This window comes from Abramis brama (assembly GCF_963993115.1).
Source record: "Abramis brama genome assembly, chromosome: 11".
NCBI classification, from domain to species: domain Eukaryota; kingdom Metazoa; phylum Chordata; class Actinopteri; order Cypriniformes; family Leuciscidae; genus Abramis; species Abramis brama.
The window spans coordinates 4242767-4314593 of record NC_139973.1 but is presented as its reverse complement, the minus strand read 5'-3'; the positions used below and the strand labels follow the sequence as shown (position 1 = coordinate 4314593).

Below are 71827 nucleotides of genomic sequence, written 5' to 3'. Positions count from 1 at the left end.
GTCATGTGGTTGAAGGGAGGGCTGAAAAAAACAAGGGCTTGATGACAACAGCTGAAAAGGAAAGTCGTTTCAAAGGCGGAGCAATTTATAACATTTAAATGTATGATTATGGAGAATAAACATTATGGACACCAGGAAAATAAATAGGGTCATTTTAATTTCATCCGATAGACTAATAGCAATTAACTATAACAGCTAGCATTAAAGGTAAATATGCTGCAATGTCCTTACAATAAAGCCAGCAACTATTGTTTGTCTATACAAAGTGCTGGTTTCCAGGCTGAAACGCTGATTCCATTCCTTAATAATAATAATAATAATAATAATCCGACGCACTCTGAAACCCGTATAGCCTGTCCGTTTTAATCTTGATTTAGAGTAAACGCACTCAACGGACAACAGCGAGCCCTTCTAGGCCAGCTCTCATCCTATTAGCGTTCCCAGCCCACAGCCGTGTTTTCACACCTCTCTCTCCACAGTGTCATTGACATAATCCTGGGACACGCTTGATTCAGCTCCTTCAGGCAAATCCAGTTAAGACACACCGGGGACACTGATCGGAAGAGCAGCATCTATCCTGCTGACCCAAATCCTTCATGCGCTCAGACAAACGGCTGATGAAGGCAGCTGTTTTAATGGGCCATTGGCATATACGCATCTAACGCTGGAGAAATGCAGCTAATGATGGGATTAATTTTAGAGGTATGTGAAGAGCATGGAAAGGATCCACTTGATGTAAGAGATGCGATGACGGACAACAAACGTTTCAAGTTAATACAAGTATAAGTGTGGCACGTTCACGGTCATGCACACTGCAATTTACTGGTGGTACTCAAATATATTGAGGAATATTTGGATGAGCAACCAAGGCCAAGTTGGGTTTTTGATCTATTCATGGTAAATACAAAATTTATAGGATTCTTGTTTTGGCCATCAAGCACTACAACACTTTCACTTTTTAAATGCATTTAAATGCATTGACTTTCGGTCAACTCAAACAGTCCATTGTTCAGCCAATTTAAAAGATTTGCTGTTTTGCACATCCCAGTAATGTTTCCATGTTCTACAAAATGTTAAATTGACTATTCTAGGCCAACATTATATGACCTACTTGAAAAATGACTTCAAATATAGAACAATTTGCAGCAGCACAATATCTTGATTCTTAAGCAGCTGTCATCTTTCCCATTAGCCTGGTCTTAGTTGTCCTGAATGAGCAAGATGAATGCAGGTTCAAGTTTGAGTATAGACAGTCCAGATGAACATCAAGACCAAGGAAGGGCTAAGAGGAGAAATAATGACAAACACCCGCTATTCAAGCTGAATTGGTCAGCTGAGTACCATCAAGCAATGATAAATACATTTGAGTGGCATTAGCACTACATAACAGAGAAGCCACACATATGCTTGTTACTCCCAGATGTCTGTGGTCAGGCAATCTAGCACTATAAATTTGGTTGGATCCATTTCCTGTAATTGCCATTGCCCTCTGGTGCATTATGCTAGGTCCTAATTGCGAAATCAATGGTTCCATGTTTGAAATGTGAGAGTTAGCTGCGTGAATGAACTAGGCAGATATGTCATCGGAAGATAACATTTCTTGAGTTTGTCACCCAACGAAAGATCTAAGCACCTCATGTAGGCGTTTACCTGGGTGAACAAATGATTAAAAAAAAAAAAAAAAGGTTTAGAAAGTCACATGCATAGCAAACATAGCTTAAAAAGAAAACAGACAAGGAAACAAGGAAATTCAACAAGTCTGAGGATACAGTCCAAGCTTAAAGAACCAAAATATTGAAGTATATTGAAGACAACAAGCAATTTTACTTCCTGCTATGTGCTGAGAAATTCCTTACCCTACCAGTGTGGTAGAGACCTTAAAACTTTTCTTAAAGTTTCAGGTTATACTCTGAATTTCTTACCTTATGTGGCTTGCACAAGGCTCCTTGTGTTTGACAGCCAGAAAATGTTTCTCTTGGTTAACGTCTTATCCTTTCCTATACACTTGCTTCCTCCTGATTGGCTGACCTCTTAAATGGGCCTGCATCAAGACAATTCGCCTAAGTCCTCTAATCTTGCTGATCAAAATGACATGGTTACAAAAGGTAAGTCCCTCACCTCACCTTCAGTTCTCTTCTAACAGCACAACCCAACATGGATACTACCAGAGAAGCACCAATATGCATAGTTTGATGGATATACAGTGATTTTTATTTCTGTATTACAGTCGACAATCACACAATGGACAATATCATAAATGTATAATTTATTAAACATTAATAAATATGTGGAAAAATAAAGCAGCATATAAAGTTTCTACTGCTCGAATTGTGGGGGGAAAACACTATTATGAGCTTCCCAATATCAACATAATCAGGCTAATGCCAACAACCCAACAAAGTAGGGCTGCACGATATTGGAAAAAACTGACATTTGTGATATTTTGTGTTTCTGCAATAAATATTGCGATATGAAAACAATTACACCAGTTTCCTTGATTAATTCTATTTGGAAAGTATTACTCATTCTAGAATAAATGGTATGATCTAGTAGGGGAGTGCATTTGCATAGAAAATCAAATTGTAAGCATAGAAAAATACAATAGAACAAAGATACAAATGAAATAAACAGTGCTTTATGTTTTCCCGTGAAGTCTAACAGCATTAAGGTAGAGATACTGAATTAACAGTGCTCCGTTTGATCGGGCGCCGACCGTTATTGGCCAATAATAGCTTTAAATAGTTTGATCGGTGGTCTTTATAAAGGCCAATAAGAAGAGCCGATCAGACAACGCAAAACTTGCGAGACAATTTTTCTATGCAGCTAAAATTGCTTCACTAACCGGTCTGGCAGTTCTACTAGGTGTCTGAAAGGACAATAAATCTACAACGTCTTTGCGGAGAGCAGAGACATTGTAACAACAGCAACCCTGCGGCTGTGCGATTTTAGTCCATTTCTTTCCTTTATAGCGGTGCGCTTTAGTTCTTCCCTAAAAGCCCAAACTTAATGTCCAAATCAGCTGGATCAGTGATTGTCGTAAAATGCAGTCTACTGTTGCTAAACTGCAGGACGTGCTCTATAATAAAAAGATTATTAAACCTGCACTAAGCCGCGAAAGAGATACTGTTCCCCAAGCAGCTTTCTGTGCACACGCTCCGAGACAGTGTGGAACACAAGCAAGCAAAGTGAACATTGAGCTCCAGGTTCACGTCTAAACCGGTAAAAACACCAAAATGCCTGGCTTGTTAAGTATTCGCTTAAAGGGTTAGTTCACCCCAAAATGAAAATTACCCCATAATTTGCTCAACCTCAAGCCATCCTAGATATATATATATATATATATATATGACTTTCTTCTAGCCAAACACAATCAGAGTTATATTAAAAAATATCCTTGCTCTTCCAAGCTTTATAATGGGAGCGAGTAGCGCCTGAGATTTTGATTTTGTTAATAACGGTCTTTTGAAACAAAGCAATGTTTTTTTTGTAAGAAAATATCCATATTTATAACTTCATAGACTATAATCACTGGCTTTCGGTAACAGTCGTAGGCAAGTCTAGTTCCGGCGGAAGAGTGACCTCTGACCCGACGCTTAAGGTAAATTATGGGATAATTTTTATTTTTCGGTGAACTTACCTTTTAAACGCCATCGGTTATGTCTTATGTGAACAAACAGTTGGGGTAAAAAGTTGCATGTGTAACAGTATATTGGATCTGTGCAATCGGTCTTAAAGTAACAGCAACTTAAAGGGATATGTCACCGCTGGAAAGATGAATGTGTATTTAAATTTGGTCATTTATGCAGTAGAAATGTGAAATGATTTTAGAAGTTGGTGCCTTCTAGACTGAGAAAAGCCAGAAAATGTGTTTTTGGCTCATGTGGATGAAAGACAACAACTCCCAGAATGCACTTGCTTCGCTGCCCTACGAGGCCAAGCCACGCCTACCGGTTACAGAGGGCAGTATCGGAAGAAATGATACAACTAGGCTACTAGCTGACTCGAAACTGAAAAGACGCCGTTTTATCGTGAGATCCCTCTATGGGCGGGTTGAAAACATGCGGAACGAGCTCCTCCTACTGGCTGGAGTCTCTCGCCGCTGGACAAAAAAGCCTCCGATGACGCAAAATGACGATTACGATTACTCGTCACTCGAGTTTTTTTTCCAGACACACAATACAGAAATCTCTCGTCTCAGGAGGACATGAGGGAGGGAAGCACGGTCAATCGAAAATACTACCAAGTTTCTACTGATACAAAGCTTAATGCTAATTGGTGAAGTATCCATTTAATATTCCTGCTGGCATCTGTGTCATTAATGTTAATCAAACAAGAAAAGACAGAAAATCACTCACTGATCTTTAGTAGATTTAGTAGGATAAATCTATATTTAATTTATACAGTGAAGACTATGCAGAGCTGTTCTACATTTGATTACTTTGAAAGACTTTTATGTTTATTTTCATAATTTCAGAGGAATGTTAAGCTCTAAGCTGTTCCTAATCACCTCTGAGAGGGAATGGAATATGTTGCAAATGTTGCTTGCAAATAAATAAAGAGTTGTCAATTCATAATATTTTATCATCTGATTTTATTTATACTTAAAATACATTATTGTTAAGAATAGTATAATTTATTTTGGCAGTCGGTATCTGTGATTGTATTTGCCAAAACTAAAATAACACTGCAGAGTCTTCACTGTATGAATTAATCTTTGTTGATTTATTAAAATGAATGACATGGATAGAAATTTTTTTTTTAGGCTGCCGTTACTTTAAGACCGAATGCACAGATCCCATCAACCGGGATCTAAAAACACGGCACTCAAGTTAAAATAGGTTCAACTTTTAAAAAATGTATTTCGACTTTGTGCTTTTTTCATTGCACTGACCTGCATCTCAAGTTTTTAACAGCAAAATGTTATGTATATGACAGTCCCAATAATAGTTATTATTGTTGTGAGCAGCAATGAACACCGTCAGGGAAACTGAAGAGCTTCACTAACGGGCTACTTAAAGTGTCATGAACCCTCCTCCTAATAATATTTTCATTACATTTACACTAGTCTCTAAACAAATGACACACGTCAGTTTAACACAGAAAGAATAAAGGCATAGTTACTATTTTGTTCATTGTTCTTAGGGCTGTCGCGATAACCACAATATTGTAGTACCGCGCTACTGACAAGCCAACTGCGGAGGAATGAAAGTAACCGCAGCAACCGCAATATTAAGGCTATAGCCTACCCTTCTTGTTTTGAACTTCGTGCATGTGTATTGAATGTTAAATAAGTTAATAATGATAAGGCTGTGTTTACCATGGTGATTTGTAATGAGGCTTTGTGGATTTGCACTTAACAAGCCTAAACAGACAGTGAAATGAGAGAGATGGACTGAGCGTGTGCGATTACCTGCGTCTGTCTTTGAGGTCAAGTCATATATATTCGTGAAAAGGTTGCGAAATATTTGTCGTATCATCCTTTTAACGTTTAAAGGGATATTTCACCGCTGGAAAGATGAATGTGTATTTAAATTGGGTCATTTATGTAGTAGAAATGTGAAATTATTTTAGACGTTGGTGCCTTCTAGACTGAGAAAAGCCAGAAAATGTATTTTTGGCTCATGTGGATAAAAGACAACAACTCCCAGAATGCACTTGCTTCGCTGCCCTACGAGGCCAAGCCACGCCTACCAGTTAGAGAGGGCAGTATCGGAAGAAATGATACAACTAGGCTACTAGTTGACCTGAAACTGAAAAGACGCCGTTTTATCGTGAGATCCCCCTATGGGCGGGTTGAAAACATGCGGAACGAGCTCCTACTACTGGCTGTAGTCTCTCGCCTCTGGACAAAAAAGCCTCCGATGACGCAAAATTACGACACAATACAGAAATCTCTCATCACAGAGGGACATGAGGGAGGGAAGCACGGTCATTCGAAAATACTACCGGGTTTCTACTGATTCAAAGCTTAATGCTAATCGGTGAAGTATCCATTTAAGGGGCCGTTCACATATCGCGTCTTTTGCGCGTTCAAGTTTGTTATTTCAAATGTAGGCACGCGGCAAGCGTGCTCATAATGGAAGCAATGCATAGAAGAGCTACAGCACGCGTTTTTCGGTGGTGGAAATCCATTACTGAAACTTCCTCGTCGTTGTGGAGAGCGCCGTTCATGGTTGCATAGCAACGACAGACGCCACGGGAGCGCAAGCGCTTTGGAAAGGAGGAGACAGTGGCGCAGTTGAACTGCGTCAGCGCTAGTCAATGCATTGAATAAATGCCATTGGTCTCTATTAAGTCAAGTAAAGCTTCAGCGTTACCCATGCGACGCATTGCTGGTCAGCTGAGCCTTAAAAAGTGGAGGTAAATAATTAACACCTTGTTTCATTACATCTATCTTTTAATGAATCAGTGTTTTTGAACGTGTTCGTTGAATGTCCCTGACCACCGTAACAATGTAACTGCGCGCTGAGTGACAGCCTGTCTATGTGGAGAGATGAAGATGATACTGGTGAAATATCAGCAGAAAGCCTCTTGTCCAGTCAGATTCGAGGATCGGAACTGTTATACATATAAAAATAGCCTAACAAGCTTATTGTCAGGATTATGTTCCGTTATGTGGATCCTTATTGTGACATTTTCTTCTGTTTACTTCACTTACATTGGTTACTGAATATGTCCTTGTTTTTGTGCCTGCTGACCACACCGTAACACTTATTTATATTTATTTGTTGATATATAAACAACTAAATGGCGATAATATCGCATATCACGCTATTGAGCCACTCAAAATTACCGCAAGGGAAATTCCTTCACCGCGACAGCCTTAATTGTTCTTTAAATCATTGCCTTCTGTGTATCAGAATAATTCATGTCATCGCGTTCATAATCAGACAGAGCATTCTGTATATGATAGCACCAGTCAGTCTATGATCCGCATTGAGAGCGTTTTTAAACGCATATTGGCGTTCTGCGCAGAAACCGCTCTCATTCAGGCTACAGCTCTTGACTAGGGCTGGGACGGTATGGATTTTTTCTTACCGCGGTTGAAAAGCAAGAAATTCCCGCGGTATTGCGGTAAACCGCTTTAAACCTCAACCCCCCTTCCCACCCTCCCCCAGTTTTTTTTCTGCGACGTTGCGGCTGGAACAACAAACAAAGTGTAGCAATGATAATCTCAGGTAGTGTTTATGTGCTTTATTTAATGTTAAAAGCATGCAATGTGACTTTGATTATCGTTTAGTGCTCCAGCTTTGTAGCTGTAAAAGCAACAATGGATAATTCACCTCAGATCTTGAAATTAAACAAATGGAAACAAGAACGTTCAAACTGTGAACAAGTGTATTCTTTGACAAATATTGTTTTAGTAACTCAGTAGCCTATGTATTTTTAATAATGTTTAAATGGTGTAATATTTGTGAATTTGATTATGTAGCCTACTTATCCATTTTCTTGCAAGTGCCGTCAAGATTACTCTCTGGTGCTGTGAGTGTGCACTTGCCGCGACTCCGCGAGGGTTGACAAATGCGATCTTCACGTGAGAGAATTGTTAAATAAGCACTTGCAATTAAAAGCTGAGGTCCTGCTTTTACTTTTTTTTTTTTTTTTATGGTGCGGCTTGGACGCGGCGTCGGTCGAAAATAGACTAGGCGCCTATCTTTAGCGAAGCGGCGCGGAGAGACGCTTCTGAAACGCGCCGCGTCGTGGCTGTTGTAAACACAAGCATTGACTAGAGTGGGCGCGATCAGCTCCGGTAGCCGCGTCGCAGCCGTAACGCGCCACAGAGTGTAAATAAGTGGTTATAGTCAATAGCCTACGAATGGAATGTTATTATGTGTCACGGAACAACTTGCGAACGGTCGGATTTGCTCCATCTTTTGATAAGTTTTGTTTAGAAAACCTTGAATCCATGCAAGACACAATGTTATTAGACACAATCCATGTCATTAGAATCAATGAATCCATGTCATTAGACACAACGTGAACACATGAAGGCCAGTGTTTATTTTTTTTTATTTATTTATTTTTTTGCGGTGATGACGGTGACGAGCTCAGACCCGCGGTAGGCGTCACGTGACCGCGGTATTGCGGTAATGCGGTAACCGTCCCAGCCCTACTCTTGACATCATCTGGGAAAATGAAAACACTTTATGCTACTGTGCTGAGGAGACGTACACTTACGACACGTGTCCGAACGCAACACTGAACAGAGGTGAAGAAACAGCACTGAAATTGTCTTTTGATCTCATGCGTAATACAGCGCAGTGATTGGGTTAAAAGAGTTCATTCTCATGAACGCTCCGAACCGGGTGACGTACAACCGGCAGCCAATCACACACTCCGAATCAACGCTTCTACCTCAGATTCCACGATGTTGCTTTGACTTTGCTTTTCAACCCGGAAAAACTAAGTTGCTCGGAAAAATGCAAAAATAACCAATTTCCACTCATTTATGAGTACTTTTAGTGTTTTCAGTGACATGCAGCTTGCACATATCTGTTCACATCTCAAATAATGTGTTAAGGGGTTTCATGACCCTTTAACTCAACAAAATGTATCCTATATGAGACTAATCAGATAATTTAACAAAATTAACAAAATTACAACTTATATCTGGCACAAACGCACAAGTGAACTTAGTCATGAATGTTGTGGATGCGCTTATCCTTATCCACAGCAACTAAAGCCAAATAATTCACAATGTTTTATTACAATAGTGTTCTATTGTAGTGTTTACAATAGTGTTCTAGTATTATAATCTTATGTTATGTAATATGACAGTCATAGTTATTAATGTCATGCATTGCTGTTCGAGCTGCATGCGATGAAGCTGAAGATGATCACCGGTGCATTTTATAAACGCATCCTATATGAGATAAGGCCTAAAAAATTTTTTGTTTGGTTCCGGTTTCCGACCGACCCTGTCAATTTATGTACGACCCAAATTTATTTTATGAGCTTAGGAAAAAAATAATACAAATTAAATAAATACACAAATAAAAAATTATATCGCTTTGAGGCGAACTATAATTTACGTTTTTGTACAGCACCGTGTTTGTATAGCACTCTTGCGATGCAAGACAGAGTCCTGGCACGGGTCCGATTTTGTAAATCCGCACCCGCCCGTACCCGCAGTGCTTAAAACCGCATCCGACCCGTTATCCGACAGCAGCACTAATTAAAAATCGCACCCGACCCGCTTAAAATAGAACCGACACCCGACCCGCACCCGAAATAAAATCAGTTTAGCCAATCACATTATAGACACACTTACAAATATGTTTATTGCCAGGTCATACAGAAGTTATTACACGACCATTAACACAAGGACAACTTCAGCCGAAGCTGTCAAAAGGCCGGTACATGAAGAACATGGCTAACGTTACCACAAAACTGAGTAATCTTAACATTTTACCAATCGAACAGACGCGGCTATAACACTATATGCCACGCAATTTCGTCTAGCCTACATCTGACATTTTTGGGTTCAAACACGCCCTGAACACCACACATACTTGGTGTTAAATTTGAAAAATACTGTTCGATAGAACTGCTTTGTTACCAGTTATCTGCGCGCTTCCTCGGCGATGAAGTTCCACATTTGCGGCTATCCAATACGAAAATGCATGCAGCAAATAAGCCTTTCACAATATTTTCTTCAGATAACTCCAAATTTCTCCCACACACTGGACTTGATTTTTGATGACGTATTGTCGACAACTTTACAATCTCCACTAGCTATTCTTTTCTTCAACTCCTCAGCATCCATCTCGACGACTGCAAGCAGATCGCGCGCGCGCGGTTATGATGAATTTTTAAAAGTGAAAGTAGCCTAGGTAACGTTACAGATCATGGGAGGGCGTGGCGAGTGGGCACAAATAAACTAATGTGGATTTTAAATTATTTTATCAACTTGAAATACAGGCATATTTTTGTAGATGTGTTCCTAAAAATATGCATATATTTTTACGTTTGCATGTGATTGTTTTAAACCCATGTTTAGACCCGTGTTTCCCCCGTTTGTATTGAGGTTAATACTATTAAAGGTATTAGATGAAACATTGCTTGAGATGTCTGGTTTTTTGGAGTACACACATTTAAAATCAGCGTGTGTGTGTGTAACATGCTGGGACACACAAGGTGTAATAGGTACATGTACGTGTAGTATAGGTAGGCTATGTTATGAAAAAATAGAGTATCCATCGCTACTGTAAAGTAAAATTAAAAATATAATAATTTCCTACCTATCTCTTGCTGCCACTGGAAAAAAATAAAAATAATTCCCTACCGACCCATGAACTCAACTGACAACCAACCGGAACCAAACTTTTTTTTTTAGGCCTAAATGTACACAAAATAAACAACTTACAATTGCACAAAATAAAAGGCTAGAAAAAAAAACAAGCGAACTTATAGGCTAGTCATGACTCATGGATACGCTTATCCGTAACAACACGGGCGTACGAAGAACTCTCAACATTCTTTTACAATAGTGTTTCAAGGCTTGAAATTGCGACCATTTTGGTCACATATGCTCCTGAAATTTAATCTGTGCGACCTAAAACATTATTTGGAAGCATTTGTGCGAGTGCAAATAATTGTTTTGGCGTGACCTTTTTTTCTAGAAATGCACCAGTCGACTGTGCAAGTCCGGAGTATAGACCAGCCAAAATTAAATTAAAAACCGTCCGACTTTCGATAGTGTGTTTGAAGCACAACGGTTTTTAAATTAATTTTGGCTTAATTTTAAAATTCTGTTAACAGGACAGTAACACAGGCCAGAGATGGGACACGCTGAAGACGGACGCAAAGAGGAGAGCGCATACACGCAGCAGAGAAAATACCAGGCACAGCAACGCAACTGTTCACGATGCTCGAAATACAGGAAGAAAAATCTATATTAAATTGGGATGGGAGTGTATATATATGAATGCATCTTTATTTGCTCTAAGTCTTGAAATTATGCAATTTAAATAAACAACTGCTCATGCTATTTGTGTGTAGCATCTTTGTTTGGATCGTGATTAAAATGCTTGATTCTAATTTCAAATGGCTACGTTTCTTTGGCCAACAAATAAATTTGCTTAAAAGAAAGAAAAAAAAATTGGCCAATCACTTACGTTTTCATTTCTCTACAAAGCGTGGCGTTTTTAAATAAAATAAATCTTTTAATATATATATATAAATTGTAGTTGTGGTGCTCCTTAATTTTCAGTGGGCGTTCCTAAACATTTGGGAGTAGGGAGCACCAGTGCTACCAAGTAATTCAAGCCCTGTGTTTTCATCATAAATTTGTGTAGCCTATATGACAGACTTGCGTTGCACATGTTGCACTTAGCTGCATTTTCCTTTTCAAAGTGATTCCAATCATATTTCACGCAATTCAAACCCATAGCAAACCGTGCGCAACTGAAATGTCTCAGCTTGAGAAAATAATCCATTATTTATCGAAAACAATTCTTATAGGGCCAATAATGATAACATTAAAAATGAACATATCGGAGAATACCGATATGGTGGCAGAAATTTCATGCATCCCTATATCAGACCAATGCAAATATAAAAAAATAAATAAAGAAAAGATTGATAATTGTTCATTTACTTAAAAAAAAAACTACTTTAACTGCAAAAAATGAACAGTTTATGATAATTAATAACTGTTATTTTCATTGAGAACAAGATATGGGAAAAATAAGCCCAGATATTACAGGCTTACAGTATCAGCTTAAATCATGCCTGATCATTTAAAAAAAAGATTTAACATTAATATCATCTGATAATGTTATGGTCATCAATACATTCAAACATTTAACACAGAACTACATCATGAGCAGGGTTCAAACCTTTCCTTTTTCTGTCTGCTAAAATGAAACATTATACATAATTACTCAATATTCTGTGCCAAAGGCTAAAGTATAAGATAGCACAAAGCAAAGTCAAATGGTTAAATGCAGCATGGCATCAACGTATGTGCTAGAAGAGCTCAATCTCACCCTCTCAACAAACACTTGATCAGAGTCAGCAGACTGCAGGACAAAAAGAGAGCTGTAAGAAATGGCCTAAAGGTGCAACAGACTACGTATTCTCAGGTCACTTTAGGGCAACTCTTTCTTAGATCCTTTCAGAAAACATTTATTTGACCAAATCCTTGTAAATGATCTGAACAACACACTAAAAGCGTTTTACTTGATAACACACAGCCCCGATGTTTATTCAATCTTTATTAGAACTTTATTCCGTCAACATAAATTACTCCAAATGTTGAGGATGATGCAGTTTATTAGGCATTAACAGAAGAAAAATAAAATGCATATCGCTAAAGCTGGATCATAGAAAAGACAGTAACCAGCACTATCACTATCCAAGCCTGTAATCCTAAAAGCTAAAATCCACCTACAGTAAATCTGTAATCCCTCTCAGCATCACTCATGGAAAAAACAGCTGTCCAGAGCTGGGATTGAAGTCTAAGAATTTGTGTTACTGTTTCAGAAGAGCTTGCATTCTGAATTCAACAATTTACACTACTTTTATTACTTATCTTAATGACTTCTACATATTGAAAATGAAGATGGGGGGAAACAAGGTGCTTCAGCTTTTTGGAAAACTTCACTGCTTCAAACCATGAATATATTATGTCATTTTATACAGTCATTTTATATGACCAATCTCAACATGATATCACCTGAATAACCTGAACAAATGGGTGTCAACATGAAAATAAAAAAGAGATATTCAGAAACTCCATTATCTGAACATAAATCAATTTTGCCATCACACCCATCCATTTATCTGCTTCTAAGGCGTCCAATGGGAATCAAACTGATGCTCTTAGTCACCCACAAATGCAAAAATAAATCAATGTTAGTGTGTATTGAATGCAAAATTGTCAAGCAAACAATGCAGATAATGCATAAGACATTCCCAACATGCTAATGCATGTGGATTACAAACAATGCGTCAGTAAATACAACGTTAATATAAAAATTAACAATGAATAAAATATATGAAACATTCAATAAATATATCAACTTCAATGAACCAACATAAAAGTACAAAATACCTGGCTTTGACGATTATAAAAATCAATATTTGCAGTGCAGCACCTTTTTGCTATCGTTTTAAATGTATAAACCATTTAAAAATATCATTACCTAAACTCAACATGATATTATAAGCAAGAGAATACAGAAACCTCTACTAACAAAATACCAACAGAAGTGCAGAGCATTTGAAATCAAAAATGCGTTTAATGTGTCAACGATTACGTCACAGGGTACTCGAAATACTATTCGATATGCGATTATTTCACAATTCATTTAGTGTAAAATGACGGATATGAAGCTTCAGTGCACTGGGCGCATAAAGAGATATTAATTACAAAATTGAGCAACTTTGCATTTAAATATTTTCCAGGGCTCGTTTAGAAAACAAATTGCTGTGTTTAAAGCGGAACGTTGCATTTCCTCGACGTTTGAGCGGGTTAAATCACCGGCATGCTGATATGAGTGCGGAGAGGAAAGCCGGAGAGAGAGAGAGCGGACGCCATCTTGTTCTTGGGCCCCACATTGAAGAATTCATTGATTCCATTTATTTATTCATGAACGGCGTTCCTTTATCTAAATGCCAGCCGAAGAGAAAGGCAAACTCGATCGGTAGGGGGAAAAGGAGGGGGCGAAACCTATTTATCCCATAGCCTATATTTCCCCGACCAATCCCTTAATAGTGACCTCAATACTGAGCTGCTCGCCCGTTCTTAAAATATTCCAGCAGCGATAATAAAGGCCATCAAGCTCCATTCATTCCGCGTATCTGAAGAGCTGCAGTGCTTTTTGCTGCATTACTGTGATAAATGTTGGCCGGATCGCGGGAGAAAACACATTTAACATGCCTTTATCAAAAGCAGTTTAGGGAGGATCGTATAGTGGAGCATCACTGAGATGTCGGGAAAGGGAGTCAGTGCACCTATGTAAGGTTACCTGAACAGCAAAGGCCTTTTTAAAGAGAGCCTTGGAGATAGTTAATGGAATCCAATTAGGTTGTTTTAAAGAGTAGTTAAAACACTTAATGCAATAAAGACACGCCAAGTCACTTAAATGCACACTGGATTTCAGGTTAAGCCATTTGGACACATTAATAAATCCCTTGGCACGTAAATACATATAGAAAACCCGCACAGTAGAATAGCTTGTAATATTTAGCCAGCTGGTGCAAATAACGTTACTACTACATAATCCGGTGAACAAATAAATGACTAATCCTTATTTACCGACTGCAATTCGATCAATATTCACATTCAGTACACGGCAATGTGTTAACCAGCATTTGGTGAACAAAAAAATCCTCGATTCTGTAACATAGAGGAAGGCCTAGCTGGGTTGAAAAGCAGAATATTTTGCCAGCAGAAGCTCCAGTAATTAGCCAGTTAGCCTATAGACCAGCCTCTCAACCAAAACCCTAAACACTCTATATCAAAACCAACTTTTATTACCGTTAAAACATCCCTGATCACCACACGACAGAATTCCCGCAATCCTCGATCGGTTTAATTTCTGAGGTAACGCCGTTTGTAAGTGCTAGCAAGCTGACTCGCGCAAAACGGCCTCAAGTGAAGTCACCCGACTTCATTCAGACTGCAATGAAGGAACGAGCGATTAAACACTCTAAAAAGTCTAAATACTGAAATATAAACGCACATAACCGATTGAAATTACTGTTTTTGCCCATTTGCCTAGCATTGTTGTGTATGTAAATCGGTCGGCTAGCCGCTACCTGCGCCTCACCCCACCCCCCTTCATTCTCTATGGTGACCAGCATTTTATCCAACAAATTCATCCGTTTTAAACCAAACAACCTGTTCCACACACTTAAAATAAGCACATAGTGTTCCGTACCTGTTCTCAGTCGTAAATGGCCTTTGTTTATATGGCATTGACCGAAATAAACGATGGTGTGGCTGTCAAATCCACGCATCAACGAACAAGACGAGCTAGCTCGCTAACTAGCAGTGGGAGAAGTACCGAATCCACTTCCACAGCGACAAAACTCGCTCCAGCGGGCGGGAAATGAGCCTGTTTGAGGGGGATCTCAACTGCGATGAAAAAATGCAGTCATAAATGTCCGATTAGAGACTTTTGTCAAAGAATAAGTCCGTCGGTGGCCACTTCCCGTTGCCTTCCTTGAAGGAGCACTTCTCTCCAGTTGAGTTCACCTCTCATCCGGCCATCAGACGGAGATGGGCGCGGTAACCCTGCAGTCTGCCCTGGGAAACCCCACGCCGCAGCGAGCGAGCGAGCGGCGCTCTTACGCAGGAATGGAATTGACACAAACATTTCCTAGCTAATTTAGCAACATTTGTACACACAAATGTACATTTTGGGGGCTAACCGTCTCTTTTTTTTTTACATTTTATTTACATTGACTTTTTCTAATTATACAAATATATGCCATTCAAATCGTTTAACCACTTAACTGTCACCATAGCAGGGCGCTTAATTGGCGCTCTTTTTATTTATCGCATTTTTTCATATTAACATATTTTAGTAATAATCGAAAATTAGGTATCATTCGTATGGAAGCTTGTTTCACAGAATTCAAAATAAAAAGCCCATAACTGCCTAAATGACTTTTTATCCCAAAGTTCTGACTTTTTTCCCCGCCTCACTTAATTTATAGGTTTCTCCACATATTACAAAATTCCAAACATTCCAGAACACAATTTAACATATGTAGGGAAAAAAACGAAAAAAAGGGGTAAGATCAGAAGATAGGTAGGGATCCAGGACATATACATAATATAAAGGGAACAATTATTGACCCCAAATAAGAATGTACAAATATACCCACACAATTCTGACTTTTAATCTCAGAATTGCATAATATAGGCTAAAGTTGCAATTGCGAGTTATAAAGTCAGAATTGCGGGAGATAAACTCGCAATTGGCAGAAAATATAGAATTGCAAGATATCAGAATTGGGTGATATAATGTCAGAGATATTAACTCGCAATTGCAAAAAAAAAAAGTTAATTGCGAGTTATAAACTTGCAATTGCGAGAAAAAAGTCAGAATTGCGAGATGTAAACTTGCAATAAGATAAAAAGTTGCAATTATCTTTTAAAATGTTTTATTCTGTGGCGGAAACAAGCTCCTCAAAACCAAAAAAATAAAAAATAAAAACCTTTTCTAATCTTGACAAAACACAAATTTACAGAAATGTATTAATTTGTTACAGGAGAATTCAATGGAATGTGGTTGACACCCGGTGGCTCATTGGAACTTCAATTTTTGTGATATCAACTTCAAACTTGGAACACAACTTGTTTAGACACATGGCCTTGGTTTTATAGTAATTTTATAGTAAAAAAATATTATGTCAAATATATATTTCATATAAAAAAAATAGTACAGCACATCTGATTTACATTTGATTTGAACTTTTTCATACTTTCATTTTTTGAAGTGCTTTCACTTCAGCAGTAATCTGCTGAGTGTCTGCTTTAAAACAAGACCAAAGGGCTATTCCAAAGCATCCTTGAATACAGCCATTTAAGTTTAGATGCATTTTCATGTCTATTCTCAAAAAAAAAAAAAAAAGAGTTATTAGTGTATCAAAGCGACAAGGTCATTGTGTGATGAATATCTACAACATGAAACAAATTTTCTGTTTCCCTTTTTGCGCTGACATCACAAATCGTATTTTTCATCCCCTCCCCTCAAAACACCTGTCAGGCTCAAGGATCAGTTAATTCCCAATGGATAAAATCAAGTCCCACCATTTATTCTTCTCACTGAATAATCTGTTTACTCAGAAATACAACACAATATGGTTGTAAAATGGTTTCAAATGTCTTTGCATATGAACTTTAATGTGCTCAAATCATGATTTGTAATATATTTAATATATTACAGCTGGTACCACATAACATCCTGTTTGGTGAAAAATATTGTTTTGATCTTTAACCATCAGAATGAACAAATAGCACAATGACAGTTGGATTTAGACTTCATGGTAATGAGAATTAAGAGGGAACATATGCTTATTTGTAAAGAAAATATAATGTGACAGTGCAAAACAGTCTTAGTGGTCCTAAATAGTCTACATTTTCTTTATAAAAAAATATAATTTCGATCCTGTCAAGAACGTGTCATGATACGGGGTCATGATACTGCATGATTTTCATATTCATTACCATGATCATACCATCAATATGTTTTGTATATTATACTATTTAATGATACTGTATATTACAATCTATATAACATGTAAGATTAAACCATAACTTGTCTGAGAAAAACACTGCCACTTGAGAAATGAGCAGTCAGATATAGGACTATTTATTTCTGTGAAGAAAATAAAATGGACTCAAAGAATATGTTTTTTAATTAATGCCTTTGACATATTCTTCTCATATTAAAGGGGGGTGGTATAATGCCCTTTTCACAAGATGTAAAATAAGTGTCTGATGTCCCCAGATGTGAAGTTTTAGCTCAAAATACCCCACAGATATTTATATATAGCATGTTAAAATTGTCCCTTTTTGAGGGTGAGCAAAAACGCTCCATTTTGTGTCTGTCCCTTTAAATGCAAATGAGCTGCTGCTCCCAGCACAGGGGGCGGAGCTTCAAGAGCTCGTGTCCTTTTACCTCACACAGACATGCACTGGAAAATGTCTTTTTAAACTTTTAGCCTTTTATGTTCAAACCCGAGTCAGACAAAGATAGAGAGAGTCAAGAAGTGACAACGTGTATGCAACAGGACATCTCTGTATGGTTAGTTGATGAATTTATGTAGCTCATGTGTAGTTTTCTTCTAGTCATTGATTAGCATGTTCTGTCATGATAATCTATAAATCGTGTTCCCGGGGGCGGGGTTTATGTAAATTCTAGGGTTGGTGAAGTCACTAACCCGGGAGGAATGTTGTGTAGTCTCTACCAGCTGTTTAGTCCTTAAAAAGCGATTTCTTTAAAAGCAAATATCTCCCTTTGCTTTGAACTTTGAGCATTGTAACTTTGCAGATGTTGTTTATGCTCAAACAGCAACATTACACATTAACTAAAGTTAGAAAAGTGAAATCATAATCAACCACCCCTTTAAGACCGACTGAAAAAAGGTTGATTTTTAAAAACAAGTAATGCTTGCGGTGGGTAGCCTGTAAATAAACAACAAAAATTATGGATGTCTGAAATACGTGAAAAGTTTTTCAAACGTTTATTTATTTCTTATTTTCAAACAATTTTTTTTTTTTTTTTTTTTTTTACTCAAGTTTTGTATATAATATGATTTGCAATGAAAAATCTAATACAAAATCATTGGAAGGGACATTAAATCAAACTTGGGCAAGTGAAGTAAAAAAAAAAAAAATCACATATGGTACACTGAGTGTTGCTTACATTTATTATCTTGTAACTAAGGATTATATTTACTCCTCTTAGCATGTTAGACAGTTAATTTGAGAGCAGTTTGGCTTGTGTTTTATAAACAGACAAATAAGAGGATTATAGCGGATAAGCACTAACGCAATGTCGCCGCTAGAAGGCAGCGTTTGACAGGAAGAGATTTTAAATAGCATATGAACGACGCCATCTGCAGATTGTGTAGCCAACTAGTGAACACATTTTATTAATTGTTACAAAACATTAGACAACGGATGTGCTTTGGTCTAGAGCCCATTTTTAAAATTACATCATTCATAATCCATCCATCTTTTGGATTATTTTTTGACAACAATTCAGTTTAATCAAGGATTAGTTGTCCCACACATGTTGGATAAAATGCGTTTTAATAATATTAATATTGATAATAAAATGTTGTTTTGACAGGTAAAGGCATGGGGTTATGGCTCTGTACCACGAAAGAGCCTAAACATATCGAGATGCAGAACGCATGGCCTTCAAAGTCTTTGATAAGAAGGTAAATAACTTTTTTATGATCATTTAGCCTACACCTTATACAACTTTTTCACGGATACATGTGTATTACAGTGTATATATCATTAGCCGACTATTTTTAAGTGCATCTCAAGAAGAAATGTTCTTATAATATTTAATCTAAAAATAAATTATTTTATAATAACAAATAATAAAGTTGTTTTCAATAATATGCCTTTCTAAAATACTGGTTCTGGCAGGTTGCTAAAGAATTGCTAAGTGGTTGCTGTGGTATTCTGGGTAATTATTTACTTTAATTTAGATACTGTAGTTTGAATAATGAAAATTATGTGAGGACCATTTAGATTTTTGCATATTAAGATTATTTTCATGACAGCACTATATAGTTTATTGTATGTGTGTGTGTGTTGTATTTACACACACACACACACACACACACACACACACACACACACACACACACACACACACATTAATTTTAGATTAAATATGAACAGTTCTCGTTGAGATGCAGCCAAAAATAGTAGGCTAAACGTGTCTGTGAAAAAGTTCAGAGAAAAAAAAGAAGAAATATATATTAATTTAAGCATGATAAAGTATGATACAATGTAATCCCATAATCTGAGAATTGGGAGGATTCTTGTTCATTTAGAGTGAATATAGAATTGACAGACATGTTCCTGACACATTAATTAATTAAGACTAAATAAAACAATTAAAATGAACAAAAATGCCTTTTCATTAGTGTTTGAGACCCGAACCATTACCCATAAATCGCCTAATTTGAGTTCACATCATGCACAGGTGAGGCAGCAAGGGGTTAACATCCTTGAAATCCTCTTCCCTGGACACATTCACAGCATCTGTGTCCAACCATTAAATCCTGTCCTCATTCCTGCTAAGCTAGACGGACATCCAGCTGAGCCAATCACAGCCTTCAGCTGCCCCACAGCCAACCAATCGCAGAGCAGGAACAGAGGAGGGACGTTGCTGGATCACACAGCTTGGGTTTGTAGCATCCTTGTAGCTCTTCTTGTCTTGTCTCTGAATAAAATGATATGAAAGAAAAACAGAAAACAGCTGAAAAGAAAGAAAAATGAGATGTGATTTTGTACGGTGGGACGAAATGTGGTGAACGCAGGGATCCAGAGGGGGAAAACATTTCAATTTACAGCCTCTCATCTGGTCTGTTCTAGCCGAGGAACGAAGGAGGAGGGGTGAAAGGAGAAATTCCCTCTCCTTTTTTTCCATCGGCTGCCTGGAAAACCTTGGAAGGACATCGTCCGTGGCCACATTTCTCCATGAATAGGTCTGTATCTCTCATATTAGCAGCTTGTGACAATATAAAACATTTTCTAATCAGATTTCAGCTTATTAACACTAATTTTAAACTCTTTAAATGCTCTATAGAATTCAATTAATGCAGAAAAACAGATTTATAACTGATAAGGCACAGGAGCAGGCACCTTATTTTGGTGTCTGTTGGTATGCCTAGCTTTGTCTTGTGGTGGCCTCTGATTGGTCGAGGAGGCAGGCTTAAGAATGCCTGAAGCGTTCTGATTGGCCCGAAGGACTAACATGTTCTTTATTAAGCGTGCAGACTGTTTACACATTGACAAGACAGAGCTTTCAGCCTAAATGATCATGTAAGAAGTTAATCAACACCACCCAAATACACAGATTACTGAGATCTGCTGCAGATATTCTTGTCTTCTGTGTTTGAATGTCCTTTTTTGACAGGGAAAAACATAAGAAAGTCAAATACCTGTAGTCTAATGTTTGTTGACTATTTCAGTTTAAGTACAAACAAAATCACATTTACAAGATTGTGCTTGCAGTGAAAGTCTGAGCAATGCATTTCACCAGGACATTTTTTAAATAAATTTTTTTGTGTGGCTGTTTTGAAAGGAAAGCCTTTACAACACTAAATGTTAATGTAAAATAAAATCATGAGATTTGCTTGCCGATGCAAAATTATATCTTATAAGACACCATGACTCCTGTGATGACGTAAAGTAAAGCCGGTAAAAGTTGATGCATAAGATGATTTAGACTTTACAACTCAAATAACACACTTTTTGCATTGAAGAATTATTTAAAGTGCATTAAAGAAAATGGAAGCTGCACATTTTGGCCTTTAAATCCTCCAGTTTGGGCCCCTACACTGTAAAAAAAATCTGTAGAAATTACAGTATTACTGGCAGCTGCTTGCCAGTAACTTACTGTAGATTTAAATTGATGTTATTTACTGGCAACAGTTTGTTCAAAGTTAAATGAACATTAAACATTAACAAGTCTTTATCTTTACAGAATAAAACTAAAATAACAACCTCATGCAAAGCATTCTGGGAACCAAAATCTGAAGGAAAAAAAAACAGAAAAAGGTTGATGAAGATTTCTGGTTCCCAGAAAGCTTTGCATTAGATTGTTATTTTATAGTTTTATTCTGTAAAGACAAAGACTTGTTAATGTTTAATGTTCATTTAACTTTGAACAAACTGCTGCCAGTAAATAACATAAATTTAAATCTACAGTAAGTTACTGGCAAATAGCTGCATAACTACAGCAATTTTTTTACAGTGTACGCTATTGTAAGTGCATTCCTGGAAAGACCTGGTAAACGAGAAGTTGAAATTATTGTTTGTGGTCGGTGTTTTAAAGTGGTGTGATTAGTTGCTAGGGTGTTCTAGCATTGCTATAGGGTGTTCTGACCAGTGTTGTTAACCCTTTTAATGCATTAAAAACTGTATACCTGTTGTATTCCCGGGTCCGTTTGGACCCAGTGGAATGTAAGCTTATAAAACAGTCATAATTTAAGATTTTTATATTTTAACTGATCATATTGTAACTGATCAGTAACTTCTCATTAATGAGTGAATGTGCACATTTAAAAAACAAAAAAGTTTTGATGGATTTACCATGCTATTACTACATTCACCCCTTTTTTTATTAATTATAAAATTCGGTAACACTTTATTTTACAGTGTCCTTGTTACATATGTTACATGTAATTGTCGTAGTAATAACAGTAAATTATGCATAATTACATGCAACTAACCCTCAACCATATCCTAATCCTACCCTAATCCTATAGTAAGTACATGTAGTTAATTAATATTACTCAATACTTAAATATATAATTACACTGTAACAATGACACCTTAAAATAAAGTGTAAAATTCTTTGAAATTTAAAATTTAGCAAGAACAACAGCAAAAAACAGTTTAATACAAGATATTACTAAATATTAAATATTCTAAATACTAAAATATTCTGAAATGTTTTCAAACTAAATATATTAATTAAACTAAGTTTCAGAATAAATAAAAAAAATCTTTTTTTGGTAAAATCGTTTTTGGTCATTTAAATAAAATAAAATATAATTAGTAGATGTAAAATTCAAAAAACTTAAACAAAAATACGAGAATTGTTGCAAATACATGTTGCATTGGCAACTGGTTGAAATATGTTTAAGTTAAAGTATAAATTAGACTAAAATTGAAATAGAAATGAATTACAGCTATAGAAAAAAAACTAAAAGTAATAAAAATGACAAGAGCACATGACAAAAGTACTAATACTTAAAGCTGCAGTCCGTGACTTTTTTGGGGTTAAAAATTATCCAAAATAAATGTTTTCTAAACATTAAGCTTGTAATAATGTTTTTAATTCCAGTGGTACTGGTGGATTTCTGTGGGAAATTCAAGCATGTCTCTGCGTCATTACGTCACATCTGTCCACATAAAGAAGAGTCTCGGCTAGTAGGCTATGAGTGTGAGGATGTTGGAGGTGGAGATTTATAGCCTTTTCTCACAGCATTTGATATTATTAAACTCCAGAAAGGTTCAAACGACAATCACCAGTGACAACTGGAGATTCACCCGTCGTAAAACGCAAAAGACTTCGGACTTCGGAGTGGCTACAGAATAAAAGAGACTGCAACCGGCCCATGCGAAAACAAGGATAAATATCGGAAGGGAAGAAACTGAACTACAGGTAGCCCTAGTACACATTAATGTATAACGCAATGCTAATGTTGTTTTAGATGTTAATTTGAGAACAAAGTATAATTTGCACGGTTTGACGTGATATGATAAGCATGATATGATATGATAAAAAAGTAGAATCTGTGATTGCGAATGCCAGTATCCACACCGGCGCGGTGAATGATAGACGCACATTCTCCTCAAAACATTGGATTCATCCGCGCTGTGCCGTGCCGAGGCACAACCCACGTAAAGTTGATAATTCTGTGAATAACTGCAATTGCAGATTTCAAACAGAGATGGCGACAAAGAGGAAAAATTACAAACTGCAGCTTTAAACTAAAATAAAAATTAAAACTGAAAATATAAAAATAAAAGGTGTATATATAGGCTATATATATATATATATATCAAAATATGAATTAATACTAACTAAAATAACACGGGTTCTGGCTGGTTGCTAGAGAATTGCTAAGTGGTTGCTGTGGTATTCTGGGTAGTTACTTCAATGTAAGTATGTCGTATTTTTTTCACCTTTTTTATCATCAAAAAATTGTGAAAAGTCTGATCACTTTAGCACTTTTCACAACTGCACATTCTTTTAATTCCTAGTGTTTGGGGTTTGTTTAAATCACCAAGTATGAGCAATTGATGTTTGCCTTACTTACATGATCATATAAATTCAGCAAGTGTGTGAATTAATGTATCAGATATTGCAGGTGGCCTCAGGCCTGTTGTTAGAAAGTGAGAGAGAATGAGAGAGAGAGAGAGAGAGAGAGAGAAACAGCGAGAGCAAGCAACAACGCATCTGTGCATCTCTTTGTCATCTCTTACGAAACGGACCTCTTTCAACGTGAACCGTGTTTCTGGGTACTTGCTTTCCTAGGTAGAGTATCAGACTGTCTCTCTCTCTCTGTTTCTCTGTGCCACTCTTGTACCCACATCCTGCCACGACACCCGCTGCTGCAGGGAGGATAGAAGTATAACGGCAACAAAACACACACACACACACACACACACACACGCACACACAGACACACACACACACGCCTATATACACACACACACACAAACTGACACACGCCCATACACACACACACATGCTCACACACAGACACACACACGCCCATACACACACACACACACATGCTCACACAAACACACACACACACACACACACATACATACGCTCACACAGACACACACACGCCCATACACACACACACAAACACATCCGCTCACACAGACACACACACGCCCATACACAGACCCACACACACACACGCCCATACACACACAGACACACACACACGCCCATACACACACAGACACACACACACGCCCATACACACACGCACACACACACGCCCATACACACACACACAGACAGACACAAACACACGCTCACACACACGCCCATACACACACACGCCCATACTCACGCACACACACGCCCATACACACACAACAAACACACGCATGCACTTTCAGGAGAATTATGGGTGCATTCATTAAAACAAGTCCAATTTAAATTTCACACAGAATAAAAAATAAAATAAAAACCCCTTCTAAACCTGCTTCTTCTGCAGAACACAAAGACTGTTAAGACTTTTGGGTGAAGTATACCTTTAAGATATTTTTCAGTGTGACCGTTTATTCATGCTAATTCTGTTAAAAATTGTCAAGCCAAATTTTCATTAGTTTAATTTAATTGGTTTTAATTCATATTATAAAAAAAAAATATTATTTGAATCAGCCAAACAATTTTTTTTTACAGTGTACCATTATTATGTATAAATAATTTTCATTTGAAAAATATGTCATTTATTCGTTTTCTTTTTACATTACAGTGAGGAGAATATGGTTTTGTCGTAAAAATAAGCGTTGTTTTGGGGAGAAATACTTTTTTTTTTTTTACAAACTTTGTGAAATTATATATCATTTTCATACATACAGTACACTACTGTTCAAAAGTTTGTCTGTAATCATTTTTATTTTTTACAGAAGTATGCTCACCAAGGCTGCATTCTGATTTTTAAAATATTACAATTTATTTTGTTTACATATATTTTAAGATGTAATTTATTTCTCTGATACAAAGCTGAATTTTCAGCATTATTGCTCCAGTCTTCAGTGTCACATGATCCTTCAGAAATCATTCTAATATGATGATTTGCTGCTCAAGAAACATTTCTGATTATTATCAGTGTTGCAAACAGTTGTGCTGCTTCATATTTCTCAGGAAATATAAAGTTTAAAAGAACAGCATTTATTTGAAATAGAAATCTTGTAACATTTTAATTATCTTTACAGTTACCTGTTTTTGCTGAATAAAAGTATCTTTCTTCCAAAAATAAAAAAATCTTTCTGACCCCAAACAGAAGTGTATTTTGAGAACGGTAGTGTATTTTGAGAGTAAAACTACACAACACACTTTTTAACTGTACATGTCAAATTTTAAATTCTAGAAAGAAAGTTGATTCATGCCACCAAAAGCTGTTCATCTTTGTTTCGAAAGTCTTGTATATTTGTGTTCATCAAGCTAAATATTTTTCAAAATGGTCATATCTAGATTGGGGAATTTAATTTTACTGTTCTGAATTTCTGTCATTCCAAACCAAACCAAATGACTTTCTTTTTCTTTTTTTCTTTTTTTTTTAAAGAACGAACGTTTACTGTTACTGGATGAAAAGCACCATAAAATTATCATAAAAGTATAGTCCATATGACTCATGCACAATATTCCGTGTCCCCTGAAGTCATACAATAGCTTTGTGTGAGGAACAGACTGAAATTTAAATCCAATTTTCATCAAGATATAATATGGCTTGGAATATTCATTGGATTTATTTTGTTATGAAGGTGAGCCAACAATAACTGACTTTTATTTTTTGACGTCCCTTTAACAGCATGAGAAGCTCTTTGTGAATGGAGACAGTCTGCGGTTTAGGAGATTTCTACATTCTCATTCACATCCACGAGATCTCAACAGCAGATTCTCCTATTCTCTATTTTAAGCGGCGAGTCTCGTTCCTGCCTCCAGCCCCCACATCCACAAACACACATACACACACACACACGGATCCTAACGGTTGTAGTGTGGAAGGAAGCTTGCGGTTTGCCAACAGTATCTTAAAAGTTCAAACATCCATATGTTGTCCACAGGGTTTGTACTTGCGCACACACACACACACATGCCACACACACACACACATTCAGTCAAGAGCATGCAATCACACACAGATTTTCTTACTGAGCCACTAAACTATCCAAATCTGAATGAATCTAAAACCCCCTTTTTTCCCCCTGTTTTAAGTTTCTAATTAATTAGGTGCTTTCAAGTTTCTCGGTTCAATCTCAGATATTCATAAAGAAAAAAGAAAATGCTTCTTGTTGAGTTTAGCACTTCGATCTCATTTGACCAAATCACAGTCTTTTCAGAGAGTTTTAACTAAGTTATTTAACAAGGATTCTTTACAAGTGATCAAAAGTGACAGTAAAGACATTTAAAATGTTACAAAAGATATCTATTTCAAATAAATATTGTTCTTTTTTAACTTTCTATTAATGAAATAATTCTGAATAAAATGTTTCATGGTTTTCACAAAAATATGATCAGCACAACTGTTTTCAACATTGATAATAATCAGAAATGTTTCTTGAGCAGCAAATCATCGTATCAGAATGATTTCTGAAGGAACGTGTGACACTGAAGACTGGAGCAATGATGATGAAAATTAAGCTTTCATCACAGAAATAAATTACATTTACAATATATTCAAACAGAAGACAGTTATATTAAATTGTAATATTATTTCACAACATTGCGGTTTTTACTGTATTTCTAACAAATAAATGCAGCATTAAAGAGACTTCTTTAAAAAAAAAAGTAAAATCTTTTGACCACAAACTCTTCAATCAGTACTGAAAAATATATATAAAAAATAGTTTAATTTATTTTAAAATGGTCTCTTTTCTCCAGTATTTGTATTTTTATGCTTAATGAGTAAACGGAATCAATTGTTCGCTTGCTTCATGTAAGTAATGCTATTTATGCCAAATATGATGAGAGGGACCCCTTACTAAAGTATAAAAAGCAGCCGTTTTCATGTATACATTTATACTGTTAAAAATAAAAATATAATTAAGTGTGTAAAATATTACAAATAAAACATGTATGTTTCAGTTAGGTTAGATTGTTTCTTTTTTATTACACACCAGTAGAATATTTTTAATGTAAATAAACCTGAAAAGAAACAAATCTATGGCTATCAATTGAATTAAAAGTTAATGTGATTAACCCCATCATTTTCAACCAGTCTTTTGAAAGAAGAATGAAACCATGTCAAAATTAAAGAACTATAAAATAAAATAAATATATTCATTTTCTTCTGTTTTTCTAGTTTTTTTTCATGGACCCCTAAGTTTGTTAACTCACCATGTTTCAGAACAAAGCCAAATTCGATCCAACATTAAGTGATGTTCCTCCACAGGATTCCTGCCGGAGTTCAGGAACACCGTGAGCGCCTCATGGCCGCCGCCCATTGGAGGATTGAATCCCAGTAGGGTTGCCTTCAAAACACACTCGGCTCGCCTTCACGCCGGCGTCCTGCAACAACCATGTCTCTGACCACCACCAAACCCCAGTCGTTGACGTCCACCCAAACCCAAACCCTGACCCCATTCCCAGCCCCCACCCTCCCCCTCACCACCTTCATTCCTGTTTTCACAAGCTCAGGAGAGCCCAGAACCGAGCCGGAGAACATCACGACCAGGATCACGTGGTCCGCCAACGGGACGGGCCTGAACTCCACGCAGATGCCCGTCTCGTCGGTGGAAGGCGCTGGGATGGGAATGGTGCTCGTTCCCTTTGGCATCATCACAGTCATCGGGCTGGCTGTTGTTGTGGTGAGGAAAATAAGATTCCACAAACATGTTAGGCAGGATCATGTGACACTTGAGGACATTTTAAAATACAGTCAAACAGAAAACATTTAATTTTAATTTTTGATCAAATAAATGCAGCCATAGTGAGCATAAGAGACTTCTTTCAAAAAACAGAAACAAATCTTACCGACCCCAAACTTTTGAACGGTATTGTATAGGGAAAGTGGGGTGAGTTGTGCCAGTTTTTACTCAAAGTGACTTTAAAGTGAGGCCATGGCAGTAATGCCTTCAACTTAAGGATGTACATATATTTCAGGATGTGGTGCATCCCTGAGAACAATAACTTTGGATCTGAAATAAATTGTTTCAGAAATATAGCTCTTGGGAAAAAAGTGGTCTCATGGCACAACTTGCCCCTGGTGCGGGGGAAGTTGTGCCTTTGGGGAAATACATTGGGGGTAAATTGTGCCAGTGATTTCTGAAGTAAAACAGAACATTTTAATGTTATGAACCGTAATGCTATATGAAAGCAAGATAAATTCAATACAAAATTACTAATTTAAGGTTTATTTAGATATTGTCACCCTGGAATACCATAGCATGCGTTTTTCCTACTATGGTCAATTGCATAGGGATTTTGTATTGAACATAACTCTGGATCACAGTGTCACAGAGACAAGGGGCGGGCTCATTTTACTCAGACGACCAATCAGTCTCTCAGGATCATTGTGAAGCTATCAAGCTATGCCCTAGCAACCATTTAGAGCACCATAGCAACACAATATATGATATTTGTGAATCATTTCAGGCAAAAATGCTTTGGCAATAGATGCCTGTTGACATAGCGCTGTCTGTCAATTATGTAACATATAAGAATAAAGTGACTAGGCTTATTTCTAAACATCCTATTGTGACATAGGCCACTTAAAAACGGAATAAAACTTCTCTTTAATAACATAGTGCAAACTCAAAACTGAAATCAGTGTTAGCTAAATTAAACAAATAGCAGGCAGGCCTAAGTCAAACAATGATGAGGCATGCCCATCTCCTCACTTCTCAAGATTATCCCCTGTGAGTATGTAGGTCTAGGTGGTCTGGATCTGGCACAACTTAACCCAGGCCCTCTGGCACAAATCACCCCAGACCCACAAGTTTGAAAAACTAGCATGATCCAGCAGTTAAGAGCTAACATCATGCTAACTGTATAGACTCATTGTGTAGCCTACTAAAGCACTAAAACATGTGTGAAATGTTTTCAAACTTGTCTATAATTGTTCAGACACTACAATCAAAAAACCTTAATCATAGAAATTTTACTTTGAAAGGGAAAAAACAGTTTTTTGCACTAAAATGTGCTTAACTCTCATGCCATGTGTCTCTCTTCTTTGGAGAACGAGTAAAAGTGATTGCTTTTCAAAATTATGTGGTCACATGACCAATTTCTTCTATGGTTTTCCAGAAACAAGGGTGGAACTACTTCCCCCCCTGGCACAAATCACCCCACTCTCCCTATGCTTGTGTACTTCTAAAAGTTGACAAAATTAAGCAGATACACACGTTTAAAATGAAACTCTCTTCTGTGGTGAAATTATTTGGTCTTTTTATGATATCATTCTGTTTGTTTTAATTGATTTAGAATGTAATATGTGACCCTGGATCACAAAACCAGTCACGAGTCGCACGGGTATATTTGTGGCAATAGCCAACAATACATTGTATGGGTCAAAATTATCCATTTTTCTTTTATGCCAAAAATCATTAGGATATTAAGTAAAGATCATGTTCCATGAAGATATTTAGTAAATTTCCTACTGTAAATATATAAAACATTTATTTTTGTGAATGCAGCACAATCGCCAACATAAATGAAAAACTTTAAAGGCGATTTTCTCAATGTTTCGATTTTTTTACACCCTCAGATTTTCAAATAGTTGTATCTCAGCCAAATATTGTCCTATCCTAAAAAAAACAAAACAAACAAACACATAAATCAATGGAAAGCTTATTTATTCAGCTTTCAGATGATGTATAAATCTCAGTTTCAAATAAATGACCCATGCGACTGGTTTTGTGGTCCAGGGTCACATGTGAATTTATGTAACACTTGTATCTTACATAACATTTTTCTTTTCTTTACCAGCTTCTGTACATCCGGAAAAAGAAAAGGTAAGAAAATGTGCATTCCTGTATCGCTCCACTAACAGCCTTGAGAACTGAAGGTTCTGCAGTGAATATTTAATACGAGGCTGTGAAAAATGTTGACCTCTGATGTTTCCCACATAGAAGCTGTGTTGTGTTTTTCTCTAGGCTGGAGAAACTGAGACACCAGCTGATGCCCATGTATAACTTTGATCCGGCTGAAGAACAGGATGATCTAGAGCAGGAACTCTTGGACCACGGACGAGACGGAAGCCCAGCAGGACCAAACTCCAAAGTAAGAGTACAACACCACACGGCCAAAGCAGGCAAAAAACATGCCATCAAATAATATAATAATTGTTAGGACATACATTGCTGATTTTAAAGTAAAATAGTTTCTGTGTCTGTAGATATATAGATAGATAGAATGATATAATGTTGGATGGATGATAGATAGATAGATAGATAGATAGATAGATAGATAGATAGATAGATAGATAGATAGAATGATACAATGATACAATGATAGAATGTTGGATAGATAGATAGATAGATAGATAGATAGATAGATAGATAGATAGATAGATAGATAGATAGATAGATAGATAGATAGAATGATACAATGATACAATGATAGAATGTTGGATAGATAGATAGATAGATAGATAGATAGATAGATAGATAGATAGATAGATAGATAGATAGATACAATGATAGATAGATAGATAGATAGATAGATAGATAGATAGAATGATACAATGATACAATGATAGAATGTTGGATAGATAGATAGATAGATAGATAGATAGATAGATAGATAGATAGATAGATAGATAGATAGATAGATAGATAGATAGATAGATAGATACAATGATAGATAGATAGATAGAGAGATAGATAGATAGATAGATAGATAGATAGATAGATAGATAGATAGATAGATAGATAGATAGATAGATAGATAGATACAATGATAGATAGATAGATAGATAGATAGATAGATAGATAGATAGATACAATGATATAATGATGGATAGATAGATAGATAGATAGATAGATAGATAGATAGATAGATAGATAGATAGATAGATAGGTACAATGATATAACGATAGAATGATGGATGGATAGATAGATAGATAGATAGATAGATAGATAGATAGATAGATAGATAGATAGATAGATAGATAGATAGATAGATAGATAGATAGAATGGTACAATGATAGAATGTTGGATAGATAGATAGATAGATAGATAGATAGATAGATAGATAGATAGATAGATAGATAGATAGATAGATAGATAGAATGATATAATGATGGATAGATAGATAGATAGATAGATAGATAGATAGATAGATAGATAGATAGATAGATAGATAGATAGATAGATAGGTACAATGATATAACGATAGAATGATGGATGGATAGATAGATAGATAGATAGATAGATAGATAGATAGATAGATAGATAGATAGATAGATAGATAGATAGATAGATAGATAGATAGACAGACAACATGGGGTTTCTTTCAAAAATAATTTCTACCATATATTATTAAATGCTTTATCTTAATTTCAGTTTCTACATTCTTATTTCTCTTAAGTTCTGACACAAGGCCATGTGGTTTGTTATTTGTGGTAAAGTATCCATCACTGTAAATATGTTTTTTTTTTACCATACGTCCATTTAATACCTCTATTAATCTTCATCAAACAGCAGCTGTGACTGAATCCACCTTTAAACACTCGTCCATTTGTGTTCTGGCTCATTAGTCTCACTCTCATACTGTCAACACAATTCATTACATTTTGCAAATCGATATTTGTGCAATATTACACTGTAGAACTAGGTTTCAATGTGTATTAATTCTATTCTATAATGTTCTTCCGTCAATGTCGCGTGTTATTTGTTTACTTTCACTCTCTCTTTCCCGCCACAGACACTGAGCACAAGTCAGGGAACAACCCAAAAACCCAGTCGACTTGTTTTCACTGACGTGGCCGACGCCATCAATGCATGACGACACTCACATGCTGCACAGGAACCAAGGACACGGAATCTGGACAACTGGACACACTGGGATTCAGGAATATTTGCATTGACATTTGGTACAGTATAGTGCACTGTAAAAAAAATTGGGTTAACTGCTGCCTTTTTCATTAATAATTGCTAAGCCAAAGTTACAATCTGCAGCACTGAGATCATTACATCTTTGACCACTTTGATTTTAGTATATTTAGTGAATTTAGTATAAACCCAAAAAACTCTCAAAGTGCAAATGACAGAAGTTATTGTAACAAATACACAATGACATGAATATTTTTTACGGTGTGCATTGATGAATAAGACATTATACATTTTAAGGACACGCAAAAAAGACAAGCACTTCAATACAAACGTCCTCTGGATCAGTCCAACTGTTATGAACACTCATGCAAACAGGGACTTTATTTTCATTTTCATAATCTCTAGGTGTAATACGAATCATTTTGAGCCTCATTCATGAAACATGAGCAAAACGAATGTCTCTGTAAATCTTTTGTTAAACCGTTTTGACATAAATTGCTGCATAATGCGACAATTTAGCAAACAATGATTTTAGAAACACTGGATGAGGCTCACTGTGTTACTTGAGTCTGAATGACTGATAAAATAATCAGTTATGCAGATTATTTATTTTTAAGAAGGGAATCCAAATGCAACTTTTGTATGTGAGAAATCTATTAGTTTGGTGAATGAGAAAACCTCACGATTTATTATTTATTCACAGCTGAAAGCATTCTGTGAATTGATGTGTTTACTAAAAGGAAATACATGAACTTTCCCATGAAGAGAATCTCAGCTTTAAAGTTTCATTTCTTTCATTTAAATTGTGATGAACTGTCAGACATCAGTGAGACAGCATTATAAAAATCTTCCATGTGATATGAGCTTACTGTTTCAGTTCACTGAAACACAAATGTTCTGTCACGGAGTCTGAGTCTGCATTGACTGATTACACAAGATTTACCTTTGTGTGTGTGTGTGTGTGTGTGTGGTTGTGTAGATGTAATAATCCTGTGCACCACAAACCAGCGGTAGATCATTTTAAAGAAGTTTTTATGACAATGAAGGACATAATAAAAAGGATATTTACACTATGACACGTGCATGTGTGTTCTTGGAAACTAGGGAATCATTTTTGGTTAATGCAATAAAGACAATAACTGATGGATCATATTCATAAGTAACTTTATTCATGAACATATGACTGCACAAACAGCATTACTGGGCTTTGAGGAATGTAGAAAAGAGGTAAGAAAGTTACCTGAGTCTGTATTTATGAGGCACGCTGTCAAATGTTTCATACGCAAATGACTAAACTGACACTATATACCATGATGCCTTTGAACAATGCTTGGGTGACTTCACATAAAAAAAATTCCTCATAAGAAAAAAGTTCTTTCTTGAAATTAATTTTAAGAACCATTTGACCTGTTTTAAGAGCATTTTGCAGTATATGAACTGTAATATGTTACACAACTGTATTGTCAACGGGAGGTGCTTTAAACATCAGTCATGTTGTAAACATCACCCCCATATCAGCGCAATAACACAATTCAGAGCAGTAAAAATTAGATTGGACGATTAAAAAAAAAAAAAAGCGAATTGTGAAAATATAGTGCCAAAATGATATAGTGTCTGCATTGACAATATATGCATTTCACTGTAACAAATGAGTTGGCATTGTGTAGAGTGAGCAAACAAATTCACTGAGGTTTCTGGTGTTGAGGTACTGAATTACAATTATGATGATTGTTGTTGAACATTTACATCACTGATGAAGTCATTATTTCTGTTTGGTGTAAACAGACACGATAGAATCCATTCATTCCACTGTAAACATTAAACTAAAACAATAAAAGGCAACACTTTACAATAAGGTTCATGCATGAACTAACAATGATCAATACATTTGTTACAGCATTTATTCATCTTTGTTAATGTTAGTTAATAAAAATACAGCTGTTCATTGTTCATGTTAGTTCACAGTGCATTAACTAATGTTAACAAATACAACCTTTGAGTTTAATAATGTGAAATTAATATTAACTAAGATTAATAAATGCTGTAGAAGTATCGTTTATTCTTAGTTCATGTCAACTAAGGTAGTTAACTAATGTTAACCTTATTGTAAAGTGTTACCCAATAAAAAGAAATTATACATTAAAAGATTAATCATTAAAATTGTTTCAACATTAAAATGAAGAGTAATTTCAAGCTTTGGTAATATAATGTTTCCAGAATCCTGAGAAGTACATGATTAAACAAACTTTATATAACCCATCATCAGGCATCACCGAGATGATTTTGAGGTGCATTTCTTTTTAAATCCCAAGATCTTGAACATTAAATAAATGTCTTGAACAAAACAAATTCATGTTTTTTGTTGTCATTTTTGAAGTGATAAAAGCCCAGTTCACACCAAGGACAAGAACTATAATGATAAAAATAAAGATTTAGTTCTAAAACAAATTCTAAATATAAAAGAGTAGCAGAGTTCACACCACAACTATTGATACTTTGCACGTGATGTCATAAGTACTGGCTGGCGGGCAAGAACGTCGTTCTCCAGCAACGAAACCCAGTAAACTAATCAAGGGTCGCCAGTTTTACTATACAAAAGTTGGTGTTTTGAGGTGTAAACGACATGCCAGATAGTTGTTGTGCAATTTGATGCACTAACCACAGATGAGATAAGCAACCTTCACAGTATACACACGTCTGTGCATTACCATCAAAAGTAATTTCAACATTTGTTTGAATACAATGGGTGTATGATCATGTAATTAATCGTGTCTTTAAGTTACTGTAGTTTTGTCAATCAACACCACCAGTATTCACCAGCTGGTTCGGCGAGTCAGCTGTTTGTGTTATGAGTCTAAGCTAGACTAACTGTACGTTCACACCGCCGCCGGCGAGAGCGGCAAAATTCATTGAAAATTAATGATTTCCGGGCACTTTGACGTGTGAACGCACAGTAACAGCTGTCGTCTTTTGCTAACAATAACAGAAGTGTGTGATAGGTTGTTTTGAGGTTTGCGATATCTATGATTTTCAATGAGAACCAGAGATGACCCAACAGTAGAGCTAGATTATTTACTAGGAATTATTACTGCTCGATTATCTTAAAAAAACTTGTCTGCTTTACACAATTTAGCTACCTTGGAGTTAATCCTAGTCCATAGTTATGCAGCTAGCTCGCTAACAGACTTGATAGCTACTAGAAAGTCCTGGAACTACAGGACTCAACGTTGAAAATACCCGTTTGTTGCCCGCCAGGTATCCGTGGCTGCAAAGTATCAATAACGATAACGACACAGAGAAACAATATCGTTGGAATCACTTTCAGATCCATTTTTCTTCCAGCTGATGAACGATAAAAACATTGACAGCCAATCAGAATCCATCCTGCTTTAAAGAGCTTGAGCATTACATTGGCAGACGACAAAACCGCAGCATGTTTATAATAAACACAACAATATCCGCTGGTGTGGACGCTAATAAGGTTATCATTATAGTTATTGTTATTGGTGTGAACGGGCTTTAAGACATACTACGGTGTCTGGCCACCAAAATTGTGCACAAAAATGTGTTTTAAGAAAGCAAACCAGTTCAAATTTAAAATCTTGTTGACTTCAGAATCCATGATAAATGATGATAAAGGAAAAGATGATGTGATAAAATGGCAGTGTAAATTGCTGACAGGTGTCCACAATAAAGATTTTGAAATGAGAAATGTAGTAAGGGAATGCATGTCTGATTTTGAGCCCTCCGTTTTGGGTGCAATTTGAGGACTGGCACGTTTTCCTTTTTTACAGTGTACATGAAGGCAGTTGAGATGGAGAATAACCCCTGACGAAGTATCATAGTCATCAGTGAGGTAGTTCTAGTCGCTCTCCTGTGATGTTAACGCAGCAGGCGGAGTCTGAGTGGGCGGGTCTTCGGTTGACTCCGCCCCTTCAGCGGTCTAGGTGCAGGGGACAGAGAACGCATGAGGAATGTGTGTGCGTGACCCGAGAATCACGACAGTTGGGACAGGAAACCAAGAAATGTAAGGAGCTGTGCTGGATTTCCCTTAAACACACTGAGTCATTTAGTTCTGTTCTAACCTGTGAATTGTTTGAGTAACGGGGAGTTTCTAAACGGTTTCTGAATACATTTCTTGGTTTCACTTCAAAAAGACCTCCTACTTTTTGACAGTCACTGATTGACAAGTCTATCGGGTTAAGTGTTTAACGGCATGAGATGATTATCATGCACTGCTATTCATTTTTTTCTTTATGGGTTGCAGGGCAGCAAAAAAACGAATCAATATGACGGGTTATGAAAATAATCGACTCGACTAATCGAGTTTCATTATTAATTCGAGTCTTTCCCACTTTAAATTGGTGAAAAACATTTCTATGAACACTTGTATTCTTGTAATGTGAGCATTGTAACTGTAGACAAGCAATTAAATGTCTCTTTCTTCGTTAAATGACAATTTATCTTTTTTAGATATTAAAAAAAAGAAAGAAATTAATACTTTTATTCAGAAAGGATGCATTAAAGTGACAGCAAAAACATAATGTTTCAAAACATTTCTATTTCAAATAAATGCTGTTCTTTTGAACTTTCTATACATCAAAAAATCCTGAAAAAAAATTATCCACAAAAATATGAAGCAGCACAACTGTTTTCAACATTGATAATAAGTATATATATATATATATATATATATATATATATATATATATATATAAATAATGTTATATATAATATATATATATGTTGTTTTTTACCTGCTGTTCTTCCTGATGAATGGTCTTCTGAGGCTATAAATTAGAGAAAAAAAGAAGGTGAGGAAAAAAAATACATTTCTGCCAACTCAACACATAAACAGGACATTTAAGAAGAAAGAATAAAGCAATCATGTGCACTTAACATTAACATCTAATCAGGTAAATAGGGTAATGTTTGATTTCATATTAAAAGGGGTCATATTATTAAAAAAAGAATTTCCTAAACAATGGAGACATACTCTACTAGTCTATCCAGACCATTTATGAATGCTGAAAGCTGCAGAAAACTGCTAATTCATGATATTTTTGAGGTCATGTGTTCATATTTGTGTAATGCACTTAAAAGTATTTCATTAGAATGTAAATTATTTTATATTTGAGTTAATCAGCTGCTAATTTAACATGTCGTACAGTATGCTGCAGAGTTTGAAGGAAAGTGTGTGATTCTCACCCATTTTCGTGGTCTACCTCGAGGTCTTCGTTCTCTCAGTGGCTCAACCTGCATCCAAAAGCAGATGAAGGAAAGAGAGCGCATGTTATATGTCTGAGCAAGAATCAGTGAGCTTAAGCTGAAGTGCACTCCAGCAAGTTGTCTTACTTTGGCTGTGACCCGCTGGCCTTTATTTTTACTGCCTCTTGGTCTTCCTCTCGGCCTCTTAGGAGCTGAGGGTTCAACAGGCTCCTGAGGGAATCAATTCACTTGGTTTAACTAAATTTATTTAGTATCCATCCATCCATCCATCACTGCATCTCTCTGACCTGTGGTTGTTTGCGAGGTCGTCCTCTGCTGCGTTTGGGAGCTGGTGCCTCTTCTTCTGGGGCCACTGCCTCCATCTGACCTGCATCGGTCTCCTCCACATCCATCCTGACCCCAGAACACCTCACACATGCATGGACACACACAATCTGAACGAGACTTGAGTGAACACAGGAAGAAATGGAGAGAGAGATATGGTTAATGGACAATTTGATGGATGTAGAAAGAGCCTACAATTAGTGTAAAAGCCAGCCATTTGTACAGTCAGCTTGAATGTATTGCAAAATAAAGTGAGGAGGAGAGGTCTTTATTTTACATATATTGCACATTACCCAACTTATAACATGGCTACTTACCAAATAAATACATTAATAGATATGAAATATTTCATTATGTGAAAGGAAATTCAAAAGACATGAAACTAGCAAATATTTGACCTTTTTTTGTTGTTGTTGCATATTCTTGCACCTAAAATGAAAACAGGCAAACTACTTAACTAACAAATAGTTAAGCTAAATAAAAATCATAGTGGTTTGTTGCGTGAGAGGTTAAATTGCATCATAACTTTACGCTTTGTCCTCATCAGTCACGCACTGCAATTAGCTTAATACAGTCACTTTATATTTGAACAAAAATCTGTCTCATGATCAACTTCTCATCTTCTACAGTCACTGCTGCTCTGAAATCATCTTCTCATTCCTACAATGACACAGACATTAGTCATAGTTTTAACAGCAACAACTTGGGGCGTGAGAATTTGATATTCCACAAAAATAGTCTCTCTCTCTCTCTCTCTCTATACATATATATATATATATATATGTAAACCTAAGAAAACACAAGAGTAATTTCAGGTATTCAGTATATACTAGTCAATATCATCATATTCACTGTAGACTCTTCATCCTACAGCTACACGTTCATATGATCATATGTCATTTATTGGCTGTGAATGTATATACACATGAATTTCATCAATGACAGCTTATTTAACCCCTGCTGGCAGAGAGGGATCTTCTAGGAGCCTGTTCAATGGCATCTATTCACATGAAACGTAACTTTCCATGTTCCTCTCATGCATATATAACTAACCGCTCTACACTATAAACTATGTGTCAGTGACTCCTAATAAGAAAACCTAATAAGCTTTACCAAAATAGTACCATGTGCGTTTGATTAGCATGTTCATATGCAACGGTATTTAAAAGTCAATGTAAGGGACTTCAAAGAATTCCCATCGTGGTAGATGACAAAAAATCATGTTTTTGCCATGCATATTATGTGGTAATAATAAGGTACTTTTTGTATCAGGGAGAACACACTAACAAAAAAGTACCCAAATGTACCATAGTAGTGACACATTTTTGGTTTATCAGGTGTTTTTGAACATATACCAACACAACAAAAATAAAATAGTAAACAATTAGGGTCTATAAATAACAATTTAAAAACATCTGGAATGGAAGGAATAGTACACTAGCTATTCAGTGAGTTTTCAGTGGTCTTTAAAATATTTTTCCATATGGTGGGCAATTACGACAACCCACATTTTTCACATTCTTTCAGACCTACAGAAAAATGTAGCTGGCGATCGTGAACTACAGCGTGAAACGAGCATGCTTTGCGGTGTCCTAAGGATGCAAACACATCCTTAGCAACATTTAAAGAGGGAGACAAAATATGATTACAGACACTACAACAACTTCAGCGGCCGGAGAAGAGGAACACGTCAGAGATAAACACAACAACAGAGGTGACAAAACAAAGTAACTACAAGTACCATGGGATTACCAAGTTTTTGAGGACAAAATATCATGTAAAAAGGTTTTTTTATTTTTTTTAATTTTTTTATAGTACCATGGCAATGACATTTTTGGGCATATACTATGGCTGTGGCACCATGGTACAGTGATAGTATCAGGCGAATACTTTCATATATACCATAGCACTGAAACTTACCATGGTATGTATATGGCATTCCAGGGTTCCAGGGTACTCTGAAGAATAACATGGTACTATGGTACAAGCCTAAAAAGTTTTCTTTTTTATGTATTTTTAATTCTATTTCTTAATTTACGTCTATTCCTTAATTTAAAAGAAGGTGCCAAAACTACAGTACTGTCCTTTTGTAGCATGGCTATATTAAAAACTCATTGCGTTTTATTGACATGAAATCTGAGATATTCAGATTTCATCACCATAACAACACAACTTAAGCATTAACAAAACTGATTTATTAAAAAAATATAAAAAATGTCATAAGTTGACATTTAGTGTAGAGCACTTTACCTTGTTTACGTTGTCCTCAGCACTTTGCGTTCACCTGGAGAAGCGGCGTCGCGTGTGTGATGAGACCGCGAGTCTACATCAACATAACATGATTGACATCATTTCTGGCCCCGCCCTCCTCTACTCACGTCAATCATTCTCTCAGAACTGAACTCAACTGAAGCGCCACGCTTCTTTTAGCTCGTCTTCTTCTAGCCAAGGCTCTGCAGTTCTTCTTGTGCTGTTTGTAATGGCATCTTTCATGTCAGGTTAAATCGCTTCCTCTCATCAACATTGCCAGCGAGCGCGACGCTGCAAACGTCGCATTTGTCGACTGGATGCTGCCGTCGCGTCGCGTTTTCTTTGTTTTGCTGTTTTGATTGGTTAACTTGATGGCTTGTTTGTACAGTCCGTCGCATCGCGTCACAAGCATGACGCCCATAAAATCCTTTTAAAATGCAGTTGCTAAACCACCGACAACACGATCTGTTACCAGTTTGATAATTTACTAGAATATTAGCCCTTTGCTACAGTGATGACAAGACCATAGGAATGAGTAATCAGGTCTTTTTTCTTCTCCTAAATAAGTATTTCAAGAAAACAAAAATTAGTCATTAGCAGAAGAATGAGAAAGCACTAACAAAAGTCCCTAAAAGTACCATGGCAAAACTATGAAGTAGATAGATTCTGTTTTATTGTGTTTTAATTTTTATGGCCTGAAATTCACATATCGGTAAAAAAAGAAAGAAAATCATTGTAGCTCCATGATGATGATACCTACCTACCATATAAAACAATCTCATATAATTTGGGTATTTATTGACAAAAATAATGCAATATAAATGCAGTCAATAATTGATCATCTTTCTTTCATAATCAAAATGACTCATTTAAACGTTTTTTTTCCCCCTTTGAAAATAATTTCTCGATGCCTAAAATAGCTTGAATGTAACTCATTATGCGCATCATGAATATGCTAATTAGCCCCGCCTCTACTCAATCAGCTCGGACAAGCTGAATGATGCCATCAAAATGAACAAAAATGCCCCCCAAAATAAAGTTATGGGGGAAAACAATGCCTTAATAATGAGTTCCTGATTTTTGTATTTATAACGATATAGTTAAGCAATAACCTATCACACAAGCAAGTGCTTTTTGTCCCCAAAAAGCATTTTGCAAATGTGATATTGATATTATAATACAGTTAAATAAACTTGTTCTCCTCAACCACCACCAATGTGCAGCATCCACCAATATGGATATTTTCTTTTCTTACAAAAACACATCGCATCGCTTCAGAAGGCATTTATTAACCCCCTGGAGTCATATGGATTACTTTTATGATTGATGGATGCACTTTTTGGAGCTTCAAAAAGTAAGAAGAAAGTAATTTACACCTAGAATGGCTTGAGGGTGAGTAAATTATGGGATGATTTTCATTTTTGAGGTGAACTAACCCTTTAAAAGGATTCTATATATACACACAGTAACAACTGCAGTAAATTACTGGGATTAATAATTACTAATTGTAATTCGGTGGGACGACATTAGATGAATGTTGGAGGGAAAAAACAGAATTTTGAATACTTTATTAATAATAAATTCTACAAAGTTCAGTGTAGTTCAGACTGGTGATGTCAGTTTTAATGTAAATGTATGTGCACCTGTATATTCATATGTTCCACAATTGCAAGCATACATCTTAATGTCAATTAAAGCCCCCAAATTCAGAACGATACAAAAATGCTTACATAATCTTATAAAAACACATTTTTAAGTATATTACATTCCATCTACTTAATATATTTATATTTTAGAAGATGAGGCAGTGTGAAACGTCGTCATGTTGCTGTCATGTGTGTGTTGTGTTATGTTGTGTTATGAGCTGGTCTGTCAGCTAGGTCATCTCCATGACCTTCTTAATCCAATCCACATAAACAGACACACGGATGAAGATGTTCGGTTGTCCTGGGTGTCCGCAGCGGCGCATGGGTATGATGACTCCCTCAAGAACCCAACAGTCGCTGTTCTGACAGGCCAGAGGGCCACCGTAGTCTCTCTGAACGAGCGAAAAAAATAAACGTTACAGTGCACCTGCACACAGCACATCTTACTCATTTCACAATCCACACTCACATCTATTGCAAAAGCAGAACTTGTAACTCGTGTAGCCGCACTAACGCATAGAAAGGAAATGTTTGAAGCACTAAATGCTTCACTTTTAAACGCACATTTGCAAGATTTTTTGCAAGCTAAGCAGTGTCTAGATCAGTGCTAGTTTGACATCCAGATTTTACATGTTTATCATACAAAAATGCTCAAAATAAATTAAAAAAACACCAAATTTTCTACCAAAAGACTGAAGAATTTATCAAAATACTGAGTAAAAATAATTAAGTTTGATTAGACACACAGCCTTTGACATCAACAACGAATAATATGGGATGCATTTCTACACACACACACACACACAAAAAAAGCTTATTTATTTACTAACTATGAATGATTATGTGTGCTGTCGCATCTTATTATTTGCATTTAGCACTGCTTTTTCATGTCAGAACAGACTGTCTTTTGAGAAGCACTGGTCTTTACACATGAATCACAACTCACATCAAGTCATATTTGTTATTATACAGCAATGCTTTCATTATGTAGTGATTCTTAAAGTCACCATGAATTGTGTTTTTTATGGAATATTGCAGTATTTATTATGAATGATTTATCCGCACACAACATTATTTTTTTTTAATTAATGTGTCTGTCTTGTAATATTTAATCAAAATAACTTCCCTTTTCGAGCTTTCCAAGAACATTTGTTCTTGTTCCAGATCGCAACTTCTGTTTCATGCAGACTTTAACTTGTAAGGTGTTAAAAGGCATAAAAGCACAGCACAAGCAACAGGTCAGCACATCAGTACCTCACAGGCGCCCACTCCAGCCTGGAACGGCATGGTGCACATCTCATTCTCACGGACACGACCCTTGAAATATGGGTTACAGTCTTTATTGCTCAGTACAGGCATCTGAGCCACATTCAGAACAGTTTCATCCCCCTTTCCTGAGAGAGAGAAGAAGAGAAGATCAATGATGGGAAGGAAAGGATGCATAACTGGATGGGTGGGTAAATGGAGATCCAAAAAACAATATTTTCAGCATCAGATTTTACATCTAACCGGACGCTATGCATGTCTAGCATTTTTTGTGCACATTGAGAGTGAAAATGACGCACAAAACGAAAAACATCCCAGCCAATTACATGATTTTAATATTGTCTTCTATTCAATTCTTCAGAATTTCATAAAGTCAGAATTTCTAGCTTCCTACTTTGGAAAAATGTGAATAAACATTTTCAGAGGTATATTATCCTCTCTGCTGAACAAACATTTGCACTGCCAAATATTATTACAATTTTAAATAATTGCTTTCTATTGTAATATATTTAAAAATGTAATTTATTTCTGTGATCGAAGCTAAATTTTCAGCATCATTACTCCAGTCTTCAGTGTCACATGATCCTTCAGAAATCATTCTGATTTGCTGCTCAAGAAAACAGTTGTGCTGCTTAATATTTTTGTGGAAATGGTGATACATTTGATGAATAAAAAGTTCAGTAGAACAGCATTTATGCTGAATAAAAGAATACAATTGATTTTTTATCACCTTTTGTTTCTCCCCAACCAGCAATTTCACAGACGGTTCCCTCTGGCACGATGTAGCGCTCAGGAGGAAGACATATCTGAGACACACGGTCATTAAACTGGGCAGGACTGCAGGAGAAGAGTGACATATGTGTCTATTAGAGGGCAAAGATACTTTAAAGAATACCATGGTACATGTCCAAAACCCGCGGTGGAACCAAAGCATGTGTAAATGTGTTTGTGTGTGGTATGAAGTACGTTTCTAGCTGAAGCATGACCAGGTGAGATTCAGACGGGCCGCAGACGATCTTGGTGAGAGCAATGGTTTGTCTATCTGGTTCTCCTTCCTTTGGATCACGGAACAAGGTGCCCATCATAGCACTATATCCCGTGAGCTCGACGTAACTGCATACAATCACAAACAAGCACGTAAACATTTATTAAAACGCCCGTACTGTCCAGCTGTGAATCACTGCAGACTGTGAGTTACCAGGAAGAGAAGCATTGTTTGGTGCTGATGACCCATTCAGAATTGACCAGAGAACCTCCACAGAAGTGATTTCCTTTCCTGTGAAGATAAGGAGATTCAATCAGCTCAGAATACATACAGTGGCTCGAAGTATTTGTGCTTACACTAAACACTGTTCATAAACCTATTTTACTTCCATAAAGTGACATATTTGGGCAAAAAATAGTAAGACTAACCGGTCTCTAAGGCTGACGGTCCAGGGAGAGTTTCCAGGTGTGCCGCCCACTATTCTTAACTTGGACTTGACACGACGGTCGTCACGCTTTCCACACTCGTTAAACACAACCTCCGCTGTTTACACACATAGATTATTATATTAGAAGCACAACTGCACACATCAGATTCTGTACTACTCTCTGTATAATGTTTTTGACTTACTTGTTGGCCCGATGATTGGCACTTTCTCTCCAGCTATTACAATATAAAGGAGCACACAGAAAATAATAATAATACATTATTATAAATCATTTAATTAGTTATTATTACTATTATTAATGTATAATTCAAAATAATAAATAATTATAAATAATTATAAAACCAAAATAAAATAAAAACTAATAATTATTAATAATTGTGCTTGGAGAATTTCACAAAAATAGCTCATACTAACACATTTCACCATTTATAGGGCCAGATTTACTAACAGCTTTTTGGCGTTAAAAAACTACTTTCAGGATTTACTAAAGACACGCAGTGAAAAATTAGCGCTGAAAAGGCATGGGCACAGTTATTTTTGCAAATGACCTTATTGCACATGCATTTGTAGTTTCAAGTTGCATTTTTAGTTGCAAGTTTCCCTTTCAGATGCTAAATTTCTGCGAAGAGTGTATTCAAATGAATCACAAATGGTGATTTACTAAGGTGTGGGCTCGTCAATTTACTGGTATTCGTGCCATTATTTAACGGCCAAAAAAAAAAAAAGCATGTCTAAAGGGGTCCCTATGCTTTTCCACTTTTTCAACTTTAGTTAGTGTGTAATATTGATGAAAAAAGATCTGCAAGGTTACAAAGCTCAAAGTCCACTCCAAAGGGAGATATTTTATTTAACAGAATCCACTTTCCAAGAACTACAACGAAGGACTCATTTGGACTACAACGTGTTTTTTTCCGGGCTTTGTGAAGTCATAATGTTACTCATTTAAATAATCCCGCCCACGGAATATGCAAAAAAAGGTGCAAGGCCCGGTTGAGCTGCATTAGAGAAGACAGTGTTGTCGCTATGTCATAGAGACGCTGTTTTGTCCACCACGTTTCCAAAACTCACTTGTTTGACCTTCTGACAAACCTAGAGTGGTCCAAATTGACAACGTTTATCTGTGTGCTGCACATTTTACGGGGAACAGCTTCCAGAACCTAAGAGAGTACAATGCAGGCTACACACAAAAGCTTCTCCCACTTTGTAGGGGCCAATCTGTTGTTTATGGATCACAACTTGTAAGTATGTAAAGTTGTAAGTTCTATTAACAGTTCCAATTATAAGTTTTATGAAGTTGCTTTGATGTAAACAAAGGGCAGAGCTTTGCCTCCGCTGCTAACTAACATTACAGTATTAATGTGGTGTTTACTTTAGATTTTGTAAGCTCTCGCTTTTCTAAGACGGTTCGGAAAATAAACCTTGGTTTTGTGATCATTTACTGTTTACATTACCATAGTTTTCCAACAAATATCATGATTAAATGGTGTATAACGGTTCTAAAATGTATAAGAAAATTACAAAAAACATACCACTCTGAAACATTTGAAATTGACGCCATCCTTAATATTTACACCTGAGCAGATGAAACTCATGGTTATGGTAAGAGGCGTGACATTTCCTGAACACGCGGTGCCAATCACAACACACTGGGCCAGCTAACCAATCACAGCACATTTCATATTTTGGAAGGAGGGGCTTCATCGAAACAAGAACCGAATGCTGCGTTCGAATCAGACTGAGGTGCTGTAAAAATGTAAAATATGTTAAAAATAATGTGTGTTTTTTTAACAATCAAGCATATTCTAGAACATGCCAAAAACAAGACTTTGTAAAATGGCATAGTAGGACCTCTTTTTTTCCAATTTTTTCCTCTTATTTTCCTAAACACTGATTTGCGCTGCTCTTGGTAGATTGTGTTGGTCATTATGTAAATGATCTGACTGCGTCTGTGTTCTTTAATTTGCTCGGCGTCAGTAGATCACTTTTTTGCACTCTCACACTAATTTGCCCTGATTAGTAAATCTGGCCCTTAAACTTCTGTTCACAGATCCTGTGTGGGTCTGGTTATCAGAGGCTAAAAGAGCTGAAATGACAGAATTAGATTGAAAAGAGCATCTAAAAAAAACACAGTAACTTTACCACACTGCTTGATGGCACAGTAGTCAAATTCAGTCTTGGGGTCAGAGGTGTAGCACCAGGGTCCGTGGTGGTCTCCGTCAGGGTTCCTGCAGTAGTTGTCGGTCAGATTGGCCTCTGGGTGTGTTTCGGGGTTTATCCTGCAAATATATGTCCATAAATTATCTTGAATATATGTCATACAGCAATAAACCTGCTTTAGATGAGACAAACAAGAATGGAAAGCTTAATACTTATTTTACTTAACTTACTTAGTAATTTTCCATTGGATAAAACACGCTTTATGCATTTGTGTGATCCTATGGTGAACATTTGTTAGACTTACTTGGTTTTGTGAGGTGTATTGACGCTCCATTTCTGGCAGAGAATACCTTTACGTGTCTTGCGGACAACACCCCGATAGTTTTTGCCGATTTCATTATAGCAATCTAGTTTATGGAGGAAAAAAAATCTGGTTATTTACAACACTTTAATGTTTTAAAAGATGTTTCTTCTGCTCACCAATGCTGCATTTATGTGATCAAAAATACAATAAAAATACAATAAAAACAGTAATATTGTAATAGTTATTTAATATATTACACTATTAAATAATTTATTATATATTTTAAAATGTAATTTATTCCTGTGATCAAAGCTGTATTTTCAGCATCATTACTCCAGTCTTCAGTCTCACATGATCCTTCAGAAATCATTCTAATATGGTGATGTGCTGCTCGAGAAACATCAAAATCAATTTTGAAAACCGTTGTGCAGCTTCATGTTTTTATAAAAACGGCAGAGTATGTACAGTCATTATGAAGTGTGAGCTGAGATTTTCTGCAAAGTTTTCTCTTCCCACAAAGCACAGTCAAAATGTCTCTTTAAAAACTCAAAGTGCAGTTGATGTTTTTAATCACTAGTGGGCGCCAGCTGTACCCTCGGCCTCGATGTCGTCAGCGCAGCGTTTGATCTGCAGGCACAGAGCCGTCCTCATGTCAGAGATGGACGTGAAACACCAGGGCGCCTCCGACCCGTCCGGGTTACGGCAGTAGTTCTCCTCCAGACCCCTAAAGGTGGAAAGAGGAAAGAAAGTCACAATCAACAATCAGTTCTATAGATTTTCAGGTCATATTCAAGCCCCTCTCGACTCACTTGCACTCGTAGGTTTTGGGGAAGAACGGGTGTTCGTGGGGTTTCTGGGCGTCCCAGCGCTGACAAGGGATTCCAGAGGTTGTTTCGTTGACTTTGCCCCTGTAGTCCTCTCCACGACCCCGAAAACAGTTAGTGGTGTAGCCGGAGCGAAAACGCCGCTTGGGAGACTCGGCTGCAGGATGAAAGGAGAGTATCTACTTGTTAAAATGACTTTAGTTAGTAGTATAGTAGGAATCTGGACAGGTGCTGTCCTACCAACTCTATATTCTAAAGCTCCTGATGGATCAGTCGTTGGATATTCATAAAGAATAATACTGTAGTCCGTCTTGTGAACCCAGTGCAGTAAACTGCTATTAATGTTGTGCTCTCGAGTTTCTGATTTTCGATTATTTAGTTGTCTCTTTGAAAAGCACTGATGCGATTGGAAATGACAGTGATGTCCCTGGGATGATGAAGATCTGTGTCCTTTAAACAGAATGAATGAATAATAATCCAAATGATTTGCATGGAGATTGAAATTCATGCACTGCTAACAGAATGCAAACAACTGTTAAAGGTTATTAGTGTTATGCAAGCATTTTAAAGTTGACTTTGCATCAAAACTGTTTGGAAAACGGACTTAGAAGAATGTATTTGTTCAAGTTAATCTCTGATATGGGTCTCTATAAACTTTGACTTTTGAACTAAGCTCTCATGGACACATGGATATTGCAGACCTCACGTGTTTTATTTCTTCACAAAGCCAACGCTAACCGTACTGTATATCCTGCATGTAAAGTGCTTCTGTTTACACTCTTTATCTTATAAAGAATGATAAAACCAAAGAGGTGAAGGTTTGGCTGTTTAACTCCTGCGGCTGGTCAGATGCTCTAACTATATCATACTCTTCCAAAAAAAGTTCAGTAAGGATCAGTACAGAACCCTAGGGTTCTCGACTCAATTGTATAAAGAACCCTTTATGCCCAAAATATTCTATATAAGGGGAAATGTCTTCTATAGGGCTTTTCACACTTGAAATATTTAACATAACCTTCTAACAAAGCTGTCACTTTGTGACACTGTCACAAAAGCAGTGCTAACCGTGCTCCGGAGCTCATAACCTGCTAACCTTGCTCATAACCCTGGGTAAAAAGTGGTGTTAACCCCGCATCTAAATTACAGCTGTGAAACCTTTCTTTACCCAGGGTTAAAAGTGGGGTTTAGAACGACGATAACCCGGGGTTAAGCGCAGTGTGAAAAGGACTATTGATTGCATAATGCTTTCATGTTTAATGGGTTATTTCAACTATGTTTACAAGCTGCTTCATTCATAAAATTTTATTAAAATTAAAAATTAAAATTAAATTAATGAATTAATTAAAACTAAATACATAAAATGATCCAATGATGGGAATCCCTTAAAGGTTATATATGAAGCCTGATGGAACTCTTTAAGATTCTATATAGAACCTTTTCTTCAGATATTGCTACAAATTATTATAAAATGCATGTTCTTACTTTGACGACAATTGAAAAATAGCTGTGCATTCAAACAAGATAAACTTTTATCCAAGCAACACAGATATTGCTAATATTTTGTTGTAGTATAATGGTTTTACCAGAGCAGTGTACGTTTTTGAGGCTTATAAAATCACTCATTTTATTTATTTAATCATTTATTTATTATTAGCAGCAAGGTTATCTTCATGCCGGAAACAAAGTAAATACCAAAAGTCATGCAATTAAAAAACAAACCCTATATGAAACATTTAATTGTAAACTTCTATGAAATGAAACATTTCTCCTCGTGGTAAGGATATACAGAAATACTCACGGCACTTGCGTATATCACAGCTCTCTCTCTCCACCATCGGGTCAGTGGTGTAGCACCAGGGCACCGGAGACGCGTCCGGGTTACGGCAATAGTTATCATCCAAGCTTTTATCAGGATATCTGGTTACACAAACATCAGGTACAAAGACATTTTACATTATTAGTTCAGCATCCACTAAAAATTACTTCAACACCAGTTGATTAAAATTCAGTGCAAAAAATGGTTCCTAAAACTGCAGTTGCTTCTGCAGCATTTGAGCGCAGACACAGATATGATATTCTTTCACATTATCAAAATCACCATGAAATCAAAATTTACCATTCTTATTTTTATGGAATATTGACATTAACATTTAACATATAATATTTTTTCTTGTCCCAGAATCCGTTTCACTCGGATATACGTCACAATTGAGAGGAAAATACTATCTCATCTTCTGTTTCATGTCGTCTGTAAGTGTGACTTTAGGGCTATGGTACATGGTTATATTATATTTACTTTTCTGGCTGGTAGATGTGTTGATGAGGATACTGCTGGTCCCATCTCTGACACTCTTTACCGTTCACCGTGTGATCCACCTGACCTCTGTAGTCTTCTCCATTACAAGTGATGCACACCTCTAATGCAGAAACACACAAACATCACTTAGAACTGTACAAGTGAAAACGCTCTTAAAATGACACTGTGCTGCCAGTATTGAGCCTCACCGTCTTTGCACTGAGGGATGTCGCAGCTCTCATATCTGCGTTCAGGGTCAGTCGTGTAGCACCATGGGCCGATGCGGTCGCCATCTGGATTACGACAATAGTTCAGCTCCAGGCCATTAGTAGCAGACGGAGTCCATCTATTCCAAACATCACTCTAATATCATTATAAGAATCAAAGAGTAATATATATATATACATACACTACTGTTTATTCAGCTAGCATGCATTCAATTGATCAAAAGTGTCAGTAATGACATTTATAATGTTACAAAAGATTTCTATTTCAAATAAATGCTTTGTTTAAACTTTCTATTCATCAAAGTATCCCCCAAAAAAACAAAAAATACATGTATCATGGTTTCCACAAAAATATGAAGCAACTGTTTTCAACATTGATAATAATCAGAAATGTTTCTTGAGCATCAAATCAGCATATTAGAATGATTTCTGAAGGATCATGTGACACTGAAGACTGGAGTAATGATGCTGAAAATTCAGCTTTGATCACAGGAATAAATTACACTTTACAATATATTCAAATAGAAAACAGTTACTTTAAATTGTAATAATGTTCCACAATATTACTGTTTTTACTGCATTTTTAATGAAATAAATGCAGCCTTAGTGAGCATGAGAAACTTTTGAGTTTCAAAACATCCTATTTACTTTCTTAATACACAACATTGATCTTAATGTGCATGATTTATCAGTGCATGCTTAATTCTTAATTCTGAGAAAAGCTTGTTCATCATTTGTTTGCAGATGCAACTTGGTTTGATATTTTGTATCTAATGCAATGACATTCAGACAGTTTTAAAAGTGTCCTTTTGAGACCACTGTAAGTGTTGCTGTCTTACAAATAAATAATAAAAAACACAAAGCTAAATTTTTGTAACATATTATACATGATGTCTGACTCATACCTGTGGTCATGAGGGAATTTCGACCACCACTGTTGACATGTTCGTCCACTCATAGTCGTCGACACTTTCCCTCGATAGTCTTCTCCTTTACCCACGATGCACTTCCTTACATAGACTGAGTACAGGAGAACATTAACTTTCTGATACTTTATGTAACCCACAAAATCTATTGAAAAACATTTCGAGAAGCAATTTTTGACCTTTCATCTCATATAGGTCACAGTTCACGTTCCTCTTGACGTCTGCATTGTCTCCGTCGCCCACCCAGGGCAGATGTTTACAAACCACAGATGGACGAAACTCATAATTGAAAGCTCTGTAAAGTTCACATTTTTGTCAGAAAGTTTCACTCAAATTCTTATTGTAAAAAAATAAGAATAAAAATTGTATTCCCTTGTGAAAAAAGTGTGCTTAAATATATTGAATGTGCACTTGTAGTGTATTTCAAATTTAAAAAAAAAATCGTACAGATAATATATTAAAGGGGTGGTTGATTATGATTTCACTTTTCTAACTTTAGTTAGTGTGTAATGTTGCTGTCTGAGCAGAAACAACATCTGCAAAGTTACAACGCTCAAAGTTCAAAGCAAAGAGAGATATTTGCTTTTAAAGAAATCACTTTTTAAGGACTGCAACAAACAGCTGGTAGGACTTTTTTTTTTTGTGTGTGTTCCTTTTTTTTTTTTATTGAATTGCTACGAATATACAAAATCAATGCCAGGGGTAAATACAATTGCGAGTACAGCTACAAATTATATAGTCAGGAGTCAGGATTATATAGTATATTATGCAAATGACACAGTGAGACAGTTTTAAGGGCTTTGGAATTGCTGGATGTACTGAGAGTGTCCAGGTAGGATTTAAGTTCCTTATAGAAAATAAAAAAGTAGGGCTTAGCATCCTGAAATTTACATTTGTGTAAAAAAATTTTGCTAGAAAAATAAATAGGTTTATCAAAAAATATTGGTCCTTTACATCTTTATCAAAGTTGTGCTGACCAAATAAAATATCTTTGTATAACAAAGAAAAGCTCTGTGATGAAAATGTGCGGACAAAGATACAAAAATCCTTCCAGAACAGACTTGTATATGTGCATTCCCAGAAGAGATGAGAAATGGATTCGTGTTCAGCACCACAAAAAGAACATAAAGTGTCAATATCAGGAAACATCTTTTTTAAGTAAAGCTTCACAGGATAAAAAAGATGAAGTAATTTGTAAGACACATCCTTAACCTTATTGGTTATTAAATATTTAGATGATAAAGTCCACACTTTCTTCCATGGAATATTGACAAACTAGCCATTCCAGTACAACACAATGTATGGGAGAGAAACAATCTCATTTTGAAATAGCTATAGCTAATATTTCCAATCGTTGTATCAAAAGGATGAGCAACTGATAACGAAAACTGGGATCTAGCTGAATCTCTGAGAAGAGTTATTGCTCCATAAGGGATGGCATCCACTCTCGTGGAGTGACAGGTATATTGTACTTGTTCAAAAACTCTGAATATGAATACAGGTATCCATCAGAATTGATTAAGTGAGAAACCAAAATAAAATTATTCTTAACCCAGTTTGGGAAAAACAACGACTTATTTTTATAGATAATATCACAATTATTCCAAATAAAGTACCGGTGAGGACTAAAATTGTGTTTATAAATTAGGTGCCAGGCCAAAAGCGCTTGTTTATGAAAATTTGACAATTTAAGGGGCAATTTGGTGATATTGTAATTACATAACAATAGGAAAGGGAGACCACCCACCTTAGAGAAAACAAGACTAGGAAGAGTATTCCAGAATGAATCAGGGTTAGTTAAATACTGTTTTAACCAATTTATCTTGAAAGTATTATTTAAAGAAGTAAAATCTAGAAAGTTTAGACCACCACATTCATAATTATTAATACGGCTGGTAGGACTACATGAGCTTCCTCCAGGGTTAGTGACATCACCAACCCTAGAATTTACATAAACCCCGCCCCCGGGAACATGATTTATAGATTATCATGACAAGTTACATAAATTCATCAACTAACCATTCAGAAATGTTGTCTACATGTTGTCACTTCTTGAGTCTCTCAATCTTTGTCTGACTCCAGTTTGAACATAAAAGGCAAAACGTTTTTGAAATTTTAAGTGCATGCGGTTCTGCTCACACAAGAGCTGTTGAAGCTCCGCCCCCTGTGCCGGGAGCAGCAGCTCATTTGCATTTAAAGGAACAGACACAAAACGATGCGTTTTTGCTCACCCTCAAGAAGTGACAATTTTAACATGCTATAAAAAATATCTGTGGGGTATTTTGAGCAAAAACTTCACATACACACTCTGGGGACATCAGACACTAATTTTACATCTTGTGAAAATGGTATTATACCACCCCTTTAATATATTACACTTTAATGACAGTTTGTAATAATATCAAATTCAAAGTTTTACTTTAAACTGCATTTTAAATCAACGTTTTAATAATCATTTGTCATGCTTTAAACTTTGATTATAATTTTAACTGTAGTGTGTTATTTGTTAAAGTTAATATATTTTAAATGGCAAAAGACAACATAATTCTGAAAAGTGTAAAGTGTACTAAAGTCCTAATTAAGTGAGACAAACCCCTCCCCCTGAAACATACATTTAAATGAACACATTTTCATTAAATAGTAAATAAAAGTGAGGAAACGAGACCTGCATTCTGGACTCTCTGTGCAGCGTTTAGCACAATCCTCCAAAGTGATTCCCGGAAGTTCCGTCAGACGGTTTACGTTCCAGGATTTCAGAACCAGCTCTCTCCCCTCAGATCGCTGGAAATCATTGAGTGCGCTGCGGTGTGCTGTTAAAACACATCAGAACGGATGAACTGTAGTCACTACTGCCAACATGCTTTAAGTCAAGTCACCTTTATTTCTATAGCGCTTTATTCAATATTCTATCAAAGCAGTGATAACAGGAACATGATTCAATGATTCAAACATACAGTGTCGTTGTTCAGCTGAAGTCAGTTCAGTGTTGATTCAGTTCCATTGTAAAGATCATCAATTATTACAATAGTTCATTTCATCTATAAAGCAGTTCTCCTCCTCTTTAAAATAAAACTTGTATATACTTTGATATATACCGGTACTAGATTTATTTACCATGCTATTCAGATAATGTTACTTTTTTCCCCCCACTTTGGATATAATTAATAATAAATAGAAATCAAGTTGAAACTCTTAAAACTCCCAAAACCAATTACTTAATACTCTCTGTGTCAGTTATTAAAAGAAAACAATGCTGTTTAAAATCGAATGAATTATAACACTTTACAATAAGGTCTCATTTGTTAACATTAGTTAATGTATTATCTAACATGAACTAAAAAGGATCAATACATGTGTTACTGTTTTTATTCATCTTTGTTAATGTTAGTTAAAATACAGTTGTTCATGGTTTGTTCATGTTAGTGACTATACAACTTCTGATTTTAATAATATATTAGTACATGTTGAAATTAACATTAACTCTAAAAAATGCTGGGTTGTTTTAACCCAGTTTTGGGTCAAATATGGACAAACCCAAACACTGGATTAAAAATGCAATTAAAAAATGTAACCCAACAGCTGGGTTAACAAAATTGGGTTAAAACAACCCAGCATTTTTTAGAGAGTAAGTGTAATAAATGCTGTAGTTGTTCACTGTTAGTTCATGTTAAGTAAAGTATAATGAAACCTTATTGTAAAACATTTTTACAGTGCATGTCCATAAACATGCAATAGCCACGGTGCGTTGTCTAAAAACCCTTTTTGCCACATTATTATTAGTGAATCCAGCACACTCTTTATGATCCTTTTTGTGCCGGCTTATAACGCTGTAATGTTGTGTGTGACCCCTCAGAGGTGCTTAAACACACATGACCTTTGGATCTGTAAACTACATCTGTTTCACAAAATTCCCAGTGGCACGATCACGCAGTGATGCCCAAATAACTCCACAGTAAACAGAATCTGACACAGCTGTAACACATATGCGTGTGTTTAAATTCATTACACACACCATATGAACATGTGCCTGTGTGCATGACCAAAAAAACGTGACTTTGCCACAATTTCATTTGCTTACAAGAGTACTTTGGAAGTGATAGAAATACCATTTTCTTTCATATCATATATGGCACTGAATTATATTAATTTACCATGGTATTTCCACATTTTTACTTTGTTTGTCAGAGTTACTCAACTGAAATATTATATTTAAAACATCATATTTAAATAAACTTTGATTATATGGATCAATCGACGCTGTTCCTTATAAAAATATACCATGGTAACTATAGTTTTAGCCAAATTAGCACAGTTACTGCAGTTATTTGAATTATTTATTACAACTATAAAATCATAATGATTTATTATAGGATCTTTAACCATAGTTTGGTGTTTGAGTAGAACCATGGTTTACCATGGTAAATACTTATAAGGAGTAACACATGTTCTCTGGCTGTTTGGGAACCTCTAGCAATTTGAGCTACGCACTGTTTGTCTAAAAAAAACAACACAAAATTTAATGACTCAAAACACTCAATGTGAAAAGAAACTATTACTTCTGAGAGGATTGATCTTACCTGGAACTGCATCAGGCCAAAGCACCAGCGCTGTGAGAAAGAAGAGTGAAATCATGGTATAAGAGCTGCGTTTCTCCAACAGTAGAGCTCATCTGAGGGACTTTGATTCTTCTCCACCGATGAACTGATGAAGGGGGTGTGTGTTTACTCTGACAGAACGGGACATTTCCCAATGAAGACGCTGAAGTAAACATGCCAAAAACAAACAAATAATAACACCACATTCTCATCATTAATAACATAATAATAATAAATAAATAATAATAAGTGCTGTTTATTAATACTGAAATAATTACTTTTTATTTTATATCTTTATTAGTAATTGTTATTTTTTGTTCTTATATCATCCTGTTATGGATTTCTACCTAATTTGTTTGAAAGACAACACTGATTTTTTTTAAAAGTACAATTGACTTGGATGTTTAAGTAATTTCAACTTAAATTACATTAAAACCGACTAAAAAAAATTGTTGAATCTTGTATAACTTATTTTGATGAGTTAAAGCAATGTAAAACATTTTGTTGTCATAACTTATTGATCATATAATTTTTACAGTTAGGCTATGAGTAGGCTAATCAAATCATTCAGTCAGTCAGTCATACAATCATTCAACCAATTCGTGCAAAACAGTTTTTCATGACCAAAACTAATATTTATATGCTCTATTAAAAACTGTATTCCTTACAAGAAATTACCTTCATTTCTATATTTTCCCAAAGGAAATTGCTTTTTTTTATCTTAAAAAAAAAAATTAAATAAAAAAAATATCAAACTATAGAAAAGAAAAATTGCCTAAATAAATTATGAAGCTAAACATTAGCCTATTATCATGCTTTTAAAAGGATGGGACTTCAGTGAAAGACAAATACGATGGCAGCGAGTAAAAACGATTCACCTTCACTTAAAAGATTCGTTTACAAACGAAAGAGGGCTATTTGACAGAATGGTCCCATTTACACACTATTAGCCTACAGGTTGTAAAGGTAATCTGATCACATTTATATAACAATTGACCACATGAAAACCAAATGCAAATAAATGCCCCCGAGACGAACTGAGATCGGATTGCTTCATTTGGATCGTCAGGAACCGATTCTCACCACGTTCGATGTCAATGCAAATGACCGCAATCTAATAAATGCGAGAGTTTGGCAACCCTTTCCAATCTCCATCTCATCATTACTAATGGAAAACTTGTGAAAAGCTAAATATGAGCAATTTGCCAAAATTAAAACCCAAATATATTCCAAAAAAAATCAAAAGGCCAAAACAATTTAGCCACATTGCAGGCTAATGCATGAAACGTTAAAAATGGTTTCTATTTAGTAACAAATAATAATCTTAAAAGTCGCAATTCAGTAATTTAAGAATAAAATAATCTTTAATTAATCATAAAAGCTGTTTAAAATCTGCTGTGCGACTAGTAGCCTAGATTTATAATGAGGTAAATGTTTTATGTAGCACTTCTGAAGGTTGTAAGTGTCGACAGAGCCGCTAGAGGTCAGTGTGTCACTCTGGTAAAACTGACAGTCTTCCGGGACTCGTAGTTTACTCTGGTACAAAAACTTTGCTATACTCAGGTTCATAGGTGGATCATTGAACTTTAACCATACAGATTGTTCGAATACTTTATATTGTAACTTATTCTAACTTCGATTGTTTATATAAATCTTTGCAGACATCGAAGTGTTTTGCGCGTGACCTTTGCTCTGTTTGTTTCTCCAGAGTTCTCTCACTCATCATGTGTTCGGTTGAGATGTCAGAAGGCTCGGTTCGGGTGGAGATCTGCGGAGATCAGACGCTGTTCTACCGACAGGCGCTTCCGTCGAGCGGTACCGGCGAACTCTGCGTCCTGCTGCTGCACGGGATCCGGTTCTCATCGGAAAACTGGCTGAAGATCGGGACTCTGGAGACTCTAGCAGCCGCGGGCTACCGAGCTGTGGCGATAGACCTGCCAGGTGAGCCGCGGGAATGACATCCTGGTACAGTGATGATGGGATCATCAGGTGGTAATACTATAGTACTTATACCATAGTACAGTGATGGTAATACTATTGTACTTTAAAATATACCTTGGTACAGTGATGGTATCGTCAGGTGGTAATACTATGGTACATACCATGGTACAGTGATGGTAATACTATGGTACTTTATACCTTGGTACAGTGATAGTAATATCAGATGGTAATACTATGGTACTTTATACCTTGGTACAGTGATAGTAATATCAGATGGTAATACTATGGTACTTTATACCTTGGTACAGTGATAGTATCATCAGATGGTAATACTATGGTACTTATACCTAGGTACAGTGATGGTATCGTCAGGTGGTAATACTATGGTACATACCATGGTACATTGATGGTAATACTATGGTACTTTATACCTTGGTACAGTGATAGTATTATCAGATGGTAATGGTACTTTATACCTTGGTACAGTGATAGTATCATCAGATGGTAATACTATGGTACTTATACCTAGGTACAGTGATGGTATCGTCAGGTGGTAATACTATGGTACATACCATGGTACAGTGATGGTAATACTATGGTACTTTATACCTTGGTACAGTGATAGTATTATCAGATGGTAATACTATGGTACTTTATACCTTGGTACAGTGATAGTATCATCAGATGGTAATACTATGGTACTTGTACCTAGGTACAGTGATGGTATCGTCAGGTGGTAATACTATGGTACATACCATGGTACAGTGATGGTAACACTATGGTACTTTATACCTTGGTACAGTGATAGTATCATCAGATGGTAATACTATGGTACTTAAAAAATACCATATTTGTGTTCCATATTACCATGGAACATAACTAAAATCTTTTGTATGACCATAGTACTTTCTGAAAAATATAAATATATTTTTCGTTTATATTGTTATTATGGCTATAAAGCAAAATTAATTTATATTATTATAATTTCATATTTAACTATTATAAATAATTATAATAGCATTCAATTGCCTTTAATATGGACAGTGATGTAAAATAGACATACGGAAAGTGCTTTAAAGCATACAATATATGTATATTTATATATATAAAAAAAACTGTAATATATTTTATGTATAAAATACTGTATAATTTCTTTCTTTTCTTTCTTTCTTTTTTACAAAAGTACAGTTCTGGCAAAAATGACCATAAGTGTATCATGGCAAATCCCATGGTATTACCATACATATTTTTGTTAATAAAAGTAATGATTTAAATATATTATTCGCTATTATTATTATATTATTAGTATATATTGTTAATAAATGATATATATTACATTTTGGTTCATTTAGATGTCTTTGGTCCGTGTTGAGTTCATATTTCAGTCGAATCACACCAGAGATCATTTGGAAGTGGAGCGAGACTCATGTTTTCAGTGTTCTCGGTCCTGTTGTTTGGTGTACACCAGGGTTCGGATGGCAGCGTTCACACTTATTCAACTGAACCGCTCTAACAGAGCAATCGCACCAGGGTTCGTTTTAATCCAAGCAAACATGCCGAGTGTGAACACACCTTTAGTCTCTCACTAACTGATCACCGTCTGCTGTCTCTCCTCCTAAAGCGGCTCATTTCTGTGTGTCATTGCTCACTCAGGCCTGGGTCAGTCTAAGGCGGCTCCGGCCCCGGCTCCAGTGGGTCAGCTGGCTCCAGCTGTGTTCCTCAGACAGGTGTGTGAGGGTCTGAACACGGGTCCTGTGGTGGTCATCAGCCCGTCTCTCAGCGGCATGTACTCGCTGCCGTTCCTCTTCCAGCACTCAGAGCAGGTCAAGGCCTACATCCCTGTGGCTCCTATCTGTACAGAGAAGTTCTCAGCAGAGCAGTACAGCAGCATACAGGTGACACACCTATCATCTATCTATCTATCTATCTATCTGTCAGTCTGTCTGTCTGTCTGTCTGTCTGTCTGTCTGTCTATCTATCTATCTATCCATCTAAAAATGTGTGATTTTCATCCTTATGTACCTGCACAGACTCCAGCTCTTATAGTTTATGGAGACCAGGACACTCAGCTTGGGGAAGCGTCGCTAAGCAACCTGAGCCATCTACCCAATCACAAGGTGGTGGTAATGAAGGGGGCGGGGCATCCTTGTTACCTTGATGATCCAGAGACCTGGCATAAGGCAATCCTCGACTTCATAAAGTTGTTGTGATCGTATTAAAAACCCTAATAGAGTAAAAGTGTACTAATTGACAACATTAATTACATAAGCAATATTAAGTACATTTAATTCTTATACTTCATAACTGAATCATCATGTCAGAAACACTAACTTTTTTTATGCAACCTTGCATAATCATCTTTTTGTGCTATTATTTGCAAAGCTTTTCATGTGGACGCCTGGCATTTGTTGAGATGTGCTGAAGACTCGAGTCAACGAGACATGCTGTTTGTAACCCAAATATATGTACTTCTGATTGATAGAGGATAGTCAATGGCTGCGTCCGTAAGCTTGACTTGTTTCCTCGCTGCCTTATCAGGCAATGACTTTGTTGGCAGCGTTTTCCCATGAAGGTTCCTCACGATACTGATAATTCCAGACAGACTTCTGAGGCAGCGTAACGCTTTAATGATTTACAACAAAATACAGAGCGCTTTGGTGATAACTAAGCTAATATTTAATTACTACAAGTTATTTTTTCACTAGAAATGACATCAGAAGTTGGTCACACAAACTGTGTGAACAAACATTTACACACAAACTGACCACCAAGCGCAACTTTCAGACGCCTTCGTTATTTTTTAGCTCACCTGTCACAGAATGGAAAGCACAGGATTGTGGGATATCAAAGGCAGCAAAGGATACATTTATGCTGCCTTCAAAAATAGACAGGAAGTGAAGCTAACTATTGGATTCGGTCATACAATTGATGCCTTCGAATCCATTCTCTGAAGGCAACATTTTTAAGCTTTCGACGCAGCCAATAAGATAATAATGTAGGCGGGACTTGATTTAATCCACCTGGAACTGATTGGACTGTGTGTTTCATACCAGAATGAGGCCAGATCTACATCTCTGACACACGGCCAGCATCTATCGCTTGAAACTTGTAAGCCTGTTTTACATCACCTGAAAAGTAAAGTCGTTTCAGAAGTTATTATACTTGAATAGGTTGCGAAACAAACTTTTTATTTTTACAACGATGAATCGTTCACAGTAAGCATGAGAGAACATATTAAAGTTTGCATGAAATGAAAATTCACTATTTTATAAATGCATGTTATCTTATTGTAAATAATTCATTTTTTGACCTCATAATGTTCAATCAAAATATCATAACCGGACCTTGAGGTGAAAATGACAGACTTCTCTCTGGTGATGTCTACAGAAGTTCTCCAATCATTTAGTCCGCTTAAACCCCGCTTTTGTTATGATATGCTTAACATAAATAGTGCACTAAATAGACTAAATAGTGCAATTTTTCCTTTTTTGCTTTCAAAAGACAGATAATTAGAAACTGCAGTTATTAAGTATATTTTAAGCAGGTCTTAAGAATGTAGTACAGTATTGTGATGCCACACGTTAACATTGGGACCAATGACAATGTTTCTGATGAACCTCTATAACATGTCGAATGCACCAGAAAAATAAACACTACACAATGCACTGAAGTGAAAAATATGAACATTATTTAATAACTGATTCTCTGTAATAAACAATTTGAAAATATTTTACAAGGAGTCACAGACACAATATTTTACAAATTTTCTCGTCTTTTTTTTGTTGTCTGTACAAAAAAATGGAGCAACATGGACCCAGAGATGAGGCACTGAGCCCCCAACACACAATCCAATAAACGAACCAAAGAAAAAAACGCTCACCATGATTTCAGACCTCAACTTATGAGTATTATCAGCAGTATTGTGTTTCTATTTTTTTAATCGTTAATACATTTTAAAACCTCACTCATGTTAAATTCAGTTTCTCCTTTGTACGTTTTTTTAATATATATTTTTTGTACACATTTGTCACGGAACACCAGACTAAAGACTACGTAATCACATACACACGTCTCGCTGATGGAAACGCGCCTACGATGATGTTGCTTTGAAGGGGGAGGGGCTAGAGGAGGGTCTGAGCTAATGACTCCTCCCAGTGGGTGGGTTATACATCAGGCCCCTCCCCTTGCGCAAGCTGCTTCCTCATTTTAGCTTTTCTTTTTGAATACTTTTTTTTCTCTTTTTTGGCAAAAGCAAATCTGTCAACCACTTAAAAACAAGGACTTTTGTTCCACAGTGTACTTGGAATTGTGACACAAGACCGACACATTCATGATCATTTAATCGCAGTGTCTTGCCAAAATGTGTTTCACTAATTCAGGCAGTTCAGTGCCCCTGTACATCAACAGTGTTCCAGTTTTAAAACAATTACACACTTTCCCCCTTAAAAATAAAATACAATAATAAAAAAAAAGTGTGGCGAAGTTTTAAACCAACTCACCAGAATAAAGAACAAGGCATTTTCCCCAACTTTCAGAGCGCTTTTTGCCCTGATATGAAATAAAATTGCAGACTGTTTCCATAATCAGGCAAAGAAAGAGGTACACACTAGCCGTTTAACAGGTTTCAACATTAAAGTAGTTGGTTAAAGGAATATTTCGCCCAGAAATGAACATTATGTCATCATTTTATTCACCATGACACCATCCAGAGCCAAGGAGTAATTTTTCAACAACTTAATTTCTTCTCAGCGATTTGAAATATATTGCACAAGACATGAGGACAACTTTTATGATATTTTTATTGTGCATTTCTGTCCTTTTAGGAGCTTAAAAACCCCTGGTTGCTATACTTAACTATACTTTTGAATGGCACTTGGAAAACCCTATAAATGTGAATGGAAAAACTTGAGGGTGAGTAAATGTTTTAATTTTTGGGTGAACTATCCCTTTAATTTCACATTATCATACCGACACCTCGGTTTTTGCCATTAAGGTATGGGGACCAAGGCTTAAACAGTCTTTTTAAAAACTTTTTTTTTTTAAACTCTTACATTACCACATATGATCTTTTATTTCATAATTTGTGTTTTTTCATTTATAGGTCTCAATGGGGTCAAATATATATATTCATACTGTAGATGGACTCATAAATCCATCCGGATGTGGGTTATAAACAGGAGTCATATGTGATAGTGTGAGGATCAGGATTGCATTCAAGTTCAGATATTAGTGATATGTACAACTCTTAGCACAACATTTAGCATATTTATCTCACCAATTAGTTCTGAAGGTGAATGAAAAACAAGCCGAGTGATGTAAGAATCGTGTCCACGAGCATCAGACATGCATCGTTCATCTCTCAAAAAAAAGTGTACAAAATACATGGCATCCTGACAGCTTTTCATGAGAAAACGAGAAAATAAATAATAGTTCACCCAAAATAAATTCTCATTTACTCACCCTCATGTCATGTATGAGTTTCTCTCATTTGTATTGCATGTCCTTTCCATACATTTGTTTCCTACTGAAGAATGAATGTCATACAGGTTTAGGACGACAAAAAGGTGAATAAATGATGACAGAATTGTACATTTCGGGTGAGCTATTCTGTTTAAACAGACACAGATAGAGGGAATTTATAACAGATTAAGTGCTGTCTTTTTAAATTGCACAGGCAAATAAAACAGGCTGTAACAGATTGTGCCTCAAGACAGAAACATTCGTTTGACACGGATCATTCCTTCAACACCAACAATGACAATACTCTCAAAATACTTCTCATAAAATTGTACATTTTTCAGTTATTTCACGTAACAGCAAACATTGATTCTTTTCCATAACCATCAGCAAACCTTCAGACACACATAAACACTCACTCCCCTCATACACACTGGACAGATAAACTACAGCAGGGAAGTATGTGTGTATACCGCCTCTGTTATGATGGATTGAGGTTATGTAGAGCAGTCGGTTCAACTCCAAAACCTACTTTGCCAAAACTCAGTAGCAACTCTGATCGAACTTTGGCCACAACTATCAGCAAGTGAAAAGCTCTTTCAAAGACGATCCTAAAAAACCAAGGGTTTGTTTTTGGACACGTCTTGCCATGGAGCTTTACTCTGTAGGTGGTGGCCACTGAAATGCCAAATGTGCAACTAAGAACCAGTAAGCGAGGTTCGGATTCAACCCCGTTTACTGACAAGTTAAATGCATAAAGTGCTTGTCGAATTTTAGTACATGTAGGCATGGAGCTGAAGGGTATGGCGAACACTGCGGCTCAATAATACTCAAAATTAAAAAGATAAATCGCATTCCCTTATGCCAGTCAGGTTACGTGTTTGGAGGCACTGGCTGTGTTCGGAATAGCATACTATTATGCCGTATTTACATTGCACACAGTATGCTTTGTCAAAATGTGTATTATAATAAAAGGAATGCTGAATACTGTGTCCCACAATGCAATGCACTCAACTTGACCTGCCATTTCCAGTGTGATGAATGACTGGAAACAATATCAATTTTAATTATCTCAACTATTTCACTCGTGACTTATTTGATCAGTTCATCATCTGAACACAAACTTTGATTAAAAACGCAAAATAACCATTTTTCTTAACCGGTCATGGCTAAACATGCTCAACATTGAGGTCACGTGACCAGAACATAGCATAAAAATGTTCATCGGTAAACATTAGTGAGTATTTTTTAAGAGTAGCATGAAGAATACAGTATGCAATACGCTAGTACTCTATTTCGAACACAACCTGTTTGACTAAAGTTTTAAGGCCCATGAAAGACTCGCACTGAACTGACTGCGGGTGAAGCTCGATCTCCACCATGATCACTGTCCACTATAAAAGTGCATCAAGGCACAGCTAAAACAAGGTTGATAGAGGGCCCAAAACAAGGGTTTTTGCTTAAGTTTCATCGCATTACTAACATTTCAACATAAGAGATAATATCATGACAGATACTAAAAACCAGTCGAAGCCAGAAACAAAAATCTATGCAAATACGCAAGAGCAGATTCAAAATGCTGTTTTGGGCCTTACATATATATATATATATATAGATATCACATGATCACATTGACTAAGATCATGGTAGCGACTAAAATCCATCAGTGCAAAAAATGGTGCAAACAAACAGCATGTGTTGTGATCAAATGCAATGTGTGTTCGACATTCTGAGATTGTGAAAAACTGTACAGAACAGAATTGTAGAGACTGCAAACTGACATCATCGCTAAAATACTGCATTTCAATCCAACAAAAATCTCCATTAGCACATCTCATCTTCACCTTCATGTTTTCCATTCAGTGACCGTGTCTGTCGTGCTCCAAAAAACAGATCAATAAAAGTAGTCCATTTGATAGGTGTTCATATGATAGCTGATCATGACTGCTTTCATGGGACTTTTATTGTACTTTATTTATCTTTTTGGAGCTGGAAAGTCATGGTCACTATCGTTCTTGATTCTTATATTTCTCATTCGGTGTTCCACAGAAGAAAAAAAAAACAGCATACAAGTTTGGAACGACATGAGGGTGAATAAATCAAACAGAAGTGTCATTTTTGAGTGAACTAGTCTTTTAGAAATGAACACATGCTATAACATATTAGCTGCAAATATTATATAACTGAGGCATTAATATAGTTTTAAAGTTTCCACAAATAAAAGCCTAACCTAATCGGGTCAGGGTAGTGATATACATAGAAATAATAAATATATGAAGCCCTTTGTGACTGATGAAGGAATGGTGTGATACTGCTTTTATTTCACTTTCACTTTCTTTTTCTGTGGTTTTCCTACCTCCTAATTTGGCTAGAAAAATTAGACCACGTAACAAGTCTCATTTTGGCAAGAAGTAGATATAGTGCATAAATCAATAAATTATAATTGAATAAATAACATCTATCATCTTCCCTTTTTCATTAAATACCCTAATATATGGAGGTATGTTTTTAATACTCACATGTTGTTACTGATATTTTTTTTTGAGAATCACGTAAAATTCTGCACATATTCGGTTATTTTCTTATTACCGGAAGCAAGATGGCGTCAGAATGTCCTGTAGCGGGTTACAGGATAAAGATGAGGATGACCTTTCCCCTTTAGATGTGGACTCGAACGAAACTCAACCCCGTTACGGCCGCAAAGGCAGGAGGGAACAGTCCATGTCATTTTCCACCACGTCTTCGTTTCCAAGATGGCCGTCGGTTTCTCATCGCCAGCTTCCTGTTTTCATGAAGACACTTTAGCTCCTCCAACAAATGCTCTTGATTGGCAGGAGAGGACAAAGTTCTGCAACGGTCACTAAGCAACAACCTGTGAAGCTAAGTGGATGAAGCAGTACGACTGGGCTTCCATATAAGGGCAGAAGGAAGTCCCTTTATATTACCTATGACTAGAGCAGCGGGGAGATAAAGGAGAAATGCGGAATTAAGGAGACGAGAAGGAGGGAGAGAGGGAGAGGAGGACAGGAGGATGGAGTTAAACATAGGGGTGGGCCAGAACAGACAGGAGGAGGAGCTGGAGGAGGAGTAAAGTGAGGAGGGAGGGGCGGAACGAGTGACCCCGCCCACAGTCTGATGTGTTCTCCTGCAAGAGAGACGGAGAGAAACATGTGCTTTGGTTAATACTCAGTTTTATGCCAAAATACTAGATTGGGTTTATGTACTGTAACTGTCAACATGAAATGACATTCGCAAACTGCATTACATTGGATATTTCTTTATTTCCTTCAGAATAACGTTTACTGATGAAATGTTCACAATAAGATCAGGAACTTTTTGGTGAATTTTGATTTCATGTTGACTTTAATGTCTATGTCTGGCATCTGTGTCTGCTGTCGACACTACAGACGATAATTTCCCTCAGTTTGTAATAAAGAACGGAGAAGTCTCTATTAATGCACTTACAAGTGTCCTGTAAACCCGAATAAGTTGTCAAAACTCAAAAAATTTGAGGTTACATCAAAAATTTTAAGTTAAGAAATTCACATTTTAGATAAGCAGAACTGGCAGATTTTTATTTTGTACTCAGACATTTTAATTGTTCTTAACTTGAAATATTTGAGTAAGCTAATTCACATTTAACTTAAAATGATCATGTTGTCTCAACTTAAATATGTTTAGTAATGGAAACTTGGCTAGCTACTAAGCTAAATCAGTACTGCTAACTTGCTAATCGTTGAAACAATGCTTTGACATCATTAGCAAAACATAGCAATTGCTGAATGAGTACAGCAATATAGAACATTTAACATTTATCTGTTCTCAAATCAAGCTCATGCTCCACTTGCATACCCCCCCCCCCCACACACACATAACAGAAACTCTTCTAAATTAGCATAGAAAACATTAAACACCACTAAATCTCCCACTTAACATTAATCTTGCACAAAAAAAATTGAATAACACTTAATTTTAGCATTTAATCTCTCTTTCGAGTGCCATGGCAAAGCATGCTGGGAAATAGAAATCCCAGCCCAGTTTCAGTTAAATTTAAGTTTGTCTAAATTAAAAGGAACAAGTTCATAAAACTCAAAACAATGAAGCAATTCAGATTACTTAAAATGTGTCAGTTTTGTGAACTCAAAAAGAAAAGAAAGTTCTGAACACTCCTAAAAGTTTAACTAATTTGTTTAATTTAAGTTTGCTCTACTCAAACCAATTAATTAGTTTGAGCATTAGGGTTTACGGAAATGTGAAGCTCATATTTTTGTTAATTATTCTTTCGGCAAAATGCTACTTGGTTATGCATTATGGACATTATTCTTGTGAGCGGAATTTACAGAACTTATAATGCCATCCATAGACATCCAATTCCAGAATGTTTCTTTGGATAAACATGTGGAAGCATGTGAATGTGTACGCACTGTAACATTGTAGTCGAAACAGCTTGTGGTTCCTTTTCTATACCGGGATGTTACCATTGACTCGCATGTACTTGTTTCTTTGTCTGAGAAACGGAGGGAGTTAAGGAATGTCTTTTTCAACAAACTTGTGTGGGGTTAATAAGTTTATATATATATATATATATATATATATATATATATATATATATATATATATATATATATATATTCAGTTTATTCAGCAAGGATGCATTGAATTGTTTAAAAGTGACAGTTAATGTTACAAAAGATTTATATTCCAAATAAATGCTGTTCTTTTGAACTTTCTATTCATCAAAGAATCCTGAATAAAAATGTATCACTGTTTCCACAAGAATATGAAGCAGCTCAACTGTTTTCGACATTGATAATAATCAGAAATGTTTCTTGAGCAGCAAATCATCATATTAGAATGATTTCTGAAGGATCACGTGATACTGAAGACTGGAGCAATGATGGAATCACAGGAATAAATTACATTTTAAAATATATTCATGTAGAAAAGCATGTTTATGCAGAAGGATACATTCCGTCTCCACCTGAGACAGTTTCTCTATTTCACAGGAGTTGCAGGACAGTCTTTCAGCCACCACAAACAGCAGGTTGGTGTTGTTTATTCTCTTAGCATGAATTAATCTGTAAAACAGACACATTGTTATAAAAAAACAGTCTTTCATCAGTATATATAATGTAGACTGAGAGCATGACTGGAGTGTGTGTGACCTGGAGCAGTTGTCACAGTCCTGCAGGATGTTGTAGGAGCTGCTGAGGTTACTGAAGTAAAACTGCGTCTGGACCGTCACACAGCTGGTCTCTCTGTGGTCCATTCCTTCAGCATCGACCTCATCTACATCCACACACACGTCAGATTTGTCTTATTGATTCCCTTAAACAACGACCTTTTAGAAATCAATGTAAACGTCACACACCTGTCATGAACCAACTCTGATAGGTGAATCCATACAGCATCTGCTGCAGCAGTGACCTAAGCACAACACACACACTCCTGTGTTTACAAGCTACTACATCATTGAGATCAGACATTATAATTGACTGCGAGACAGAGACTCACCAGGCAGCCGCTGACGTCCACCAGGCAACATTCAACACATCAGCAATAGTAGGCTGAGAGGAAACACATGACATTTGATTATGACACAGTTCATCATCCATCCAAATACCTACTTATCTGTCTATTCACCCATCTATCCATTTATTCATCCCTCGATCCATCCAATCATTCTGCCAGTGGGATTTTAGTAGTATACTGTATATATATATATATATATATATATATTATATATATGCATATATATACTATTACATTATTTATTAATATTTTGAAATGTTTAGTTTTTATTTTAATTTTAGTAATTCTGTTGTGTGCTTTGTCAATTTTATTGTTTTATTTAATTAGTTATTTTCTTATTTAGTTTTAGTTTTTAAATAGATAGTTCTCTATTTTATTTTATTTTTAGTACTTTTAATACTTCAACTTATTTTATTATTATTTTAAGTTATTTGCCAAAATCAACATTTTATTTAAGTTTTTCATCAAATATCTATATTCTATTTTATTATTACTTTATTGCAATTAATGCAAATTATTTAAAATAGTAATTCTGTAGTAATCCTGTTGTGATTTTGTCATTTCTATTAGTTTTTTTTACATTTCTATTTAGCTCTATTTTATTTCTTTATATACTTTAAGTTTTTCATATTATATTTATATTTGTATTTAATTATTTTATTTCTATTAATAAAATGATTTGTAATAGTTTAGCAATTGTTATGTGCTTTTGTCATTTTTATCAGTTATTGTTTTTTTTATATTTCCATTTAGCTTTCAACTTATTTTAGTTAGTTGCCAAAGCAACATTTCTCATGTAAGTTTTTATGTTCAAGTTTTTCATCTATATGTATATTTTACTTTCTTTTCTTTTCTATTATTACTTTATTTCAGTTTTTAATGGTTCTAATTTAAAGGTTGTATCAGCGATTTCAGGCCCAAACATAAATGATCACATTCATCTAATCTTTCCTAACGATCCGCTAGCTGCCCGCCCCATAAGCATGCCGTCAAAAAAACGCGTCTCTGTAGGCAGCCTAGGCTCTGCACACAAAAACAGTTGGTTTCACCAACCACTCAAAACCAAAATAAATAGTGTTCCAACCAATCACCGACAGGGGGTGGGTGTTGTGAGGTTTTGTGCTCATGCACGGCTGCCTATGACGGCTTATGGGGCGGGCAGCTAGCGGATCGTTAGGAAAGATTAGATGAATGTGATCATTTATGTTTGGGCCTGAAATCGCTGATACAACCTTTAATTTAGTAAAATAGTTAACAATAACAACACTACATTCTGTAATCCAATCCGACTGCAGATTCCAAACGTATTGTTTATATGAACCCTAAACTTTGCAACAATTCAAATACTCATTTACATGTGTATTACATCCATTCCGAAGAAAATTTCAGCGCACACACAGTGCACAAGTCTCCACTTTCAGAAATGGACAAAATCACTGCAATCATATGATATCCGTGAGCATAACTGGTGTGTTTGCCTTGACGACATCGAAAAATGTGCCGGAAAAGCTTTTTTGCAAATATTCAGTCTTCTCCACTGAGTTTGTGAGATGTAAATCAACACACACTATGGCACCACACATGTGCGCAAGGTGTTTTCAAATTCAAATGTTTATGTGGCAAATATTTTATATTTGAAAGAGCATTTAAAATCGACACCACTCCGATTTCATTTCATTTAGATTGATTGAGGTGTTCACGTGTCCGACTGAGATTCGGATCAGATTATTAACAGATTATTAGATTGCATGTAAATGTAGCCACCGTCTTATCCCATCCATCCATCCATCCATCCTCTTACCACAAACACTCCTCGCGGGGCGGCCCCTGTGTTGCTGCTGGGCACGGGGTCACACACTGACTGATAGTCGTAGGACTGCTTGCGTTTGTAGAAGGAGTTGTTGTAGAGGCTGTAAAAGAGAATGGGGTCGACTTCGCTGAAGAACATCCCAATCTACAGATAAAAGAGGAAGAGCACAGGGTGAAAAACAGGAGCAAATACAGTCTGTTTTCACATCGCTGTCCTGTTGAACTTCCTGACCTTATTCCAGTGGTCCTTCTGATTGGACATGATGAGGAAGCCGCCATCATCTATCAGATAACAAAGCAAGTCCTGCAAAGAACAAGGACAGCTTCTAGTAAACGCATTACTGTTCGTACACAATACGTGCCTGTAGTGCATGGGTTTACGTCAGACACGGACAATCAATCAGCCAATTTAAATGGAAAATGATGTTAATATCACTAGATCAATCAGCCATACACTTAATGGACAAACTGAAGCTATGAATGAGGATGTATAGTTTGGATCTATAACTCTTAGTATTGACAGATCTGAGTGCATTAAGAGTCTCTTACATCACTGTTGGCTTCACAGTCCATTTCACAGCCACTGGTTGGTCCACACTGTCAGGCAGGAACAACAGTATTTAGCAATAGTACTCGTGTGTGTATATATATATGTGTGTGTGTGTGTGTGTGCAATTTACCGTTTGAGAGCCCTGCCGGTTGCTGTCAGTGTGGTTGCTTGCCAAGATCTTGAATTTGTCAGTCCAAGCCTCAAGATCAAGCTTCACACCCACAACTAAGATAGTGTTAGACAGAAAAAGAATGAGAAAAAGAAACCCTAACACCTCTGGTCTACAACTTAAATGTGACCCAAAAATGAGTGGGAATGCGCACAGGCTGATTACGAGCTACAGGCAAAACAAGTGAAAAATTAATTCTCTATAGCATGAGTCTGAACCAATGAAATGTGATTTTCAAACTCATGCTGAGAAACAAAATGATCTTATTCGTGCTCAGTGACCATGTGCACAAAGACGCCTCAGCGTCAGAGTTACAGTATTTCAGGCTTTTAAGGTACGGTTTCTAGATTACTTTTCTTTTGGCAAGATATTTACATCAACTTAATTCAACAGAGTTGACTTTACAACGATGTTCAGAGCGGAATATGTCATACTTCTAAACCCAGATTCCTAACACAGCACTTATCTGTGCTAATCCACCTGTCAGGTAATCCTAAAGGAACACGATGATCATGAGCTCTGTAAAGAACCACAGGATATCACTGTAGATTTGTAGTAAAAAAAAATGGCAAAATGTCTCTGTATTTATTGCACTGAGAAAGATAATGTCTTCAAACACAGATGCTGTCAGGACAGTAAATGACAGATATCCAACCTTCTGTTGGATAAGATGAAGTTCTTAAGCTATTAAAGTACCATATCAAATCCCACATTTGATCTTGCCATCATTTGTCTGGTTTAAAAGGCTTCCATGTGAACCCTATTTGTTATTTTGTCATTTGTCGAGAAGTTTTATTGTACCTGCAGGTTTGATGTTTTTGCTTCCTATGGTAATGTCCACTGCTGTGCTAACCAGAATGCCGATGGTGTCGTTCTCTGGATTCAGCATGTCATCATTGCCTTAAAAAAAAACAGCTCTTGAAAACT

General features: G+C 36.2%; 6 protein-coding genes across 16 annotated transcripts in view; 2 read left to right on the top strand and 4 right to left on the bottom strand.

The window, feature by feature from the left end:
* The window catches only part of gnb1b (guanine nucleotide binding protein (G protein), beta polypeptide 1b), a 25421-nt gene extending 10175 nt beyond the window's left edge, over positions 1–15246 (bottom strand). For 2 of the 6 annotated variants that reach the window (XM_084128136.1, XM_084128139.1), the window contains exon 1: positions 1112–1650. The gene's annotated coding sequence lies outside the window, so the exon portion shown is untranslated. Of the gene's footprint in view, positions 1–1111; positions 1651–1922; positions 2152–14888 lie in introns of those variants that run through there. The other 4 variants (XM_084128134.1, XM_084128137.1, XM_084128138.1 and 1 more) reach the window with 4 other exon arrangements.
* A 3515-nt stretch (positions 15247–18761) lies between these two features.
* On the top strand, positions 18762–33041 carry cUnh3orf18 (chromosome Un C3orf18 homolog). 3 transcript variants are annotated; one of them, XM_084129922.1, is made up of 7 exons: positions 18762–18906; positions 19689–19892; positions 20081–20193; positions 27364–27778; positions 29898–29923; positions 30065–30191; positions 31502–31552. In XM_084129922.1, exons 4-7 carry the CDS (start codon positions 27491–27493, stop codon positions 31505–31507), a joined length of 447 nt encoding a protein of 148 aa, XP_083986048.1. In that variant the 5' UTR covers positions 18762–18906; positions 19689–19892; positions 20081–20193; positions 27364–27490; the 3' UTR covers positions 31508–31552. The 3 variants fall into 3 exon arrangements, with proteins under 3 accessions (XP_083986048.1, XP_083986046.1, XP_083986047.1); XM_084129920.1 differs by lacking the exon at positions 31502–31552 and adding an exon at positions 31838–33041 and having other exon boundaries at positions 18774–18906; XM_084129921.1 differs by lacking the exons at positions 18762–18906; positions 19689–19892; positions 20081–20193; positions 31502–31552 and adding exons at positions 23935–24485; positions 31838–33041.
* Positions 33042–33112: 71 nt separating this feature from the next.
* LOC311092911 (uncharacterized protein) lies at positions 33113–40032 on the bottom strand. The gene is made up of 6 exons (XM_084129925.1): positions 39769–40032; positions 37482–37638; positions 37321–37404; positions 37174–37221; positions 36723–36755; positions 33113–35908 (listed from the first exon to the last, which is right to left on the bottom strand). Exons 2-6 carry the CDS (start codon positions 37584–37586, stop codon positions 35828–35830), a joined length of 351 nt encoding a protein of 116 aa, XP_083986051.1. The 5' UTR covers positions 37587–37638; positions 39769–40032; the 3' UTR covers positions 33113–35827.
* Positions 40033–41364: 1332 nt separating this feature from the next.
* On the bottom strand, positions 41365–55621 carry mst1 (macrophage stimulating 1). Its single transcript, XM_084129632.1, has 18 exons — positions 55425–55621; positions 53513–53657; positions 51027–51142; positions 50827–50941; positions 49904–50040; positions 49695–49815; positions 49197–49315; positions 47384–47555; positions 47168–47298; positions 46575–46677; positions 46253–46389; positions 44296–44328; positions 44094–44208; positions 43879–43956; positions 43647–43793; positions 43411–43517; positions 42669–42808; positions 41365–41806 (listed from the first exon to the last, which is right to left on the bottom strand). Exons 1-18 carry the CDS (start codon positions 55477–55479, stop codon positions 41645–41647), a joined length of 2133 nt encoding a protein of 710 aa, XP_083985758.1. The 5' UTR covers positions 55480–55621; the 3' UTR covers positions 41365–41644.
* Positions 55622–56921: 1300 nt separating this feature from the next.
* On the top strand, positions 56922–61111 carry abhd14b (abhydrolase domain containing 14B). 3 transcript variants are annotated; one of them, XM_084128535.1, is made up of 4 exons: positions 56922–56981; positions 57151–57383; positions 59037–59278; positions 59414–61111. In XM_084128535.1, exons 2-4 carry the CDS (start codon positions 57167–57169, stop codon positions 59591–59593), a joined length of 639 nt encoding a protein of 212 aa, XP_083984661.1. In that variant the 5' UTR covers positions 56922–56981; positions 57151–57166; the 3' UTR covers positions 59594–61111. The 3 variants fall into 3 exon arrangements, with proteins under 3 accessions (XP_083984661.1, XP_083984662.1, XP_083984660.1); XM_084128536.1 differs by having other exon boundaries at positions 56971–57061; XM_084128534.1 differs by having other exon boundaries at positions 56977–57013.
* A 4070-nt stretch (positions 61112–65181) lies between these two features.
* cacna2d2a (calcium channel, voltage-dependent, alpha 2/delta subunit 2a) overlaps positions 65182–71827 on the bottom strand; it is a 214887-nt gene continuing 208241 nt past the window's right edge. For both annotated transcript variants that reach the window (XM_084128533.1, XM_084128532.1), the window contains 11 exons: positions 71702–71800; positions 70862–70956; positions 70731–70778; positions 70414–70485; positions 70174–70326; positions 68355–68407; positions 68212–68267; positions 68006–68129; positions 67809–67918; positions 67265–67347; positions 65182–65985 (listed from right to left, as the gene is read on the bottom strand). In XM_084128533.1, the coding sequence (XP_083984659.1) occupies positions 65878–65985; positions 67265–67347; positions 67809–67918; positions 68006–68129; positions 68212–68267; positions 68355–68407; positions 70174–70326; positions 70414–70485; positions 70731–70778; positions 70862–70956; positions 71702–71800 (1001 nt within the window). In that variant the 3' untranslated portion in view covers positions 65182–65877. The remainder of the gene's footprint in view (positions 65986–67264; positions 67348–67808; positions 67919–68005; positions 68130–68211; positions 68268–68354; positions 68408–70173; positions 70327–70413; positions 70486–70730; positions 70779–70861; positions 70957–71701; positions 71801–71827) is intronic.

What these genes read in the sequence shown, in the direction of transcription:
- cUnh3orf18 (XM_084129920.1), top strand. Translation starts at nt 27,491, where the DNA reads ATGTCTCTGACCACCACCAAACCCCAGTCGTTGACGTCCACCCAAACC. An exon ending in TCGGGCTGGCTGTTGTTGTG is followed by an intron (nt 27,779 to 29,897) that starts GTGAGGAAAATA and finishes TTTCTTTACCAG; the next exon opens with CTTCTGTACATCCGGAAAAA. An exon ending in TACATCCGGAAAAAGAAAAG is followed by an intron (nt 29,924 to 30,064) that starts GTAAGAAAATGT and finishes GTTTTTCTCTAG; the next exon opens with GCTGGAGAAACTGAGACACC.
- LOC311092911 (XM_084129925.1), bottom strand. Translation starts at nt 37,586, where the DNA reads ATGGATGTGGAGGAGACCGATGCAGGTCAGATGGAGGCAGTGGCCCCA. An exon ending in GCCAGCGGGTCACAGCCAAA is followed by an intron (nt 37,222 to 37,320) that starts GTAAGACAACTT and finishes TTTTGGATGCAG; the next exon opens with GTTGAGCCACTGAGAGAACG. An exon ending in TTCATCAGGAAGAACAGCAG is followed by an intron (nt 35,909 to 36,722) that starts GTAAAAAACAAC and finishes CCCTGCACCTAG; the next exon opens with ACCGCTGAAGGGGCGGAGTC.
- mst1 (XM_084129632.1), bottom strand. Translation starts at nt 55,479, where the DNA reads ATGATTTCACTCTTCTTTCTCACAGCGCTGGTGCTTTGGCCTGATGCA. An exon ending in AAATTCCCTCATGACCACAG is followed by an intron (nt 50,041 to 50,826) that starts GTATGAGTCAGA and finishes TGTTTGGAATAG; the next exon opens with ATGGACTCCGTCTGCTACTA. An exon ending in CTGTGCCATCAAGCAGTGTG is followed by an intron (nt 44,329 to 46,252) that starts GTAAAGTTACTG and finishes ATATTGTAATAG; the next exon opens with CTGGAGAGAAAGTGCCAATC.
- abhd14b (XM_084128535.1), top strand. Translation starts at nt 57,167, where the DNA reads ATGTGTTCGGTTGAGATGTCAGAAGGCTCGGTTCGGGTGGAGATCTGC. An exon ending in TGTGGCGATAGACCTGCCAG is followed by an intron (nt 57,384 to 59,036) that starts GTGAGCCGCGGG and finishes TTGCTCACTCAG; the next exon opens with GCCTGGGTCAGTCTAAGGCG. An exon ending in AGCAGTACAGCAGCATACAG is followed by an intron (nt 59,279 to 59,413) that starts GTGACACACCTA and finishes GTACCTGCACAG; the next exon opens with ACTCCAGCTCTTATAGTTTA.